This window comes from Brassica napus, chromosome C2 (genome assembly GCF_020379485.1).
Source record: "Brassica napus cultivar Da-Ae chromosome C2, Da-Ae, whole genome shotgun sequence".
In the NCBI taxonomy this organism is placed as follows: domain Eukaryota; kingdom Viridiplantae; phylum Streptophyta; class Magnoliopsida; order Brassicales; family Brassicaceae; genus Brassica; species Brassica napus.
The window spans coordinates 3,762,218-3,822,750 of NC_063445.1; the positions used below are offsets into that span (position 1 = coordinate 3,762,218).

Consider the following 60,533-nt stretch of genomic DNA (forward strand, 5'->3'; position numbering starts at 1 on the left):
ACTTACGATTGCGGGTCTTCAAAATCTCGCAGGTTAACCTGTAGCTCATCCCGCTTTCGATCCGTCCCGTTTTGAACCCGTCCCGCGAAGTCCGCAATTTTGCGGGCTTACCAAATGGAAGCCCAATCCCGCCCCACAGCAAGCTTTTACGGGCCATGTCCGCGATCCAGCTCCTTGTTCCTTGATTGCCATCCCTCCTTACCAATTAATAGGCCGTAAAATGAGCCCAGAAAATTAAAGTAATAGACCCAAACGGAGGTCGACGAAACTGACAAGCTAGTACAAAGCATTAGACATTTGAGATTTTGGTCTTTTTTGGATTTGATGAGTTTTTTTTTAAGAAACCCAACTAATTTTTTTTTTTTTTTTTGGATTTTCATTGGTGAGTTCTCCAAATAAATAGATTTCCTAATTTTTAGAAGAAGAAAATCTTGAATTAGTTAAAATGTTTTTTTTTTTTCAAAAACAAAAAATACATAGAATCTACAATCTTTGAAGACCTAAATCTATAAGTAGTAAATGAGAAATTTGATCCATTTAATTAGGAGATATAGCATTAGCTTTTTTTTTAAATCTAAATTTATAATTATAATACATTGGCGATTTAGGATAAATAGATGGAAAAGTTATCAACAACTATTATAAGCTTGGAGTGAGGAGAAGAAGATCACAGATGAGCACCACCATGAAAATCATGTCTTTTGCTATGCTACTTATTGTCACGTTTTCTATTTGTTAGTCTCTCTCTCGGCCATGAAACTTTCTAGCAAATTTAATGTTGTTTGATTTCTACGTGCATGTGGTTCTTATAGGTGAACGTCCGTGTTTTGTGTGCATGTTATAATAGATGTTGAAGGATCCGACAATTCGTTGTGCTGCAACACACATGCGAACTTTGGAGCGTGCAAAACACAGCAAGAAAGAAAGAGATGCAACACTTGGTGTCTTAAAGGATGTAAGAACAAGAAAGGCGGTTTTTGTAAACGTCTTCCTCGTGGAGGAGCACGATGTCATTGTTACTGCTAAAAACATATGATTATGCTTTTGCGTTTGCATAGATTGCGATACATATTAATTAGTTTTAAATCTTAAATTGGATATAAATATGATCTATGTACATTTTTCTTTTGCTAAATTGTAAATATCATATTGATGAACCGTAGATTTTACAAAATGCATAATCTAAGGCTTACACCACCTTGGCAGAAAAACAGAGAAAAAACAAGTTGATGTAAAGACAGTGAACACACTAAAATAGGCTAATGCAACCAAATAGACATTAGAGGTTTGAAGAGCTTTTTGTGTCTTCTTGCCGTGATGGCATTAAGTTTTACTATTCTAACGTTAGCCCATGCATGTATATAGATATATCATAATAATTGGAACTGATATAATATGATTACAAAACGTAAGCTATTAATATGTAGCTTTTAAATTGATGTGTTATAAGTCTATAAACGAATGTTTCTTTTAACATAACCGAGGGATTGATAGAGACTGAGAATTCTGTGAAAGTTTTGGTGAGTTTCAATGTCAGGTACGAGAGATTTACTCTTGTTCATCCGGGTAGTTTATGAAATTTTGGAGGCTTTAAACAATTTAGTAAAAAACTTTAGCAAAAATATATATTTTAAAATAATTTAAGAATCTATGTGTATATATATATTAACTCTCAAAGTTTAATATTCCACTTACCTATGCAAGGACTTGTTCATGCTGTGGGAAGAAGTGAGCCTTAGAGACTAAGACTTTATGGATTCCACGACGTGATCAAATATAATTTTCAAAAATACATGAAGAATATACTTTTATGCTTTGTCAACTCTTGTTCATCTAAATACCACCGATCAACTTCTCTTTCTCTCCCTCTCGGTTTCACGTTAGCAAAAGATGGCAGAGAAACAGTTTGCCGAAGAAGCAGATGTCAAGATCAGAGCTGCTGCTGCGGCTTCAGATCTTGAACATATGGCTGCTGAGTCATCCGTGGTTCCAGACTTCGAGAGAGGGAGGTTCTACGACGTGTATTCGGCTAGGAGGAACGAGCGGTTGAAAAGGAAGAAAGGAGGAGAAGAAGAAGATGCTGTAGTCAAAGGAACTCTGTACAATCTCGGAGTGGATCCCATGCCGACCAAGAGAAGAGGAACCTTTAAGAAGAAGAAGGCGATGGTTGAGACAACAACAACGCCGAGGTATTCTCTGAGGAGCACAGTTACCAAAGATAACAAGAAGCCTCTGAGTGTCGCTGTAAGTACTATGAAAGCTGTCAGCAGCACCAGGAGGGTTATGAGTATCTGATCCAACTGCTTCTACTCTTTGATTTTGCTTTGCTTTGCTTTTGTGATTCTGTTAGGAAATCGAAGTTTGGGGTTTTGATTTCCTTCTATCTAATATTTGCAGTATTGTTCTGCTGTCGGGATGTCGACATAAATAAACCCATGAAACTTTGTTTGTTTTGTTTATTATCTATTACCCATACATTCTGATACGCTTTATCTATCAAATGCGTATCTTTTTGCTTCAGTAAAAATAATACTGTTGTTGTGTGTTTCAAGATCATATAGGCTTTAACATAGACACTGCCTCTTTTGATTATCATCTTGAAGAAGTGACACAAACATGTTATTGTTTTGTTTTCTCAGTTACTAATACATTCTTATCTATTAAATGCCTATCTTATTGCTTCATTGACACAAACATGTTTTGCTTTGTTATTCTTATTCAACAAAGAATTTGAGTAACATGTTTTTAGAAAATGGGTATCTATGAGCAAGTAATGAGACATGATGTTTAGAAACCCAATCATTGTTAGATGATTATGTGTTTGCAACAGAATCCTAGAGACTTACTGAAACCGAGTAGTGAATTATTTATGTTACTGTCGACAACTTGACCAGACTGAGTTTGTGTAGTGAGTCTCTGATAGCGAACTGAATCCAGTAACAATCAGTTTTGTTTCATTTTCTCAATTTTGTAAATTGACAAGATCCAAAAACCAATAGCCGCATGACTCTTATCATCGTTTCCGTTCAAAAAAATATTGGTAAGTGTCAATATTTTTGTTTGTTTTTTGTAAGAACAGCTAAGTAATCCTGGTACAACAAAACAAACAAAACACTGAAAAGAACAAACATCACAAAGACTTAATCATCCTCTTTCACTTCAAGGTTCTTCAACTTTGATTCCAACTCATCATCCTCTTCATCTTCTTCATCAGGATCATTCTCATCCAAATCTCCAAGTAACTCCGGCTTTTTCTTAAATATCTCTCTAACTTCTTCAACACCTTCCTCTGATATGATATTCCCATCTATGTTCAATAGCATGAAACCTTCTTTCTTCATAACAACATCAGCCAATGCCACTGCTCCATCTCTTCTTATGTAATTATTGCTCAGATCAATATACTGCTATTTCGAATGATCCTCTTCCAAACTCTTTGCTATCTTAACACACCCCTCATCTTTCAGCTCATTCTCAGACAAATTCAACTTGTTCAAATCTCGTTTCGCTGCTACACACGCTGCAATAGCTGAATCTGCTTCAACTGTTATATCATTCCCCGCCATCTCAAGAACTTCAACGGGCGAAGCAGACTCCTTGAGAGCGTCTGCTACGGCTATAGTTATGAAAATGAAGGACCTTCAGCTTCTCCGTTGAAGGAATCAGCTCTGAAACCGCTTGTGCAGCTTCTTTAGAGATACCATCGTTCATCAGATAAAGCTCTTCCAAAGAGCTCAGAGATTTCAGGAGCGCCTACCAAACGCTCTAACACCCTTCTCTCCCAACGCTTTGTCTGATAAGTTGAGAGACGAGAGGTTACTACCTTGCAGAGCGTTCGAGAATAGATCCATGACATCAAGAGCTTCAACCTCAGGTCTCCCAGCTACAAAATCCGACAAGTCAACAACCTTGAGCGACACGAGCCGCTTTGCTATATCATATCTTAGTGTAACCATTAGCAGGTTCTTTCAACGGTTTAAGAAGCTCCTCAGCTTCTTCAGCCTCAATAAAAGCCTTTTGTCCTTTAGAGATATCGAAAGACTCTTCTTGAGAAAGAGTCTATCTTTTAGCAGCAACATGGCCTTTGTTGAGAACCAACCCCTCAGATTCTTCCGCCTCCCTTTGTCCTTTACAGATATCGAAAGACTCTTCTTCAAAAAGAGTTTCTCTTGTAGCAGCGACATGGCCTTTCTTGAGAAGCTCCAAGATGAGTTTACTGCATTGTTTGGCGTAAAGCTGAACAGCGGAAGCACCGTCTTCGATCCTCTTAGCATTCTCCACGGCCTGGTCCGTGGTTAAAGTGCCGTACTTGTCGGTGAAAACGGACTTGGAAGAGAGGTCGTTGGTGATCCGCTCGATGAGAACTTGCCTTGTAGGTAAACTCGGCGGCCAGAGCTTAGTCTAGAAAGTGTGAGGTCGGGAATCAGACATAATCACAATTGCTTACTATCACTGCAAAAAACATACAAAAGCTGTCACTGGAGACTGAATGTAATAAATAATAAATCACAAGTAACAAGTTCCAAATGAGACAAAGGTCAGAGATAGCATCTAATCGTGGATTCCAACATCGGATCCGACAAAGTCAGTCTCTGTATATAAGTTGAGCATAAACCAAAAGAAAAAAGCGTACCTAGCGGATGAGTAATGGCTGAATCTCGAAAGTTCTGAGACTCCCTCGGCTGCAGAATGATTTCACCGGAGCTCCTTAGATTAAACCACCCTCTCGAAGTTGAATCTGAGAGTCTGTGGAACTAGGCCTGGGAACATGAGTTTTTACCAGCAGGCCCCGCCCGTTTGATCCGCTGCGGGTCGAACAATTTGGAAAATTCGATTTGCGGATGCGGGTTAATAGATTTTGAGACGCGGATACTCGCCAATCCGCAACTTTTTTTTTAAGATATTTTTTTGTAAAAATATATATATTTTTTAAAGAAAATACGGAACTTTTTTAAAAAAATAATCAAAATATTATAAAATATTTAAAATTTTAATTATAAATATATTGTTTATAGGGATAATTTGCTCAAAAACAAAGGAAAATATTGAAACTAATTAAGTGCCAAAAACAGTGAAAGTAGCAGATAGCTTAGTGACATGGTGCGATGAAATTGCCGAGAGTACCCCTTTAGTATAGCAATGTTTCTGTTCCAGAGAGTGTAGGACAAGTACAATTATTATTTTCAGATATCTTGCCAAGTACAATAAGATTTAGATAAGATTTGGATTAGATTTCGAAATTTTCCTCGTTCAAAGAGAATGGACTGTACTCTACTGCAGTGAAACGTTCTCCACTCACTATCTGACGCATTCCGCGCTCCAGCAAAAAGGAATCCAACTAAAAAATTGCATTGGTAACATACGAAGCTTGTGTAATGAAAAACTTATATTGTTAAACTTCATCTTCTTCCTCTGTTTTTTTCTTACATTTTCCTAATGAATTGAACAAAATCAAAGAAGATCACGAATTCTGAACAATTCATGAGTTCATAACTTCCTCTAATTTCTTCTTCAAGAGTTCCCAAGTTGCAAACAACCGAAGAAGATCATGAGTTTCTCTGCTTCTTTTTCCATTTTCTTCCTCTACATAATCACTTGAGCGCATCCAATCATTCATCATCACAGTCCTGAACAAGATTATGAGTTCTCTCTACCGGAGTTTATCATCTATCGTTCAAAGATTCCTCGGGTCACTTTTCCAACGGTACAGTCTCAGAATTAGCTGGCTGTCTGGTCGTGTATATAGTTTTTATTTGTTTAGCCAGCTAATCAAAATATGGACGTGGTCTACTTCACCAGCCTCCACGACATTCGTTTCAACGTTCGAAGACCGTTGAGATTTCACAACAAGTTAAATACTTCTAATACGATAAAAGAAAGAGCTATGCTATGATAGTATGATACTTAGACGGCTACAATATATCATGGATGTACATATTAAATATTAGCTTGTACATAAAAGAGTTTAGTCGGTTATAAATGATTCAAATATATTATTCTTGAAAATGATGGTTATTTACATTTTAGCGTAGCCATACACATTTAAAAGTCCAAAATGGACAAATATTGATTTGCTTGTCAGCGATGTGAACTAACACAAAGATCATAATCATAGTTACTTGTCTTATATTTTTTTAGTGACACGGAGTGAATTAATCTTGTAAAATAGGTTTAGAAATGAGCTTGAGAAGTTCCAACTGATTTGTATTGATGATAGTAACAATAAGTTAAAACCTTCTAATACGATATATCAAAGAAATGCTATGATAATATGATAATTAGACGGCTACAATATAGCATGGATGTATATATTAAATCTTAGCTTGTTTATAGAAGAGTTTAGCCGGTTGTATATGATTCAAATATATTATTTTGGAAAATGATGGTTATTTGCATTTGGGCTTAGTCATACATATTTAATGGAACAAAAGGTTACAGCCTATCATTTTTATTAGTTGAAGTTGTAGACAGCTACAATATATGAAGGACATATATATTAAATCTTAGACTGTGTAAAACATATTTAGCCGGTTACAAAGGATTCAAATATATCATTCCTAGAAATGATGGCAATTTGAATTATAACTTAGCCGTACATATAAAATGATGGACAGTATTTTATTTGCCAACACGGATAACAACTTGAGAATAAAAACTCAAGGATATTTGACAGTCTACATATGAACAACTTACATCACAAGAGTCTAATAGTAAAATAGACATGGTAACTGACACATGGGATTACTATTAAGAGTAAAAAGTTATGTTTAGTAGTAGCAGTTTACATTAAAACTTGGACAGATAAGTTTAACTATATCCACAATAGTAGCAGTTTAGTATTGTCGGATTGCATAGGGTATCACTACGCCATTACCCTCAAACGTCATTCCATGTAAAACAAGCAAACAAAATTGAAGCACTAAATGTCAAGAAACTCTTAATATGTCGATTTAAATGCCAGTTTATATATATCTTAAACATATCAAAAGGGTAAATCTACAATGAATTTTCAACAGAAAATGAACGAAGACTAAAACGGTGAAGATTGATGGTATCTACTTCTTTAGTATCGAGTGCGTTTAGAATTTGTCTAATCGCAGAGGGTTTGTGATATGGCGTTACCCTAACTCCAACTGATTCTTCACCGAAGACGAAAAATCGCTCCGGAATAAGAAGTGGTGGCGTTGGGTGTTCATCGTCTTCCAATTGGTGACTGAAAATGAAAAATCTAGGGTTTGTCACACGATTGATATGTTACTGAGATGGAGAGATGGGATCACGAGAGGGATAGAAGAGTTGGGACGTTGAAATATCTTCTGGATTGGTAAGGATATTATTGGAGAAAGATAAAGATTTAGCATATCTAAGGGAATGTGAATTTAGTACTGACAAAATCTAGTGATAAATCATGTCGTATCTTTTTGCAAGATTTTGTGATCCCACGCCGTATACGATTGTATAGGGGTATCAGTGTCTACTAAAATTAATAACAGTGACAGAAACGAGTCATTTTGGTAGTGTGTTAAATAGCCGATAAATCCTTGGTAGACGTCCTAATTTCCCTTCATTATTGATATGTATATTAATCATCTGGTTTCATTTTAATTGTTGTTTTAAATTTGGACATTCAAATTAATAAAACATTTAATTCTGTATATTTATTAAATAAAAATATCATTACCATACACCAATGAATCACATTTCAACCAATAAAAAATAGAATAAAATATAAAACTAATAAATTTTGAATTAAAACTATAAAAAAATATTTTTTTTAAATCGAAAATTTTACTATACAAAAATAACTAAACTGAAACGGAGAGAATGTTTCTTAAATAATCTATATATGCACGATTTTGCTTTCATACTATCGTTTACCATACGGTTTGTATAGATACTTTATTATAAAGAACAATTTTTACTTTTCTATTATATTTATGTATCCTATATATTATAAAAAAAATTATCTTATTTACGTACAATATTTTTCTTGCAATCTATTATAATGGAATAGTTTTTAATATATTGATCATATGAACATTGTAATATATTTAAAATTAATTTAAATGAGTCTAGATTATAACATCGTAATATATTTATTTATTTATTTTATAGATATGTTTGGATATTCATTCGATTTTTGGTATGGATCGGTTCCAATCGAGTTTGGACCCTAATTTTGGATTAGTTATGGATCAATTTTTCGGTTATGTATATTATTATTTGTTTTCCTACACCATGTGTAGTAAAGAATTTTTTTAATCTAACATATTTTCAAAACAAATTTTATTAAATATTATAGATTTTATTATTTCTTAGTAATATTTAATATATATTTGATATATATTAAATAAATTTATATAAAACTAATAAAATGATATAAAATTGTATAATTATCAAAAATTTAGCCTAAACAATATTTATAAAATTTATAGGTATATAAAAAACTAATGATCTTACTATTAGATATTTAATTTTTAAAAAAAATTATAGAAAGTTTTGAAAGCTTAAATAATACAAATTGTATAATTATACAAAAATAATAATATTTCAAAATTTGAAATGTTATATATGAATATATTTATTTTATAGATGATGTATGAACTGTTACCATATTTAAAAAAAAGTTTACCAAAAACAAATATCAATATTAAATGTAATATATGATTGATTACCATATTCTAATAAGTTTGGCAAAAATATAAATCAACAATAAATGAAATTATCCATGTCATCTTTTTCCGGAAGTCATATTATCAATTTCAGTAGACATGTAATATTTGTTTTGTGAAACTGATTGTATAGAGGACACGTGGCAAAATCACTTCGCAAATATAATCCAGGGGATTCTCAAACCTTATATTTGACTATCAAAAACTAAAACACATAATCTTATAAATAACAATTATTATTTTAAATGGAATTAGAAATAAATAAATCTGGTGTCACCACATATCAAAATCCAATCTATATTCATAAGACAAAAAAAATTATAAAATTTTGCTTTTGATTTATTTTGATAATTACAAACAATGCCTCTCTTATATTAATGACTAACCAATTCAAAGATAACTGAAATGCTCCTATATCGGCTATTTATCTTAAAAGAGATCTTTCGTTACTATACAATTATTACCATTGAACTTTAACTGTATACCATTGCTAGCAAATGATTGAGTTTTACTGTATCCCATATATATTAATTGAGAAACATTTGAAAAGATGTAACCTCGATTATAATAATTAAAAAAAAAATTATAGTTATGTGTCAATCATTTAGTTAGTTAATTAGTCATACGTATCAGTCTTATATTGAAATTAAAAAACATGTTGTTCCAATTCATTTTTTATATCTCATTAGAAACATTAAATACCAACAATAAAATATCATATCATATTAACTAAAAAAAGGTGGATATTTATTATATATTATTTTCTTAAATAAAACCTACGGAATTACCTAAATTGATTATAATATATATAGTAATTAATGATTTTAAATAATGAAGATTTGCTAATAATCTGTATACTTTCTATCATTTTTGTTTAATTTTTTACTATTAAAATAAATTACACAATTACATTAATCATATATTAAAAATTTAGATTTTTTGTATATGTTGTATTTTGAATTTTTCAAAACGAGTATAAATTACTAAAACTGTTAAAAGTCTCACATAAACTTTTGTGATCAATGTTTAGTTTTTTCTATAATAAGATACAATGATGATAAAATCATATAAATAAATAATTTTATTTTAATAGGTGTTTATGTTAATATATATACTTCATATCGTTTAAATTTAATTATATATCATATACGATATATAAGATTGTTTGTTTTGATTTATGTATTCTAAAATGATTGCGAATAAACAAGAGGAGTCATTTGATTTATATGTGCAAACCAATTTATTACATAATAGTAACTGATTTCTTAGTTATTTAATATATAATTATTATTTTATTATTTCATAATATGCAGAAAAATATAAAATAAGTATTTATTCTGCACAATGCGCATATCTTAACCTAAGTATGTATCTCTTTAATAATTTTGAATCTTAAAATTTTTCTAAATCTCTTGCCAAAATAAAAGAAAGAAATGAGAATAAACTCAAAAATCAATATTTATATCGAGCAATAACCAAAATGACACAAAAAGGAGAAAAATATCAAAGATAGATAGGATTGGCACGTGAACGTAAACTTTTTATCACCATAATTAACTTTTAAATTGCTAAATCATGATGTAAAACCGAGCTAGTTTCATTGTAATCAAATAGTAGGCATGAGATCTTTCAGTCTAAACGATAGGTTCTTATGCGATAAATAGTTTTTTGACCTAAAATATTTTTAAAAATTGAATAAGTTCATTAGTAAACAAATTATGTAATTAACAAAAAAAAAATTAAAAAAATTGTTTAAGAGCCAAATATATTAATTCGATCAATAATATAATTTTTTTCATACGATATTTCTTAAGTAATTTTCATATAAATTTATCATGTGTAAGGCACATGTCTTATCCTAGTAACTATGTTAAGATCCGCACATTGGACGGAGTGAAACTTCTGTATTATTATAAATATATAATTTAGTTTGATATACCAGTGGCGGAGGCACCTTTTGTTGAGGGTGGTCAAATGACCCACATAATTTTTGTAAGAAAAAAATTGTACTTGTATAATAAGCAAAAATACTGAGAAAATACTATGGGTTTAACTTAATGACTCATGTAATAATGTTTATAACGAAATTGACCCTAGTGAAAGTTTTAGCTGGCTCCACTATTGGATATCCCTTTATCATTAAAAGCGAATCAATTTGAAAGAATAACCTTTGTTTTGAAATATATTCACACCATTGCCATTATACTGACATGTCATTACATGTCATTATGAGAGACTTCCTTAGACTCTTTTTAAATTTACCCTCTCACAACTAGAATAATTACAAGGAGATGTCACACGGGTATAACTCATTCGAGTAATAATGTGATTACATTTATATTTCATAAGCGTATGGTCAATTGATATTTCTCATGGTCTCTTCCACACATAGTCCTAATATTTTACGAAGTATGACCCATGTTTTTTTTTGTTGATGAAAATCATATTTAAGCATATTTCATGTCACTGAAGAATCAGTATTAAAAATTTGTCAATCTGGATGTATAACATGCTAATCTATAATACATTCGTTGTAGGTTAATCTCATATAAATCCATGGCTGTATTTTAACAACTACTACATATTCCAACATCATAAGCAAACAAAACACATAACAAATAAGACCTGAATTTTATGTCTTCTTTAAATTAATGGAGATCTCTAGATGAAGATATCGAAGACATGCTAACCTTTACTACATTCGTTGTGCCATAGTCTCATATAAATCCATGGCTGTATTAAGCAAGAAAGATCACATGTCCAGATTCCAACATCATAAACAAACAGATGCCATAACAAATAAATATAAAATTATTAGGCACCGTAACAATAAAACAATTTTCTGTCTTCTTTAGCTAATGGGGGGATCTTTAGATGTTCATGTACGCTTACAAATTTAAATTTCATACTGTAGTTTAGAAATATATTTGTGTATAGTTTTAGGCTATACTTGAAAGTATAATGTACAAGTATATAACTATTATAAGGTCTGTATTCATCGTGTATAAACATTTCTTTATCCCGCACAATGCCTATATGTATAAACATTGTTATATAAAATCCCATTTCTATATATCCTTATTTAACATATTAAACAAATAATGAAATTATTGGCTGATAATTCATGTTCACCAAGTGGAAAACATGATTTTGCAATTTTTGCGGGGAAAGCATGATTTTCGGTTTTGGCGGAAAACACGATTTTAAGGTTTTTGTAGTAAAACAAGATTTGTGGCTTTGGCGGAAAAACAAGATTTTCGGTTTCAACAGAAAATGAGATTTAGCCGTGAAAATTTTGATTTTGTGGTTTTGGCTATGATTAATTTTGGCTTATTAAAAACCAACATATAATATTTATACATATATAAGAGGAGTTGGGTGTTAACAAAAATATATGTATGAGAATTTTAGTTAGATTTAGTTTATTAAAATTTAGTTATATATATGAGAAAATAAATAAAATTTTGTGTAGTAAAACTGTTTTAGAAATTTGATTTGGTTGTTTTTGTTTTTATATTTGATTTGAGTTAATGCATATGTTAATTTTTTATTGGTTTGGCTATGAATAACTCATTTTTCACTACAATCCAAACCATTTTAATTCAATCCACTAAGTCCATTAGCACATTTTATCCATTTATCCATTTGTATCCATTTTTTTATCCTTGGTTTAGATCCCACGGGGTTAACACGTCCTTGTTTGGGTTGTTAAATGTTCCACGGGAACCTAGCATTGCGATTTGCTGTAATAGGTTGATTGTTTTTTTTATATATTATCCATTTGGATTGAACCATTATTTTTTATCCATTTTGACATTCCTACGCAGAATACTATAAGAAATTATACTTTAATAGTATAGACTAGATTTGATATCCACATCTGTGCGGGTGTTCTCTTACTTTTATAAGTAAATTTTTGTTTTTATGATTAATGTTATATATTTTATCATTTATAATATAAAATAATTTTATATGATTATATTTCTAAAAATAAGTATATTGTGCGAATGTGATAATTTAATTTATCGCATTTTCTTGTAATATATTGATTTTATTAGTTTTGAAATAGAGTTCCAGATTATATAATAAATTGTAAAATAGCATTTTCGAATATTATTTTGTATCAATAATTTATATTAATAAATTTGGTACTTACATGTATATTTAAAATTATTGGCAATACATAATTAATTATGTAAGAAATATTTTTGTTTATTTCCTATTATATTTGAAATAATATGTTTTATCATTAATTAGTTAGACACGGTTAATGTATGCTGCATGCTTGTTTTAAATAATGGAAAAATAATTAATGATAAGATCTAGGAATAATTAATATCTTAGTGGCATTAATCAGTAATTTTTAACTTAGTAGATGGGTTATTTTCAAAGGTACTTTAGTTTTAATAATATAAACTAGAGTTTGATCCGAGCATCTGCTCGGGTACAATTTTCAATTTTATATGATCTAAATTTTATTGATATGAAAAATAAATATATATTGTACAAATAAATTTTTCAATTTATGGGTCAAAATTAATTTATATGACAAATTAAAATATATTGTTTAAAAACTCAAATTTATGATTTTAGTGAGAAAACTTAGTTTTATAGTTTTAACAGAAAAACACAATGCGATTTTGGCAAGAAAACATGATTTTGTGATTTTGCTCGGACTTGATTTTATAGTTTTGATTTATATGAAAAATTATACGTTTTTCTTTTAATATAGTGATTCAAAAATTCTATGCTGTCTATGGAGCATGTTGCTTGAAATTGTGTATGAGGCTTACACACAAAACGAAGAGGGAATGATATTTGTCTGATCTGATTTGCTAAGATCGAACGATTTAGGGGTTTAAGTTACATTATTGTCTTAAACTGATTTTAGCTAATATTTATGTGATCTGTAACATTAAAACGCAAAAAGTTTTGTATTTGATAGGAGAAATACCAATCTGCAATGCGTTTGAGTCATCAAACATTATAATAAATCCTCCAAGAAGCTGACGTGTACAGAGAATTGCAAGATACTGTTCTATTTTAAAAGATTGTAAATTTGATATTCCTTTTATTTGTCATTTGCAATTGTGTATGCTTAAATACAATGTGAAGGTTCAATGAAGAGGAGAAACCTTTTACCATTTGCGAATCAAGAGAAGAAAAACTTGAACGGAAAACTATTAATGGATTGCAAGATAAGCGGGACAAATGCCGTCTAGCGACACAAAGAAGCATCAATGAATTATCAGATGTCTTAAGGTAATTGACTTTGTTGATTGTCTTTTTTGTTAAAGATTTTTTCCTTTTACATGTTCCTGCGGATATAGATTATAAATTTCCTCACGGCTGCCTTTATATGTAGTCTGAAAAATGATGTCTACGCCATTGATTCAGGCAGGTGATGGTATTACTTTGGTTAATTTTTATTTTTAAGTGAAAACTAATGTGAAGATTCTTAATGAACAAGAGATTACTTCACATATTTGGTGGTGTAAAGTATGCAAGGAAAATGTTATTTCTGTGTCACCAAAGTAGACTATAATGCTTTGTCAGTTATACAACTTACAGGTTTTTGCTTTTTAGAAATATGCTTTAAAATTACTAATGGTTTCGTTTTTAGGTTTAAACTTCATTTGATGGTGAATGATGATACAAGAGAATCAAAAATTCATGCTTCTTGACTTGGTGGCTAAGGGTTTTATTACTGAAACTGCTACAAAACTTTTGAATGGATCGTTTGATGAGATATATTTGATAACCTACCTTTTATTATTGGTAGTATAATTGGTTCATAAATTTGGTTTGGTTATTTTTTTGTTTATATATTTAATTTGAGTTTATGCTTGTCAAAAGTTTTATTGGTTTGGTTATGGTAACTCATTATCTATTACAGTCCAAACCATTTTAATCCAACCGACTAAGTTTATTAATTCATTTTATCTATTAATTTATTTGTACCCAATTTTTCTACTACTAAGATTCATGGTTTGAATTTATCCATTATTTTATTATCCATTTTAACTTCCCTAAGTGAGCACCTTCCTGTTTCAAGTAACAAGAAAGCAGCTCATATGTTTCATCTTTTTAACATATTTTGTTTTCTTTAAAGATCCAATTTTGGTGAAAAATACGATTTTATGGTTTTGGCTTTACAATTTTGGCGATAAACATGATTTTACAGTTTTGTAATATATTGTAAAGAACTAAAGCCCTTTTTTGTCAGCAAAGTGAAATCATTTAATAAAGTTCATAAATCAAGTATTTTGGGATATTTTAATATCTACATTTTATAATTTCTAAGAGATGATCCAGTTGAAAAATCACATATGAAATAGGTTTGTGATTTGTTTTAATAAGATAGATTTAGAGATTTTTCTAATTTTTAACTTCCCTACTGAAATACCCATTAAGTATCTAAATAATTAACTTTTTGTAATTTATTTTTAGTGTTATCAATTAAAAGAGTCTGAAATTTTTATCTTTTACGGGAGGATACCTTAATAAGTTATAATAAACTAGGTGATGTTCTGCACCTTGTGCAGACTAATATATATGTATATATACACCTAGCAATTCATAATTTTAATGTTTATTTTTATTAAAATTATTAAACTAGATACAATTTTAAATTAATTATTATAAATAGAAAACTTCAATATTCATATTGGTAATCAGTGTGTTAAATTATGTTCTTTGTTTCACAGTTTTATGTATGGACTGTGAATTTTGGATCAAAAAAATTTTCTATAGTAATAATCAAATTAGGAAAATTAGATTTGAAATTAAACTTGTATTTGAATTGAAAAGAAATCAAGTTTCCTTGAAAGGATTATAAACAATTATAACTCGTAAAATGTCAACAAAATAACAATAGCCTAGGAATGTTCAATCCGGTAAACCGAACCATTTAAAATTGATCCGAACCAAAATTTAGATTTGGTAGTATTGAAGAAACTGAATATATGTTATTTTAAGAAACATCAATATATAGATTTGGTTCAGTATATTAATTGATCCAACCAAATAAACTGATTAATTAATATATACTAATATACTTATATATATATATTATAATTTGTATTTGGATCAATATCTTCAATATGAATCAGAGAAACTGGCTATAAGCCATTAAAATTATAAATAAATATAAGATACACGTAATTATGATATAATCAGTAGATATTGTTAATTTAATTATTAATATCTACTTATTAATTAAATATTCTAAATATCATGATAAATATATATATTAAAATATATATTTATAAAATAATAGTATATATAAATAGATTAATGTTTATTAATTATCTTATATATCATGATTAATATATATATTAACATAGAAATTTAAATAAAATTATAAATAAATATAAGATAAATGTAAGTATGATATTATCGGTAGATATTGTTATTATTAATTATTAATATCTACTTATTAATTAAATATTATAAATATCATGATAAATATATATTAAAATATATATTAGAAAATAATAGTATATATAAATAGATTAATGTTTATTAATCGTCTTATATATCATGATTAATAAATATATTAACATAGAAATTTAAATAAAATTATAATTAAATATAAGATAAATGTAAGTATGATATTATCGGTAGATATTGTTAATATTAATTATTAATATCTACTTATTAATTAAATATTCTAAATATCATGATAAATATATATTAAAATATATATATTTAGAAAATAATAGTATATATAAATAGATTAATCACTACAAGAAAACATATTTTTTATGAGGGCAGTATTCGTTGTAAATTCGTCGTAATAGGAGCTTTACGACGAATTAACATCGATACGCGTTTCGTTGTTAAACGCTCGTCGTAACGGAGGTTTCGTCGTAAAGTCCTAGTTACGTTTACGAGGAAGTCAATTCCTCGTAAAGCGGAAGGAAACTATTCGTCGTAATGCCCTCGTAAATGGCGATGTAAATACCTTGTAATAGTTCGTTGTAAAAGCCACGTAAGGCTTCCACGTAAAGTCGATGTAAACTTTACGAGGACTTTACAACGACTCCATGTAAATTCCTCGTAAATGTTACGAGGACTTAACGTGGAATTTTACAACGAATTTAAATCTCCATATTTAAAATATTAATTAATTATAATAATTATATAAATTTTATAAAACAATAATTTTAAAATTTAAAATATTTGAAATAAAATTAAATATGAAACCAAATAATTTTTTTTAAAAAAACTATAAATTCATTAATTAAATAGAATTTATATTTTTTATACAAAACAAAAGAAATTAAAAAAGGAAACTAAAGGCCAACATCATCGTCATCGAAGTAGTTGGCTGAGGGGTTCGGGTCTGTAGACGTTCCTGCTTCGGGATCCGGCTGGCTCATCCCGAGAGCTGCTCGTCTCTCCGCCAAAGCTCTCTGCAAAGTTGGATTTCCCACCGCCATCACATCCAGCAAACCCTCGAGAGAGTCCAAACGCTGCTGCTGGGTATCCATGCGAGCCTGCATCCGGTCGTTGTCCTGGTCCCGTCTCGAATAGTATGACGAAGTCGACCTTGCAACTTCGTTAACGGAACCTATTCCGACCGTCCTTCCCTTCTTTCTAGGAGCCACCTATATGTATATATATAAAAACGTATTTAGAGTTAATAATAAAATAAAAAAAAATTAAAATTATTAAATTTTACCTCCTCGAAGATCCGGTCGACCTCTTCGGTTGACAACTTGACGGGTAATCCATCTGCAGACTGTTGGGTAAGTTGCGTCTCTTGCTCTTCAACCCGAGACGCCACAGCGTTGAAGTGTTTCTCGGATGCAGGATCCACAAAAACCCCATCTGGTGAGGCGTGAGTCATCTTGAATAAGTCCGAGAAAGATGGCAAAACTCCCGTCTTCTCCAACTAATAAACAACAATAATAAATAAATTAAATATAATTAATAAATACAAGTTTAAAATAATGAAAATTATAAATTTAAATAAAACTTACAGCTTCGAGACGAATTCCGGCATGGGGTTTTTGGCCGGTTCTATGAACCATGGGCAAATGGCCATCTTTATCCCTCGTTCTTCGGGAAGCGGAGCAGGAGTTGGCTTTGCGGATGGAGCTGGGTTCGTTCCAATAGGTGATGAGGCCATCCCATGCTTCCTTTGTGACCCCGCTCGGCTTCCACTCATAGCCGTAAATCTCCCACTTGTCCTTCCAATCGGAGACGGTATTGCAAAGACGAGTTTTCGCCTTTGCAATAAATTCGCTCTTCACCCTCTCGGTGATTCCTACGGACCAGTTCCACCTTTGCTGAAAAAAAAAACATTTTAAAAGATTAGAAAAAAAAAATTATTTAATTAACAATATAAATATTAATAATATGTAAATATAATTACCGCAAAACATTTAAACCACGTCGTCTTGACGTGATCGGGAGTCATGGTCCAGTTGGGATAAGGGCCGTCATAATATCCCTTCATCGTCTCTGAAATGCTCCGGCTAACACGGTTGTTAGCCCCAAACCTGCAAATATAACAAATTTGTTAAAAAAATTGATCAAAGATTTTAAATTTTAAATTAATAATTTTATGTACTTACCAATAAGTACCCGGGGGTCTATCGGGGTCCAGAACGTGTAAACCCTCTCGTCCGGGCTGGGCAAGCAAATCCTCGACGGTGTATCTTGCGAATGGTGCATGAGCTGGCACCCGCAAATCGGGATGAACTGAAGCCGGTGGGGCAGGCTGATCCGGGGCGACAGGTGGAGCTGGTGGGGGAGGCATCTGAGATGGAAGAGGAGGAGGGGTCGAAGAAACTCTCCGAGATGTGTGAGAGTCCGGAACTGTCCCGGAAGAAGACGATGGACCGCTAGAGGAAGATCCATCGCCAAACAAATCCGCATACGTAGGTGCAGGAGCTGCTAGTCTCGGTCTAGGAGCCATCTAGAAAATTTAAAAAAATTAAATTAATATATATCCTAAACGAATTGTTTAAAATAATTTTCTAAACTAATCATCTAAACTAATTCCGTTAACTAATCACCTAAACTAATTCCCTAAACTAATCACCTAAACTAACCACCTAAACTATAAAAAAAAAAAAAAAGATAGAGAGAGAAAGTTACCTTAGAGGGGGAGAGGAGTTAGGGAGGAAGATACGAGCAGTGCTCGTATGAAAGACTTCTCCCATATATATAAAAACGGTTTCCTCGTAACTTCGTCGTAATGTTACGAGGAAGTTACCAGACCCGTGTTTTCGTTTACGACGAAGTTACCAGGCCCGTCACTACAAGAAAACACGGACAATACTGACGGAAAAACCGACCGAAAAAAATCTGTCAGGATTTTCCAACGGAATTCCGACGAAAACTTGTCGGAAATATATTTCGGTAAATTCGTCGGAACTGCGTCGGAAAATCCTGACAGAATACATTCGTCGGTATTTCGTCATACGATCCCGACAGAAAACCGACAAAAAACTGACAAATATATGACCGTTGCAAAAAATTGACACATACCGACGAAATACCGACGGCATACCGACCATGAAAGAATTCGGTCATAATTCCGTCGGTTTTTCCGACGGAATACCGACGGATTGAACAGCCGTTATACTTCCCGACTGAAAACCGACGAATTTGCAACCGTTGCACTTCCCGACGAAATACCGACGGATTATGTAGCCGTTAGTATCCGTTTAAATTACCGACGGAACGCCGACGGGTTTAGGACGTTAATTTAGCCGTTATGATTCCCGACGGAATACCGACGAATATTTTCCGTCGGAAAGATTTCCAATTCATTATAAATACGACCTCTCCTTCATTCATTGAAATCACAACAAAACAATATAAATTATGGGTACTCCTTATAATTTCCGTTCTTGGTTAGATCAACCTCATATGGATCCAAATACAAATTTACTTACGGAGGAATACGCACGTGGTATTCAAGAATTCATGGGGGTGGTTCAAAGTCAACCGGAAGCAAGAACAAGTAAGTATTTATTATGTCCATGTTCTACTTGTAAGAATAATATCCGTGTCAAAAAAATGGAAGTATGGAGTCATTTATATTTGAAAGGATTTACACGTGGTTATAAGATTTGGTATCTTCATGGAGAAAGATTTGAGTATGGTAGTAGTAGCGAACCTCAAACTGCCGATAGGTTAGATGAACCTACCACGGATGTAGATTTTGGGATAGGGACTGTTCAGATGGTATATGATGCATATGGAGAAAATTTACCGTCGGGTGAAGAGGAAGGAGATAGACAAGAACAACCCAATGTAGAAAATTTCCCATGTGAAGAGGAAGGCGAACGAGAACAACCCAATCTAGAAGCCAGAAGATTTTTTGAAATGTTAGATGCAGCTAAGCAGCCATTGTATCAAGGATGTAAAGATGGGCATTCACCTTTATCATCCGCAAGTCGATTGATGGCGCTAAAGACTGACTATAATTTGGCTGAAGAATGTGTGGATGCGATTGCAGATTTTGTTAAAGATGTTCTTCCTGAAGATAATCTTGCACCTGGCTCATATTATGAGGTACAAAAATTGGTCGCTGGTCTTGGCTTACCATATCAGGTGATAGATGTATGCATCGATAACTGCATGATTTACTGGAGAGCAGATGAGAACAGGGAGAGATGTAAATTCTGTCGGAAACCTCGTTATCAAGATACGACTGGAAGAGTTTCGGTGCCATACAAACGAATGTGGTATTTGCCGTTGACTGAAAGATTAAAGAGGTTATATCAGTCTGAACGAACAGCAGAACCAATGAGATGGCATGCTGAGCACTTAACAAATGGTGAGATAACACATCCTTCCGATGCAGAGGCGTGGAAGCATTTTCAATCAACATATCCAGAATTTGCATCTGAGGTAAGAAATGTGTATCTTGCATTATGCACAGATGGTTTCAGTCCATTTGGAAAGCATGGAAGACAATATTCATTGTGGCCGGTAATCTTGACACCTTACAACTTACCACCACATTTGTGTATGCGACGGGAGTTTTTGTTCCTCTCAATTCTCGTTCCCGGGCCAGATCATCCTAAGAGATCACTGGATGTGTTTCTTCAGCCATTGATATATGAGCTGCAATTATTATGGGAGCACGGTGTTCATACATACGATGTTTCGCGGAAAGAGAATTTTCAGATGCGAGCAGTACTTATGTGGACAATAAGTGATTTTCCAGCATATGGTATGTTATCTGGATGGACCACGCATGGGAGGCTATCATGTCCTTATTGCCAAGACAACACAGATGCTTTCCAACTAAAAAATGGTCGGAAATCGTGTTGGTTTGACTGTCACAGGAGATTTCTACCACACGATCATCCATATCGTAAGAGTAAGACATTGTTTACAAAGAACAAGAGGGTGTTTGACAGTCCACCTGAAGAAGTAAGTGGCAAAAAGTTGAAGGAACAATTAAGAGATTTTGGTGCAGATAGAACGGCAGACGTGGGTGGAAACGGACATGAACCGATTTATGGTGTAGGGGAAAATCATAATTGGCATAAGAAGAGTATCTTCTGGGATTTGCCCTATTGGGAGACTCATTTGTTGCGGCACTGTTTAGATGTCATGCATATTGAGAAGAACTTTTTCGACAATTTGATGAACACCATCCTTGATGTCCAAGGCAAGACGAAGGATAACTTGAAGTCAAGACTGGATTTGGTTGATATTTGTGCTCGTCCCGAACTTCATGTTGATGAGCACGGTAAAGGTCCTATTCCCATATATCGACTGGATGCAACTGCAAAAGAAGAGTTTTTTGATTGGATAACACACAGTGTTAAATTTCCAGACGGTTATGCATCAAGTTTGCGTAATTGTGTTGACAAAAGTGAAGGGAAGTTTACTGGCTTGAAGAGCCATGATTGTCATGTAATGATGCAGCGCCTCCTTCCTTTTGCGTTTTCCGCACTATTGCCACGAAATGTCCACGAAGCAATCGCAGGTACTTTAAAATTTAACATAGTTAAATTAATTGTCATATTATTTTTTAATGCTTATATATATATATGCTTATGGAATTTGTTTTCTTCGTGTATGTAGGGATAAGTGCTTTCTTCCGTGATTTATGCTCGAGATCACTCACATCAGATGGTATCCGCAATTTGGAAGTTAAAATACCGGTGATCCTATGCAACCTCGAGAAGATATTTCCTCCATCATTTTTTGATGTTATGGAGCATCTTGCTATTCATCTTGCGAGAGAAGCGGCACTCGGTGGTCCCGTGCAGTACAGGTGGATGTATTTGTACGAACGGTTTATGTTTCATCTGAAGAAGAAGGTCAAGAATTTAAGCAAGGTGGAGGGATCAATAGTGGCTCAGTGCATCAATGAGGAAACCTCAAACTTTGCTGAATACTACTTTCCATCAGAAGTTCGAACAAAAAGTCGAAGACCTGCACGGCATGATGATAGAGGTGAAAGGGCAACTTATTATGTTTATGTGCCAAACATGTTTACACAAATTGGACGACATAGTGGAAAGTCAACGGACCGGATACTTACCGTAGCTGAGCATGCTCATTTGCACACATATTTGCTTACAAACTGCGAAGACATTCTTGAATATGAGAGGTACATAGATTTAAAAATATGAATTATTTGCAATATTTTTGAAACATATCTAACATTTTTGTGTTTTTTACAGTATTTACTTGGCAGAGATGCGCTTAAAGTACCCGGATGCGACAGAAGAACAACTCGAACAACTCAAGCAAAACAACTTTGCAACATGGCTTTCTGATTATGTAAGTGTCTAATCAGTAATTAGTGGTAACTAACCGTTTTACTTATTATCTTTTAATGAACGAAAACATTTTTTTTTGTTTTTATAGGTAAGCCATTGTTTAGCTATTGGGCACCCACCTAAAGATTGGTTACGTGAGATAGTTTGTGGTCCAAAGTTTGTTGCAAAGTCATATCCGAGATATTGCACACGAGGATATGCATTCAGAGTTCTTAAGGAAAATACTGTAAGGAGAACAATTGATTGTGGGGTTTCTTCGTCATCCGGAGACGATGTCTACTACGGTAACGTACGCGAGATTTTGGAAATTCAGTACCCGGGAATGATTGGCATGAGATGTATTGTCTTCAACTGTGAGTGGTACGACAACGTTGTTGGTCGCGGAGTAAGCACTGACGCATTCGGTGTTACATCTGTACATTCGCGACGACGACTGGATTTTTACGATCCATTCATTCTTGCTTCACAAGCTGACCAGGTATGTATGTTGAAATATATTTTCCATCGGAAGTAATCATATATAATTACTTCGACTTATATAATTTATAATTTTTCAGGTTTGCTATATTCGTTATCCGCGGATTAGGCAAAGGAACGATCCTTGGATCGTTGTCATGTCAATAAATCCCAGAAGCCGAGTACAAGGAGTATTTGATCCACTACAACAACAATTAACCGAAGAGGACGGCGAGATTGGAGAGTTTGACGAAGACAATTCAGATTCATCATGTTCATCATCAGATAATTCCTCAGATGGAGAGTAGATACTCTTTTATGAATGTATATGCAAATTACTTTTAAACATTGTAGATTTCTTCTAAAAACAAATTATGGGTTTGAAACGTTGTATACTTTTAAATTACAAAAAATAAATTAGATTTGTTGATTCTAAAATCGAACGGTTTTGATTGATTGATTATATACGGTTTTGATTGAATGGTTATATATATGTCATGTTCAAAGTTAAAAAAAAATCAAACTGAAACTCTAAATTGATAATGTCCGTCGGTTTTCCGTCGGAATTTACCGACGCATTTCCGACGAAACCCTAGAATTTGAGGGTTTCGTCGGAAATGCATCGGTAAATACCGACGGAATACCGATGAACCCCTCAAATTCTAGGGGTTCGTCGGTATTCCGTCGGTATTTACCGACGCATTTCCGACGAACCCCTCAAATCCTAGGGGTTCGTCGGAAATGCGTCGGTATATACCGACAGAATACCGACGGACATTATCAACTTAGAGAGTTTCGGTTTTTTACAAATATGATTTTTTTTGCACTTGTATTAAATATCATATATAACATCAGACAACAAATCTACCCATTGTATTCTCACAGTTTTAAAACTTTGAACATGACATATATATATAATCATTCAATCAAAACCATATATAATAAATGAATCAAAACCGTTCGAACAACATCATACACTTTTAAGTTGGCTTGTGCCAGTTCTCAGAAGTTGTAGCACTCAAACAAATCTAGAACATTTTTTTAGAATGTTTTATGATTATATAACATAATATATTGGTTTTAGAAAGTTTTATAACAAATATAAATAATTTCGACACCCTGTGTAAACTCTAAAACTTAATCCGTCGGTATCTCGTCGGAATATTCCGACAAATTACCGACGGAATTAACTATACCGACGAAGAACAGACGGATAAGGTCGTCGATATTTAAAAAATTACACGGGTCAAGCTGTACCGCGCAAAATTTTGGTAAACCGCCAATATTAAAAAACCGACGGATTTCCGACGGGTAGATAAAATACCGACGGAAAAAACCCGTCGGTTATCCGTCGGTTCATTAAATGAATACATAAGAGAAAATCTCTTCTTTTTCCTCATTTCTTCCCCGTTTTCTCTCTCTCTCCGCCCAGCCCCTCCTCCTCCCTCGCGATTTCCGGCGATTCCCTCCTCCTCCCTCGCGATTTCCGACGTAATCCCCCAAATTCGACCTCCTCTTTCACCCAGTCATGTAAGATTTTCAATTCTTTTATCTTTCTCATGGGATTTCAATGGTTACAATGTTAGTTTTAGGGTTTATGTGATTTTGAGATTGATTAGGGATTTGGAAGTTAGTTTAGGGCCGGGATTGAAGTTTTTATTTACGATTTGTGTGATTGGAGTTATAGATTTTGGATTTCTTTAATTTGAATAAAGTTTTTAAAATTTTTTTTTTCATTATAAAATTTCGTTAAATTAATTTAAAAACACTTTTTAATTATTATAAAAAAAATTTAATTATAAAAAGTTTCTTTTTTTTTGAAACACAATTATAATACGTTTCTAAATAATAAAAAAAGCTTACTAATGTTTTTAAATAATAAAAAAGCTTACTACGTTTATAATAAAACGTTTTTTTTTTTTGAAACACAATTATAATACGTTTCTAAATAATAAAAAAGCTTACTAATGTTTTTTTTTCGTAGGGATGAACCACCTCCTCTTATAGTTAGACGTCGTTTTCGCCGGGGTACTTCTTCAGTCACTCAGAGTACGTCACCCGCTAGTAGCCCAGTTGCAGCTACCACTCCTCCAGCAGCCCCCACCCCTCCAGCAGCCCGCACCCCCCCCCCCTTCTGTAGCTTCCGGCCCTTCTCAAAGTTCAAGAGGAGGAGGATTGCCTACTACGATGACTGTTGCGGAGTTAGTTAGGCAACCTGGCCGAGAATCGCTTCAGCGCCTTGATCCAAATTATCTTATTGTCCCAAACACCACTTGGTAAGTATTTGTTTTAAAAGGTTCTTTCATTTTATATTCATCTTTTACATTTAATTGTGTTTGGTTTTATTTCGTAGGTTTGATTTGTCTGGCAATGGTATCACCAACAGCCTTCTTAGGATGGAGTACACGATGCTAAAGCGTGGTTATCCAACTTTCTATGACATGCCTGCAGAAGATCAAGAACTTTGGTTTCGGCAATTTGCGGTATATGTTCTCAATTTTTAATATTATAAATTTTTTTCCACCAATTGTAACTTTCTAAAAAAAAATTTATATTTATTTTGCAGCAAGAGTTCACTTGGGAATCAGGGATTACCGAACAAGTGAAAATTGTTTTCCGCCGCAAAGCAGCTTCGCACTACACCAAGCGGATCAATGAGTGGAAGCAAAAATTCGATGTTGGTGAGGTCCCGAAGCACATCAACCCAGACGTTTGGCGGGATTTGTGTGGTCATTGGACGAAAGATGAGACAAAGTCTTTGTCGACAATCAACTCGCAAAATCGGTGTAGCAGCCGTGGCGGGAAAGGGATGTTTGTCCACAACTTAGGGGCAACAAGTTTACAGACCCGAGCACTTCAGCTAGTAAGTTTCTAATCTGATTTTCTTATTCATTTTTAAATATGTGATACTAAATATATTGTTTTTAGATGAAGGAAAACGGTGGAGTTCCCGTAGATGATTTTACCCTGATGAAGAATGCCTATACCAACAAGAAGACTGGCGTGATTCAGGATGGACTTATTCAGGACGTAATCCAGGTCGTGGAAAATCGAAAAGAGGATCTCCTCGCGACTCAAGCTTCTATGTGTGAAGAAGGCGATTCTGCATCTTCCAACTCCTTAACCGTAGAGCAACTCAACAACCTTGTTCTCGAGGTACATTCTAATTTCTTTTTGCTATGTATGTGTGATATGTGTGTGTGCGTGAGTATGTGTGTGATATGTATTTGTTATTTCTCATTCAGGCTGTTCCAAGGAAAAAGGGCCGTTATGTTGGATTGGCTCGTTCGACCGGAGGGGCTTCTTCTTCTTCTTCAGCTCACTATCCACTGGTTCATGAGCTTATGGAGCAGATTAAGACCAAAGATACGGAGATTGAGTTCCTCAAGAATGACAATGCTGAAATCCGGGTTGAGCTGCAGCAAAACCGAACGACTATGGAGCAAAACAATGTTCTCACCCAGACCTTGTTGCAGAAGTTTAGGAGCCGATTCGGTGAAGACTTTTAGTTGTTTTTTTAATTTTCAAAAACTTTTTATTACTTTTCATAACTTTAATGTATAATAATGTTGAATTTATATATCTATAATGTTTTTAAATTCTAAATTATCAATTTTTTCCTGAAATTAAATAAAGAATTATAAAAATTGTTTTTTTTTAATTAAAAAAGGAAAACCGACGGATGAAGTTTTCCGTCGGAATTTCTACATATTTCCGACGAATATGTTCCGTCGGTTTTTTTCTAAAAATTCCGACGACACATATCCGTCGGTTTTTTCAGAAAATTCCGACGAATTCTCTTCGTCGGTATTCTCTATAAATACCGACGAACATATTCCGTCGGAAATTTTAGAAAATTTCCGACGAAACATATCCGTCGGTTTTTTCAGAAAATTCCGACGAATTATCTTCGTCGGTATTCTCTATAAATACCGACGGATGTGTTTCGTCGGAAATTTTAGAAAAAAACCGACGGAATATGTTCGTCGGTATTTACCGACGATATGTGTTCGTCGGTATTTTGCCGACGAATTGCCGACGAATATCAGTATACCGACGAGATGATACCGACGGACATATTTCGTCGGTATTCCATCGGTATGCTACTTTCCCGACGAGATTATGACGGATTTGTCCATCGGTATCAAGCAGTTTTCTTGTAGTGCGTGTTTTGGTTTTTCGACGAAGTTGCCAGGCCCGTGTTTTTTCATTTACGACAAAGTTACCAGACCCGTGTTTTTTCATTTACGACGAAGTTACTAGGAAATAGTATTTTATGTTACGACGAATTTACATGGAAATAATATTTTATGTTACGACGAAGTTACCAGGCCCGTGTTTTTATTTACAATGAATTTACGAGGAAAGTATGAAACCCCGAAAATCAAATCCCTAAACCCCAAAGTTATCATCTTTACCATTATCACTCATTAATACTTTCATCCTCTTTATCCAACTAAAACCCTTAACTTCAACAAAATAAAATTTTTTACCTTAAGAAATAGATATTATACAAGACAACTTATAGTACACATACATTAAGTATCTCACTTAAGCAATAAAAAACAACATTGGGTACAATATTTTGTAAAGATAAAAACAACATTTGTTACATATATTACATCATTCTGAATCGTTTGAGTTCTCATCAACATCTGAACAGTCATCGTCGTCACTATAATCGAACTCGTCTTCACGTGCTTCATCTGTCGCATCTTCGGGAAGATCTTCATATTGATGGTTATTTGGGTCGATCAGAAGATTTTCATCAAGTTGTTGATCAGGAACCTCAACTTCATTAATAGCATCTTCTTCTTGCAATGGTGGTTCTTCTCCAGCAACAATTCGTCCACGAGGTGTAATTTTGATAGTAGCCAACCAATTAATCCCAGAACTTCGAAGGCGAGGGTATGGAAGAAAGCTAACTTGTTCAGCCTGGGAAGCTATGATGAAAGGCTCGAATTTGTTGTATCTTCTCCCAGAGTTGACATCCACAACACCAATTGGTGTTGAGATATGGAGGAGGACTATCTCTGACAACTGTTGTCCGGTTTCCTCCACGCGGCACCGTTTCCAGAGCTCCATAATAATCAATTTCTGCTAGGATCTGTTGTCCGGTGAGATATGGAGGAGGACTATCTCTGACAACTTTTTTGTATCTAAACAATGTCTTATTTCTTCGGTACAGATGGGAGATGGGAAGAAATCGACGATGACAATCAAACCAACAACTCTTTCTACCATTCTTCAGTTGAAAAGCATCTGTCGATCCACGACAAATTGGACAAGATAATCTTCCATGAGTTGTCCACCCAGACAATATCCCATAAGCAGGAAAGTCACTAATCGTCCAACTCCGTATCTCGTAGATATTGCATCCATCAGCCATTTTTTTTAGTTGTGTTTTTCAGTTTGGTAGGTAAAGGTTTAACAAGTATTTTACAACGCAATGTATTACTACGGATTTACAACTATTTTACAAGGATTTTACATCCACTTTACAAGGAATTTAGTTAGGTATAAAGCACACTTAATACACGTTTCGACCAAGTATAACGGTAACCCGATTCGTTGTAAAATACTTGTTAAATTACAACGCCATTACGAGGAAATATAAGGAAATAGGATTCCTCGTAAAGTCCTTGTAACATTACAACGTCTTTACGAGGAAAGATAAGGAAACAGGATTCATCGTAAAGTCCTTGTTACATTACAAAGCGTTTACGTGGAATTTAATTTTTCACGTAAAAGAGTTGTAACTTTACAACGACTTTACGACGAAACAGTTTCGTTGTAATATTACATCCGCTTTACGACGAAACTGCTTTTCGTCGTAACGTCGACGTAATCTACTTGTAAATTTACGAGGAATTATGTTCGTTGTAAAACTTCGTTGTAAAGCCAGTGTTTTCTTGTAGTGAATGTTTATTAATTATCTTATATATCATGATTAATAAATATATTAACATTGAAAATTAAATAAAATTATAATTAAATATAAGATAAATGTAAGTATGATATTATCGGTAGATATTGTTAATATTAATTATTAATATCTACTTATTAATTAAATATTCTAAATACATGATAAATATATATTAAAATATATTTTTAGAAAATAATAGTATATATAAATAGAGTAATGTTTATTAATTATATTATATATCATGATTAATAAATATATTAAGATAGAAATTTAAATAATAATATAATTTAATATAAGATAAATGTAAGTATGATATTATCGGTAGATATTGTTAAAATTAATTATTAATATCTACTTATTTATTAAATACTCTAAATATCATGATAAATATATATTAAAATATATATTTAGAAAATAATAGTATATATAAATAGATTAATGTTTATTAGTTAAAAAAAATTAATAATTTCTCTAAAAAAGAAAAAAAAAAAAAAAAGAAGAGGAAGCAAGCCCTAATTTCTTTCAGAAAATTCCAAATTCGTTCCAGTATTTGAAGCTAAGGTAACAATAATTCAATTAGGTTCGAATTGCAAGGGTAGTGATTATGAATTGCTAGCATTGTAACAGTAGTTCGGTGTTGATAGATTGTTCAGTTCAAGCTTATGTGTTTTAACTGTGGTTCATTCATTTCCAGGGATGGCAGGTAGGATACGTAGCGACTATCGAGACCAGCGCGAGCCGGAATGCATGGGTACCTTTTGATCTCATTTCATACTGAAGATTTGTCGATCTTTTTGACACTTTGATTAACGTATGGGTTGTAAATAATAATTGACTTTTGTAGAGGGACCAGCCGTTATTCTGAAGATTGTCGATCTTCCAAAGGACTTGGATAAAGATACAATCCACAGCTATGGGCCAGATTCTTTTAAACTGCACAGGTTTGGTGGTTTGTTAGTTAGTTAGTTTGTTCTATCATTCACTAATATTATTTATCTAAATTGGGTCTGATGAACGTGTAGATTTCCACTTCCCGTTCCTGGAAAGGTCCTAGGATTAGTTGGACCTCACAGTGTCGGGAAGACCACTGCTCTCAAAGTCTTGGCTAGGGAACTCAAACCCAATTTTGGCCGCTTTGACGTAAACTTTCTCTCTCTCTCTCTCTCGCTTGTTACCGGATGTGTGATTATTCTGCTTCCTTCCTCTTGGCCAGGATTCTCCGGATTGGCCAGAAATTTGGACTCACTTCCATCGTTTTGAGCTTCAACGCTACTTCCAGATTCTAAACATGAACCTGAAGGTTATTTGATATTGGTGTACTTTTTCTCCCTCAAGGATTAGTTTTTAACCAAGAACGACTGACTTGTCTGATAGGTCGTTTTTAAGCCACAACAAGTCCCAGACTTTCTAATAGGCCAAAGGTGCAGTGTCGAGAAGCTGCTTCATGATTTCGACCAGAGAGATATGTTCGAGGAGATATGTGATCGGCTCTAGAGTTGAACAAGTTCCTGCGCCTCGGGCTCAGTCGAGTGCCTGCTGAAGTGCTTGAGAGGGTTACTCTCGCTATCGCTCTCTTACAGAAAGCCAATGTGTACATATTTGACGAAATATCAAATTCCTTGGATGTGCATCATAGATTCAAGGTTGCACAACTCATACGCTCGCTGATACGCCCTGACAGGTCTCTCATATCTTCTGAACTTCGAATCTCTTTCCTGTGTCGAGTGTATTAAGATAACTCTTTGTTCTTGTAGCTACGTGATTGTTGTGGACAACGACCTTAGTGTCGTCGACTATGTGTCGGATTACATGTATTGTCTGTATGGAGAACCAGGAGAATATGGCGTCTTTGCTAAAAAGGGCTGGCATGTCAAAGCAGGAATCGAACATTACTTGCGTGGGTTTGACCCCGTAGAAAAAAACCTCATCAGGGGTGAACCGCTCATCTTCGAGGTGAAAGCTTGATTTTATTCCTGGTCCTGGTCTGGCTCTCGTCTTTGATAGTTTTGTCTTTTCCTTTTTAAGGCTGCTAGGACTGCTGACGACGACAATCACGACAATTACCCTATCATCTTTAGTAGATATATACTCTTATCCTAGCATGATTGTAACTCATACGCCTTTCAAGCTGGAAGTGAAAGGAGGGGAATTTGATGACGGCCAGATTCTTCTAGTGCTGGGAGATAACGGTACAGGGAAGAGCACTTTCATCCGAATGCTGGTAGAGTACTATATTCAAATGCCTTTTTTTCATCGTCTGTTTCTTTAACAAAGTTTTCTCTCTACAACTGTAGGCCGATTTGCTGCCACCTGACCAGGTAGTAGCTGTACAACCGTGGCGCCCAAACTTTTTGCCGTCATACAAACCGCAAAAAAATGAGTTGGGGAGTGAGTGTACAGTCAGACTATTGCTAGAAAGGAAACGTCCTATTGCAAAAATGCATAGTCGGTTTGTATCAGATGTGATGAAGCCGCTTCAGATTTACCCGTTGCTGGATCGGAAAGTGGCCACACTCTCGCCTGGAGAAACGCAGAGGGTTGCCATAACTCTTTGTCTCGCAACTGTGAGTATTGGCTTTTTACAGTTTTAACATTAATTATAAATAGTAGCTCACGGCGCTTAGAGAAAACGATTTTTTTTTTTTACAGAACGCGAATGTCTATCTGATCGATGAGCCAAGTGCGTATTTGGACTCAGATATGCGAATCAAAGCTGCAATGGCCATAAGGCGGCACGTTTTACGCGCTGGGGAGAGCCGCTGTTATTGTGGAGCATGACTTTTTGATGGCTGCCTATTTAGCTGACAAAGTGATTTTGGCTGAAAGAACACCATCAGCCAAGTTTGCTACTTCGTCTCCATACCCACGTGTCACAGGGTTGGACCTTTTCTTGAAGGTAAGTCACTTAATTATACTTTAAGGAATCCTCAAGGAGGGAGACAAATAAACATGTACGGTACTGGCTGCTCTTGCAGAAAATGAATATGACGTTCCGACGGGATACGGACACCTTCAGATTCACACCAAGGGTCAACATATTAGGGTCGGCCGAGGACAAGGACCAAAAGGCCGCAGGCGTCTACTACGGCCTGGCTTGATTGATTGGTAAAAGAGGTCTTTAGTAGCTTCTCTAAGCATAAATAAGATTATAGCTTCTCTCCAGTGTTGTGATTAGGTCTGCCTAATCCAACCAGGTGTGTACTGTTGCCTTATTTCAAATATTGCGATTCTCCAGTTACTGATATACTGTTTTTATCATCATATTCAAGCTGTAGTTTTTATTTAATTTCTCATATTTTCATATTGAATGCACCTTATTTATATATAACTAGGGGTTTGCTCAGTTTACAATAAAATAATTTAAATATTTAAGTTTATTTATAAAAAAATACTTTAACTTGAACATAATGAATATAATTTGTTTTTTTTTAGATCATACAGTAATTTTTTTTTTCCGTTTGCGTTGAAAGAACCACCAACGTTCTTTAAAAAACAATTCATTACATAAATTTTTTAAAAAAATATATAATGGTTTATATTTATTTATTTATCCTTGTAATTTTTATTTCTAGTTGAAAAAATCTAAAGTAATAATAACTAATACATTCTATTCTAAGAGTTTCAAGTTTCTTTTTTTTTCCAAAATTAAATTCATTCATAAGATAGTTTAGTACATAAGCTGGCGAAAGAGACAAGAGCCTAAAGAACAGACAGCTAAAACCCACTCTGGAGCAACTTACAAGTTAAATCGAACACACGGATAGATACTATAGTCTGCAATTAAAACAGGAACAAAAGACATATCCATCTACTCAAAGACTATGACAACTCCAAGCATTTAACCAAACCTATAGCAGCAAGCAATGATTCAGATTAATAGATGTTGTCCTCGGCAAGCCCAACGATTCCATCCACTTCTAGTAATCCAGACTCCAAGTTTTCTTAACCCGGATCTAACGCTGTTGCATATGGCCTGCCAAACGATAACATCCCCATTAGTAACCAAGAACCAAGACTTCATAACCCGACAAGAAGAACCGCTTCACGATCCACCACATCTTTCAGATACGGTTACGACGCACTCCATAACGTCTTATTTTTTAACCTACATAGAAGCCATCATAAAACTCCACAAGAAACTAAGCCTCGTCGATCGAAACCACCATCAATACAGTCAAGAACAGATCAAATCGACAAGAAATCATTGCATCCACCACAATAGGAGATAAATTCTGCAGGAGAATCTGTCAAACACTAATCATAAAGAACTCTTAAACCTGACTACAAGGGAAAAGATAAAACCCGACAAAAACCACTCGTTGAGAAGAGGAGCGATCAAAGCCCCAAAACAGGACATACAAGGACCAATGAAATCAGGCTATGAACAGCCAAACAGTGCAAATCAACAGATCTGGCGAAACCAATAAAGACCCTCACCAATCGAAGCATATCTGCCCTTTAAGACTTCAAACTCAACAAATCAAACGAGGACCAGCGGGAATCTCAGATCTACACCAATAAAAACAGCAAAGCCTAAAAACCAACACTACACACAACAAGAAACCGACGCCAGCACTATCTAAGCCGCCGTACGCCGGTCCCCACAAGAGAGCTCGAAACGGAAGGGATGCAGTCTACGCATCGGGAGAGAAAGTTGGGGTTCTTTTTAACAAACCTAATAAAAATGAGTTTTAAGTTTCTTATATTTTGTATTCTTGTCTTCGTAATTTTCTAAAAGAAGACGTTGTTTGATTTATTTACGAGAAAAGACAAAAATAGCACTAAATCAAATTTTTGTTCTCAAACTAGCACTTAAGGTCAAAAGTCACAAAAATAGCACTTAATGTTTTATCAAAAGAAAAAAATAAATATTTATACCACTATAGTAAATTAGTGTAGACATTAGGGTTTAGAGTTAAGGGGTGGGGTTTGAGATTTAGGGTTTAGGGTTTAGAGTTTAGGGTTTAGGGTTTAGAGTTGAGAATTGAGATTTTGGGGATAAGATTTCAAATTTTGAAAAATAAAAAAAATTTAAATTTTTCAAAAAATAAAATGCTATTTTGGTCATTTTAGTTTTTGAGTGTTATTTTTGTGATATAAACTTAGAAATGTGCTATTTTGGAGATTTGCCCTTTATTTATTATGAAAGGAAAAATAAAAAAATCAAGCCATGAAAATACACAGTGTGCTCAAATTAGTATAAAAAGCAAATTTGGTCATTTGCTTGTAATAAAAGCATTTTTCATACCGATTGTTAGGCCATGGACAGATTTGAATATTCGGAAAATTTAAGGTATCCGGATCCGGATCTATCGGGATTCGTAGATTTAATATTCGGATCCGGATTTGTGGCTTATGGATATCCAAATTTTAGATATCCGTCTAGATATTATATTATCCATGGATATTCGGATCCGTAAAAACAAATTTTAAAATATTAATATTCTAAAAATAATACATAAATTAAAAATTATACAAAATTTATAAATATACATATAAAAATACTAATATTCTAGAAATAATACATAGATCTGTTGCACAAAGAGCAGCATTTGGCTCTTGGTCGCTGTGATGTGAATGGAAAGAAAAATAACGGTGGATCTAAAGAGAACCAAAGAAAGCAGTATCCCGAGAGTTGTGTCTTGACGTGACGTGTGAAGACTTGGTTAGGTAGAAAACGCTCTATGTTATCAAGGAGACTGAGACTGTTGAATCTGATCAAGGTGTGACGTGGATTCTCCTAGTGATGATCATCCAGAGACGAAGCTGAGTGTCTACTGAAGCTTATTATTATGTAAGCATATGTATATGCAGGGCCGTGCCTGATACTAAGTAGATCAAGCATTGGCTTTGGGGCCAACAAAAAAATATTTATTTTAGGGGCTAAGAATAAGTGAAGTTTCTCTTTAGGCCAACATTATCGGTTAGTCCCTTAAGGGTTCCTAAGGAGGGGGAGGGGCCACAAAACATCAGGACCGAGGAAAAAAGAAGAGAAAAAGTCCCTAAATAAGGGACAAATGAGGTGAGTCCCTGTGAGTCCTTGTACTATTCATTTGGAGACTTTCATTTGGGGACCTATTGATAATGTTGCCCTTAGTTCTGGTGGCAAAAGTTAGATATGTAACAGCGGGAGGTTATAGGTTCGAATAACATGGGAACCACCTTTTAATATTTTCATGTTTTATTTAGATAATGGGCCAAAATATTTTTTTTTGCTTCTGGATCCGAAATTTTTAGGCCCGGCCCTGTATATGTATATGTATAATAAGAGTATATTGACACACTGACACATAATATTCTATCATTTTGTAACGTCTAACTGGTTATTTCTCTTATTACCCCATATTCAAATCAGAGTAAGAAAGGTGTGCTGAAAAGAGGACATACCCACATCGGAAGTATGTGAATAAAAGTATCTCAAAGGTAAATCATGAAAAGTAAATTTGAAGCAATGGTAAAGTGACACGCGGTGTGAGCGTATTTCAACGAGTTTAAAAAGGTGAGACATCTGCTTGAAAGTAAATCCCAATCGATGAACCGATCACTCTCTTCCTTTCCTTGATTTTTTTTACTTTTCCTGATATTATCTTACCATGAAATTAGTAACACTGTAGCGACATTAAATATTCGGTTATAAGTCAACGGAATATTAGTTCAGCCGTCACAAAGTAATGAAGACGAACTCTGAGTGTGGGAAACAGCAGATTCAATGTTTCTCATTGCGAAATACTTTTTCATTAGTGGTGGAATACTTTACTCAAACGTGAACACCCAGCATTACATTTTAGAAGCGAAGGTTGTTAGTATGGTGGAATACTTTTTTATTAGTGGAATACTTTAACGTACGCGAATGTGAACACTTAGCATTACATTTTAGAACCAAGGCAAGTTTTGTTTTGTTTATTGTTCCCTAATTGTTCTTCAAACTTTGATTATAGTTGGGTGAACCCCAACAATTAATCTCAACTATCTGATCATTTACGCAGACCGTTTAAAATCAAACGTACTATAAATTTAAGATCAATATTGTCTCAATAAGTATAATTAATCATAGCTATCTTGATATTTAATATTATGTATATATATATATATATATTACTATATTAGCTATCATAATATTACTGAACCTAATATTCTGATATAATATTAAGAAAATCATTAAACAATCGTAAGTACCGTATATTGATCCAAATAGTATAATGTGAAGAATGTAAATTTTGTAAACAAAAAAAAAAGAACACTAAAAGAACAAAACAAAGGAAATATGAATTGTACCCGTTGTATTACCCCATAAATGTGAAAGTGTTTCTTATAGCTAATAACTATATATGACTGATACTACTAATTAATTTACAGTAATTAAGACTATTCTATAATGTTCTGAGTGACGTTATTATTGTAAATCAAAGGAAAAATCTCAAAAAGAAATGTTTCAGCCGAAATCACATACAAGTAAATATTTGTTCGTTTAGAATATTGGAAGATTACATGACAATAGATGCACTAATTATCACTAGTGATGATACTTGTGCCGACACCACGTGCGATCCCCACTTGCGCATGACAGCAGCAAGCATTGATTCGTTAACTTTTGTTTTTTTGTTGTCTTTTCTTTTCCGTATAATTACCAACTTCCAAACAGAATTACAGCACAAATTCTCAACCATGAGGGATCTGCATACAAAAAAAATAGATACTATTACTCAGTGGGGGAGTCAGAAATTTTTTGTACCAGAATCGAAAAAAAAATCAAAAACATAATTTATCAACCACAAAAACTACAAATGTACTCTAATCACACTTTTTTTTCTGTTGAATGTAAGAATTTATTCAAACAAAAAACATTTGTACAATGACTGATTCTTTGTTTAGAGTGTTCTGTGTTTTTAGATTTTTTTTTTAAAAAACATAGGAACAATGAATAAAATCAAAGCTCAATTTCTATCTTTAAAATCTTCTCAAACTCAACCACAAGACTATAGCATTTCCATTCTACGCACACTCATAGCTCAATTTTTTTTTAAAAGTAGTGGGGTCAGCTGACCCCCTCCTCTTATGCTGCCTCTGCCCCTGCTACTACTACTAAAAACTAGAAGTGAGTAAACTAAGTAAAAAGCAATAAGACTACAGGAGGCCGACCAGCTGACCGGCGAGTGAGAATATCAAGCTTGGCTCTAATCTAGATAGAGATGCCAGCAACCCGAGCAGAGGCCGGACGAGTCAATCTGAGTGAAGCCTTGCATTTCGTTCTTTCCATATGAAGTACATGGAAGCTTAGAACGCAAGCTTGATGATTAACGAAACATTAGCATTTCCCGGCGTCTTTTTAACCCATCTGAGACCTGCCTCAAATGATGAAAGAGGAGAAAGATCACAGCATGAATAGAAAAAAAGACCAGGCCTGAGTACTGAAATTGTAGTCGAAGAAGAGATGTTGGGGCGACTCCGGTGCTTGACCGCACAACACACACAAGTTCGGAACTGATAAACCTCACAATATCATCTATCTTTCGAAGGTAATCTGTCACGAGCAGAGACCCATGTGAGAAAAGCATGCTTAAGAATAATCCCCTTGAACCAAACCGCCTCATGCCACCCCACCACTGAACCTTGATTATAGAGATGATCCCACATCTTGGAAGTGGAGAAGGTGACTTTCGGCGCCTCATTGCCTATCTTCCAAAGAAACATATCTTTTTGTTCTGAGCTTTAAATGCCTTCCGGAGAGGGAAGACATTGTCTGAGCATTAACATAGGGTTCCTGCTTCTAGAACTCGTTAACCACCAGCCCCCTTGAGTAATATAATCCCTCACAACAGATTCTCTACTGAGGCCTGCGATTCTTGGCCCCGTTTCTCCAACAATCTCAATTAAAGGACCCATCATAGTCCAATTATCCTTCCAGAAATTAGCTGTAATTCCAGATTCCACTTCACATACCACAAATAGTCTAGCATCCTCCCTGATTTTGCACAACGATTTCCAAACCCAACTTCCATACTGAGAAAAGTCGAGATTCCAAAAATTTTGAGTACCGATAAGGTTCACTCTCACCCACGAGACCCACAGAGAACCCGCAGACGTAAACAAGAGCCATATCAGTTTGAGTCCAAGGATCCTATTCCAATCCTCAAACCTCTTGAGGCCCAGTCCTCCACATCTCTTGGAGGAACACACTGGCTCTCAAGCTACTCTTGCTCTTCTTGCTCCGCTAGGTGCTCCCTTCCATAGGAATCCATTATAGAGTTGTTCTAGCCTCCTTAAATACCCCTTTGGTAATAACAACATTGAGGCTCAAAAGGTAATGGTAGCGTAGATAACAGACTTTAACAGCTCAAGCCGCCCTGCAAAGGATATATGCTTAACTGTCCATGAGGAAAGTCGAGAATAAATTTTGTAAACGAGCGGCTGATAATCTATTTTCCTCAGTATTTTTTGTAAGGGAACCCCTAAGTATCTGACCGGGAAGGAATCATGTTTGAGGCCATAAGCATCAGCAATATCTTTGTTTCTCTGAAAATCACCACCATCAAAGAAAACTGCTATCTTCCATGATTGATGCCTAGACTTGAGACTTCGTAGAACTCATCGAGAAGGTGGAGTAGGCTCTGGAGGGATCTCTATATTCCATCAAAGAACAAGAGAATATCATCAGCGAAACTTAAATGGGTAATGAGTGGAGCCCCACACTTAGGTTGGACACCGAATGGCCATTCATTGATGCTATATCTAATGCCTTAGACAAAATGTCCATCGCCACCACAAACAATAGATAGGAAATCAGATCCCCCTGCCTCTGCCCCTTCTTCTCTGGAAAGCAATCCAACAACTCTCCATTTAATGCAATAATGAAGGTTGGAGTAGTTATACACTCTCTGATCCAAGCTATAAACACCTCTGGGACTTTCATTAACGCAAGAACATTGAGTAAGAAATTCCAGTTAACATTATCATATGCTTTCATCAAGTCGATTTGCAAGCACCCACGGGTAATGGGACCCTACTTAGGGAACCCCGAGATAAGCTTCGAAGATAGTAAGACGTTTTCGCACAGATACCTGCCCTTAACAAAGCCAACTTGATTGTTCAACACGACTTCGGGGACAAACATCTTTAACCGCTTCTTGAGAATTCTAGCCATCACTTTATAGACCGTTGACCAGTAAGAAACCAATTTGAATTTAGACAATCATCAGCGCCAATGACTTTGGGGTTAAGGGCAATCATGTTGAACTTTCTAAATAGTCTTCCTGAAATAAAGAATTCCTTAGCCGCAGCTAGAGAATCCTCCCCGACAACATCCCAAGCATCAATAAAGAACTCCACTAGGAAACCGTCCGAACATGGCGCCTTACATTTAGGCATAGAGAAGAACATATTTTTTTATCTCCACATTGGAGGGAATGCTAACCAAAGCCTCGGAAAGAGTAGCGGAACACCAGAAAAGCTGTAATTGACGAATGCCTTCAACTAAAAAAAGGAGAGACATCTCCATTAGCTGAGCCCAGTAGATTCTTAAAGAAATGCACTATCATTTCTTTGATATGTTCTATGTTGTGAATCCTGATACCGCTCGCATTGCGTAAGAATCTGATAGCATTTCAAGACCGGTTGGCTATGACAACTTTATGGAAAACCAAGTATTAGCATCACCTTCACTTAACCATCTGATTCGAGACTTGAGTTTGAAGAAATTTTCTTGAGCTGAAGCAAAGAATGACCACGATTCCCTAGCCTCATGTTCTGCTCTGATCAAACTCTCATCCGGCTGCGTGAGCATGGATCTCTGAATATTTTCTAACTCTGTAAGCGCATCCTTGGTTCTTTGTTGAATATTGCTAAAACCTTCTCTGTTAACCCGCCTGCAACATTCTTTTGGCCTTCCCATATTTTGTCCAAACATAAACATCTGAGAACCCACCATATTCTGATTGCTCCAAGTCTCTCTTAGGAATGGAAAGAAGTACACATGAGTAGACACAAAGGATAAATATTTAAAGCCTTTTCTGCCTGAGGTAGCCTCTGGGGACAATGAGATCAAGGCCGAAGAGTGGTTAGAGTCACCTAGAGGATCAAATATTGCAACTGATTCTGGAGACTTGCTCAGCCAAGATTGATTCACCAGCACCCTATCCAACTTCCGTAAAATGGGATGCTCTAGTCTCTCGTTCGACCAAGTATAAAAGGTACCTTTACTGCTGACATCCGAGAGGTTATTAAACTCGAGAAAAGACCTCAGCTCTTCCATACCCTTCAGAGGAAGATCGTATGGCACAATCGAGTAATGCTCATCAGCTGACAGAATCTGGTTGAGATCATCTGTAAGCACCCAGAGGATACGAGCTAACATAGGAGGAGGAACACACTTCTGAAAGGTCGCTCCATAACTGTCTCCATTGAACTTCACAATTAGAGGCATAGATGAATGCCACTGTGATACTCTCGGAAGTATCGAGATTGAAGACTCCGCATAACACAAACTGAGTTGAGTTCTTATATACAACCACTGAAATGGAGGGATCCCATACCACCCAAATCCTCCCTAACTTCGACAAAGAATAATTACACTCCGATCTCCAGCCTGGAAAGGCTGACTGCAAATACTATATGTGTCCTCGTCTCCAAAATACCTTCGATAAGGGGTCTATGACTAGTAACTCAATCCTTTATAACCCTCTGCCGAGAAAGACTATTAAACCCTCTGACATTCCATGAAAAATCTTCATTGTTTACAAACTCCAGAAAATGAGATTTGAACTGATGATTTCTACCACCCGAAGATAATCCATGGATGGAAGAAAACAACTGAGAAGTCACTACAGTAGGAGATGCACATGATAGAAGATCTTGCCGCCTCAGATTTTTCCTGGCATGCCTAACAGCTGCTAGCGAAGGCAACAACGATGCCTCATTATCCTCAACAGGAGGAACAACTCTCAACTGAAACCCTGAACCGATACTCTCCTCTGGAGAAAGCTTGGAGCCCTCAACAAGATCCTCCTCACTCAACTGAATAATAGACTTCTGAGGAAGAACAAAACTCTTTGAAAGCATCATAACGGTGGCTAAAAACTTTTCACTATGCTTCGAGCTAGTACCCCTTAAAACTTTCACACTATGCTTCTTTCTGCTGAGTAATATAAACAATTTCAACCTTCTCCCGTACCACCTCTTCGGACCCTTTTAACATCACTTCGGGATCCTTTATTGCTACCTGAGAGACATTGGGCTTCCCATTTTCTCCATGGAGGTTGGAGAGTCTTGGGAAAATTCTTGAAACCTTTTTTTAAGTAGTGGTTCAGGACAGTAGTTAAGCAAGTGTCCAAATTTCTCACAATTACAACACTGAGGAGGAAATCTAGGATAGACGACATCTACCTTTACTGAGTATCCGAGAGAGTCACGAACTATCACTGTTGACGACGGCTGCACGTCAAGAGTTATCTCCACTTTTACCTTCGTATCACCAAAGTGAAATGGATCCAACATGGACTTCTCCATATGAATTGGTTGACTAATTCTATAGGCGATAATGCTTATACCATCTAACGATTTTAACTGGGGAGGAATGCCTTTCAATACCGCCTAAGTTGGAGCAGTCTCCAAATCTTCTGATTCCAGAGACACATCAAGAGTCCATGGGTATAATGATAAAGGAAAATTGGATATCTATGAATAGCCAACCTCAAGAACCCACTCCCGTAGCTGAACGGATGGAACGAAAATGAGACACGCCATATTCGAGACTGTACGAATGATGATATCTCCTTTCTTCCGCCAAATAGGGAGTTTCAGATCCGAGAAGATCTTGTCTGAGAAGGGCATGTGACCATGAAATTTGCAGAAAATGTGGTACTTCCATGTTTCTGAGGCTTGGAGGATCACTGAGGGTGGGGCTTGGACTACTAGAGTACCGTCCACTTCAAATGTCAGAGACGGAACTTTCCGGAGGTTTCTGAGAGAGAATTTGAAACGCTGAGCATATGACAGAATCCCGCTGTAGAAATTGTCGGTGGAATTGAATTGAGAACCAAACCATGAGATGAGTTCGAAGGGAGGACAAAAAGGGCCAAATTTCGCTCATTTGGTTGATCTGAAGTGAGATACAGAACTTGCAAACTCGAAGATATTAGAAGCGACGGAAATAAATAAATTTCGACAAACAGCATGAGAGCATCCCCATTAGGGGTTCACTCCCCAATCTCTCGCATTTTCCAAAAAATAAAAATATATTATAATATTTATGGACCCTGAATCTGTCTTGCAGAAGTCTTTCATTGCAAACCCGTTTCACACTGTTTCGCGGGCTCCACACCACGTGGTGGCCCACGATTGATTCGATTATTTTTATGTTTATTTTAAAAAAAAAATCAAAAAAAAAATAATAATCAATTTTCTCGAGCCCCCTCCCTCTCCCCCAAATTTCACTAATGGAGATACTCTGAGGCCGCTATTGTTAAAGCGAAACCTTAAAAGGAAATCGGAAATGGTCACTAAAAGCTCCTCCTAGATGAGAGAAGAAAAAACTTTTTTCGTTAACTTTTATACTTATAAAAAGAAAGAAGAGGGTACTTAGCTTTTTCATTTTTTTTGTTGTATAAAAAAAAGATGCGATAATACGGGCTTTTGAATCAGACTATATAAAATACTGGTGATTAAGAATTAATTTTTTTTTTTTTTAAGATGTAAATTTCACGAGCTTTATACGTGAAACGAGGAATTTACACTAGACAATTTTCTGATCTTTAACGGGGAATACATACATTAGTTAAGCTAGTTCTGGCAAGACCGTAAAAATCTTGGCGAATTTTTTTTTTTTTTTGGTGTAAATATCTTGGTGAATTTACCATTTATCTCTTCCTTAGGAAAGTTGCTGTTGACCTAATCTTTCAACGTAAATAGTAGTATAAATTTACTACGAACATTTGTGACCGTTTCATGCAGATTGACACGTGCGTGAAACCCGGGAAATGAATATTGCACCTCGTAATTAGGGAATTTGCATGCTGGCCCATCTCAAGTCCCACAACTTCTATGTCTATTCTTTGTCAAGAAAAAAATATAACGATTCTGCTATTCTCAGTTTTGTTTTGCTTTCATCTGTTAGCAATATTACATTCAGTTCCAGTCTCCCATGAATTGCCGTGGGCGCTCTCCGATGAACTATGATGGCCAATATACACCGGTGGTGACCAACATGGACAAACCACGGACTCTCCCTCCGTTCCTCAAGAATTCTCGTAAGTAAACCGTAAACTATTAAAGTTGGTTCTTCATTTTAACCATTTTCCAAATTGGGAAGTTCTTGGAGATTGGTTGTGTAACAACATTTCAACCCTCAAGTTTGAATACTGATATGCATTAATTCTCTACTTGTGCTTTTATCCTTTTTCAGTATTCACCATTTTCCAGCTAGCTCCTCCTGCACTGCAAATACTAATTTCCACTTCTGCTTTTATTTATCTTCACCATATTCATATGTTTTTAGTTTTCCTGGAAAATCTCAGTTTCAACCGGAATATCTCAAAATCGCCGCGGTTCCTTGCTAGAATTTCAGCAATCGCTAAATCTGCATCACAGGTTTTGCCACACCCCTCATGGTATGTTTTTTTTTTTTTCTTCCCGGATTTATTTTTGTAATCGCTTCATGTTATGGTCGGCTTGAATGTCTAGGTTAAAGTTTTGAGTGTTTAAGTCTAGTCGTTTCGAATCAGTTTAGTTCTAACTCTTTTATGACATATACCCCGTTCTTGGTTTTCTTTAGTACATTCATTCAGTCCTCTGTTCCCGGATTTATTTTTTAACAGTTATTCATGTACAGTCCGCTTGAATGTCGAGGTTACAGTTTTGAGTGTTTATGTTTAGTTGTTTTGAATCATTTTAGCTCTAACTCTATTATGACATTTACCCCATTCCTGCTTTTCTTTAGCACATTCATTTATTTTTGTAATTTATATATAGTCCGCTTGAATGTCTAAGTTTTAAGTGTTTATGTTTGGATGTTCTGTACCAGTTTCTTTACCTTCTAATTCAATTTGACATTTACGCCATTTAGCGCACTCATTTGGTATTTTTTGTTTCACAGCAGACGATGCATTCCTTACAAGCTTCCTTAGTAGAAGTCGAGAATATCTTGTCTGCACCAAATAGTGTTGGCAGCAGTACTCTACAACTAGATACTAACCAGGAAACTGAGCTTCAGGGAGCTCTTACCTCTCTATTTACAGAATTGTGGAGAGATACATGGGCAAAAGAAGTCTCGATTGAACGTCAGTCTAAAGAAGGAAACCCCAGAGGGTATAAGGAAGCTTGCATTACAGATGTGTGCATGCTTAACAAAAAGACGGGATCTAGCTGCTCAGTTTATTCGCGATGGATGAGTTTTATATCGATCTGTCAAAGAACAAAATGAACAACCAAATCCGAGTTTATTCTGGAGAATGTTCAGAAAGACATGAAACAATCTCTTCCAACTTCACCACAGTGCTCCAGACGTACTCTTGTCCTTAATTATTTGCGGAGCAGAAGTTCGAGGGAGCAACAGTCATTCTCAACTTGTTGGGAGGTCTTTGTTTCATTTATGTCCATTCAGTGGGCGTTATTGTCCATCGAGACACCGAGATATCAACTTCAACTCTCTCCAAAGGAATCTTGTACAATATCATTCGTAGTGCCTTGCTTCTTACATCTCCTACCATAGGCTGTAAACATGAATTGTTTGAAAAAGGTTCATCGTTTCTGCTCGCTGTGTGCAGACGCTCCATGGAAGCTCTTTCAAATGTTTTATCTGACTTTTTGGAATCATCATTGTTTCCTGACAGAAAGTTTGCTCATATTGCTATATGTTTTTGGAGAAAATCTTGCTGGTCCGTAAGGAAGTGGATGGTGATAACAAAACACTACTTTCTAAGATAGGTCGGCCTCTAGTGAAGTCTCTCATTGAAATGGTTAAACTAGTTGACCCCAAGGACAGTGAGGCTTTCCTGTTTTCTGAACATGTCTTACGATCTCTTAACTTGATATCCAAGGTTTGCCGTGAAAGTGGTGATCATACAGTCAGTCCATCTCAACTCATACTCTGTGATGTTGATTCCATAAAATTCGAAGATGGGAACCGAGAAAACCTCTTCACTTTTCGTCAAACAGGGCCTTCGAAGTGGAAACCCACTATAGATAGAGTTCATCTGAACACACATTCTAAGTTGCTGGAAACAAGACTGGCGAACGCAAAGGAACAAGTAATCATCTCTCATCCATCACAAAGACATGAAGATGACCTCTCTTTTCTTAATTTTGCTTCTAGTATTTCAGATCTTAAACTAGCCGTTAACTTTCGGAAAATTTCTCTGTTTGTGAAGGAACATCAACCTCTTCTCTCCTCTGATGATTTGATCATACTTATGAGATTTTTTCTACGAGCTCCGGTCAATGAACAGCAACTGGTCAAAACACAGATCCTTCTCTCTGATCTCATGGAGCAGAATGACGAACATTTCGCTAGGATTCTGCTAGATGTGCTTCATGCAGAGACCAAAACCTCAACAAGTGAGTCTTGTCAATGTATCAAATGTTTTAGTATTCTGACTTCTATTGCTTCTTATCACAGGTGATCAAATGGTGATCTCCTGGGTGCTTATTCTGTTGAGGCGTTTGATTATAAGTAGTAACCCTATTTTGGAAGTTTTTTTAGTACGAGATTTGGCCCTTCTCCTGGAACTGCTCAATCTGCCATCCAAAGAGCTAATGATGCTGGTATGTTTTGAATGAGTTTAAATCCATTTCTCCTGGAACTACAGCCTCTAACTCATTCGTCCACATCTTAAATTTCTGTTTTATGTTTGCTATTTTAGGTCATGCATTTGCTAGGATCAGTGCTCAGTCATGCAAAGGTGGAAGATGAAAGCAGTAAATATTCTCTGGATGAGTTGAAACCTTCTGATCTTCAAAATCTTTGCATTTTTTTTCCGCAAGGACAGGTAAATGTTTGCCTGATCTATTTAAGTCTTTTTTTTTTTAATAAGTTCTTTATAACACCATCCTCCTCCTCATTTGACAGGCTACCAAGACATCTTTTCAACTTAGCTCGACAGGTCATGCAAGTTTTGAGCAGGTCACATGAGACTCATCGGGATTTTTTCATTCAAAAACTCTCAGAAATGGCAAGAACCTTGATCAATGATGTTTCAGTGACCTATTGGAAAATACTTGATCTTCTAGACTTGCTGATTAAAAAAAGAAGACCTTGTGAGGCTGAACCTGGATCTACAACCTGTCTGGAAGTTAGTGTGTGAGGCAATTGATGAACTGAGTGGTCAAGCAACTTCTTCGCCTCTTTCTGTTTTCAAAAGTTTCTTTAGATTTTGTGAGATTACGAAGGAAGATCATCTCAAGTTTGCAGAGCCTCATATGATTATGTTGAATCAACTCATCAGAGACGATATTTATCTGCTGGACAACTCGTTTTCTTTGTTGTGGAAGACGCCAGAAGTGATTGATTTCGCCAACAAAAGGAAATATTTCAAGGCAAAGGTTTTTGAAGATGGGCCAAGCTATTTCGAACCAACACTGGAGATCACGTGTTTAGGCAGTCCTACCATCTGTTTGAAAACTGCAACACGTTAGATTTAAGAAGCAGTATACGTGTGAGCTTTCACGGTGAGGAAGGCATTGATTTAAATGGTCTGACTAGAGAGTGGTTTCAACTGCTGTCAAAGGCTTTAATTGTTCAAAGGAATAAGGCAGATGCGTTGGAACCTGAGAATCTAATTTCTAAAGATGCAAAAGAACCCGAGCTTTTCAGTGCTGCTGAATGCTCACTGACCTATCAGCCAAACCTTCAATCTCGTGTCCACCCTTCGTACTACACATTCATCGGCCTGTGTGGTAATTAATATATATATATATACATTGACCTTTCTAACTGTTTGATTTTATTTAGGTAATATATGATGGCCTTTTCATTGCTTTATCTTCTCTACTTTGGGAAATGTTCTTTGTAGGTGGCGTTTGCATTGTCATCCAATAACATCATGGATGTTACGTACATTCACTCCTTCGTTTTATAAACACATGATTGGAGATGACATCACATATCATGACATGAAGACTATGGATCATGAACTGTTCAACGAGTGGGAAAAACTGTTGCAGGTTTGAGTTGAAGTATATGTTTTAACATTCAATTTGATTACTCGTGAAACTGATGTTTGTATTGTTTTTGTTTTCTTTTTGTGAGAAGAACCCACAAGTGATAGAGTCATTCGGCTTGTGGTTTCGTGACAATGATGTATGATACATTTCTATTTTTTTTTTAGTTCTCTTTAATTTCAAAATGTTGCTGATTATTTTTCTTTTCATTTTGACAGACCATGGTGACCAAAGAAAGTGTTCAAAAGTACATTGAAGAGGAGGCATAGTACTTTATGACAGGAGCTATAGACGACAAACTCCTGGCCTTCCTCAAAGGTTTCCATGAACTTATCCCACAGAAGAATGCCGCAATCTTCAACGCCGAAGAGCTTAGGGATGCTATGAGTGGCATGCCTACTATTCACGGTAAGTTTGAACTCTTATATTTAATTCTTATGTGTTCAATTGACTCATATTTTTAATTGATTGACTTTTCTTTTTCTTTTTTTCTTTCTTTTATAGTTGAGGCTTTGAAACAAACAGCAATCTATGTGAACTACGTAGGAGATGATGTTGTAATTCAATGGTTCTGGGAGGTGTTAGAGTCTTTCGAGCACAGTGACAAGGCTAAATTTCTTGGCTTCGTCACTGGAACACAACGGGTACGGTGAAATGATCAATTTCAGGATAAACATTGGATGTCTTTAGTTGGAATTTGTTGTTGTTTAATTGATTTTGTTTTCAGGTCCCGTCAGACGGCTTGGAACTGACTATCGTGAGAAGTGGGGCTACTAACCGTCTACCTGCTGGACATACATGGTTTAAAAGAAATATATCTTATACATCTAATTTTTTTTTTACACCTTGTCTATCAACTAATTCATTTCTTTTCTATTGCAGTGCTAAACAACTAGACCTTCCAAGATACTCTACAAAGGAGCAACTTAGGGATAAGTTACTAAAAGCCATTCAAGGGTGTGATCGTTTTTGTTTTGGGTAGTGGGGTCTTTCTTTTAGATAGACAATCATACTGATTTGCTTGCTTTTTCATTTTATTATAAATTGTAGCCATTGATCGTTGCTATAGAGGTGCATGTGTGTGCCAATGGATTTGAACTTATTTATAGTCGTGTGTTATTGATCAGATGTTCCCTGTGTCTTCCATGAAAGCTACAAAATATCACAAAGTTTAACTAACACCAAGTTGAATGGTTATCATCAGGATGTCAAGTAAACATGTTTTGACTGCTCTTGCAGAAACTGAATATCACATTCAGACGGGATCTAGACAGCCTCAGATTCACACCAAGGGTCAACAAAATAGGGTCCATCGAGGAGAAGAACCAAAAGACCCAAGGCAACAACTACGAATTAAACGCTCAGGTACTCCTGCCCGAAAAAAGAGAGCCGAGATATTCCTGCCCGAAACTGACCGGATTTTGAATTAAATATATCTTTATTTTAATTCGAAAATTTAGTAAAAGATGAAGAAAGCAAGAGAAACTTAGATAATTACAACTCTACCAAGGACTATCCGAACCCGGACCCATTACCGACCCAAAAAAATCGGATACCCAGTTCCCGAAAATTTTAATTTCTTTTAATTCCCGAATACATTTCCCCTCTCTGTCCTTATTGGTTGAAAAGACGGTGAAAAGTAAGAATATTACTTAAATGAACTAGTAAAAATTAATAAAGTTCACCGTCGAATCTGTCTCTCAGAACTCAATTTTGAATTCTGAAAACCCTACTCACTCAATTGCGAATGAATATTGTGAATCTCAATCGAGAATGAAAACCCAAATCATGTTGAATCGACATGATCCGAAGGCAAAAGAAGACGGCTCGATTAGTGTAGGAGGAGAGGACATGTCTATGGCTATGGTTACATTATCCGGAGAAGCCATCGACAAATCTGTCGCCCCGGGAACCGACCAAAGTCCCCGAGATGAGGAATCAAGAGAAGTAGACGGAAGAGAAAAAGAGAAGGAAGCCGGAGACGAAGGAGAGAATAAGGCCAAAGAAGGGGATGAGGAAATGGAGCCCCGAAAAAACGACGAAGAAGCTGATGAAAGGGCGATCCAATTGGTACGACATACTAAGTCGCATGCAGAGTCGGTAAGTATTCAAATTGAAAACACTCCCTCTAGAAAGATGATTAGTGAAAGATTAGTAAGTGTGGAAAACTAAGTGGAATTTAGAGTTAGTGAAACCAAGAAAAACTTCAAGTGAGTGCTGGCTGAACTAAGTCCAACTTTGTGAAACTATATGTTGATGGTTGTAAGATGTAGTACGTGATCCGGTTTTCACTTGAGTGCAGTTTGTTGATGACGAAGAAGAAGGAATGCGACCGCTGAAGTTGCACTTTCCTTCAAGCCAGTATCAAAAGTCTATAAAGCTTTCAGGAAAATGTTACATTGACAATGCGATAAGAAATATACAAACGATCCTGAAAGAGAAGGAGGTGAAATGGTTCATAGAGCACCCACAATTCCAACATTTCTTCCATATTAAAAACCGAAAGCAGAAGTGGATGGGAATGTGGGTTCTCGTTTTGCGATCAGCTTGTGTTGCGAAGAAGCATGAGTTATGGTTTGCTGTTAATGGCGTCCCAATCCGATACTCTCTCAGAGAATTAGAACTCATTTCTGAACTATACTGCCATGAGTATCCCCCCAACCATGAGAGGTTGGGTGGTACAACATTCATGAACAAGTATTTTGAAGGGAAAAGGGTAACATACGCTGACCTGGAGATGCAGATGTTGGCAATGAAATCAAAGCCATCTGAGGATCGTAAGAAGATGGCTGCTATGTACTTCTTAGCCAGCATCCTCGTCGGAGGCCGAAAGAGTGGTGAGGGAGCATCACCTGTGGACAGTTTCTTCATGACTGTTGTTGATGACCTAGATGCGTGTGAAACGTTCCCTTGGGGACGGTATGCATTCGAACATAACTTGAAAGATGTCTCTACCTTCTTGGAGAAATGTGATGGGGTTGCACCGACGATTTGGGTTTTTACAAGCTTTCCTATCCTTTTGGAGGTATTCTTAAGCTCTCTTCTAATTAGTTGTGTTATTGTTTAATTGATGTTAATGTCCTTTTGTTGTGTGTCCGTAGTTGTTGGCCTTTGAGGCAATTCCAAGCTTGAGGAACCATTTCCGAGAAAATGTGAGTGGTGCACGCAGTGGTTGCCCGCGGATGTGCAAGATGCAGTACAAACGCAAAAGTGGAACCAGGGAATTCAGTCTGAATGCTGTGAATGATAAAATTGGTAATAGTACAAAGGTAATTGATGTTTTATGTGTAGTCGAATTAAGGAGAAGGGATTTATGAGACTTATGAAAACTTGGTGAAACTAAGATAATTAATGTTTTTTTGTGTTTTTGCCACAGGATATTGAGAGTATCTTGGTAGCAACAGCAGCTGAGAAGAAACTTCTGGAAACCATATGGATGGACAAGGAAAGTTGTTGGGCCGATGACGACGATGATGCAGCAGTTGATCGTTGGACGAAGATAAAACGGAAAGGGAAGAAACAAGTTTTCTTTGAAGAACAGTTCGGCATTGATTTTGAGGCTCGTACATCTCGTAATGAAGGTCAGGCTCATGCAGAATCTGGTCAGGCTCATGCAGATTCGGTAGAGGCTACTGGAGCTACTCCTGAATCTGCTTTTCAAGCGATGGAAGGTCGGCTTATGAATGCAGTCCGAGAGGCTATGAAGGAAATGAACGAAAAAGTCACTTCATTGTCGCATAAGCTAGCTCTTTTAGAAGAGGAGGTGAAAAGTCTTAGGTTGAGTGACAAGCCGGCAGACCAAGATGCCCCTCAGAAGCAGGCGGACCAAGATGCCCCTCAAAAGCAGACTGACCAAGATGATAGTAGTGAGGATGATGAGTCGGGGGAAGACGATGGTAGTGACAATAAAGAGTCGGAAGAAGAGGATGGTAGTGACAGTAAAGATGGTGGTTTCATCGAGGATGTTACAAATGAAAATCAGGGGGGCGATGGTGACATGGATGACACTGATGCAGAGATGTATGCACATGCAGCGGAGTTCGAGAGAAGTTTAGAGATGAAAAAGAAGAGGCCAAGAGAGGATGATGGAAATGAAGCAGTTCGTGCGAAAAGTAGGTTTAGTCCCGTTGGTACAAGAAGTAAGAAGGCAGCTGAGAAGACAGCAGCTGAGAAGGCACCAGGTAAGAAGGCACCAGGTAAGAAGACACCAGATAAAAAGGCAGCAGGTAAGAAGGCAGCTGAGGAGGACGCAGCCCAGAAGAAGCAGAAGACGGAGTGAATTTCGTATGTTGTTGTTTTAATGTGCTTGAAGACGGAGTGAATTCTGTCTAACTTCATAACTTAAGACTTATGTTATCTATAACTTATGGTATTTAAGACTTATGTTATCTATAACTTAGTCTAACTTCGTGAAGCAAACGTAATTAGTAGATCGTGAATGAGAGAGAGTAGGGGAAACTTTAGTAAGTTTCACGCTCAACTTAGTTTTCACCCTCAACTTAGTCTAACTTCGTGAATATAACGTAATTAGTAGATCGTGAATGAGAGAGTAGGGGAAACTTTAGTAAGTTTCACGTTCAACTTAGTCTAACTTCGTGAATATAACGTAATTAGTAGATCGTGAATGAGAGAGTAGGGGAAACTTTAGTAAGTTTCACGTTCAACTTAGTCTAACTTCGTGAATATAACGTAATTAGTAGATCGTGAATGAGAGAGTAGGGGAAACTTTAGTAAGTTTCACGTTCAACTTAGTCTAACTTCGTGAATATAACATAATTAGTAGATCGTGAATGAGAGAGTAGGGGAAACTTTAGTAAGATTCACGTTCAACTTAGTCTAACTTCGTGAATATAACGTATCGGGAATGAGAGAGAGTAGGGAAAACTTTAATAAGTTTCACTTTCAACTTAGCAAACATAATCTCAAGCAAACATAATTGAATCTCAAACATAATCTCAAGCAAACAACAACAACAGATAGTAGACAAATGTCATGGACCGGACACATCTCATGGAGTGGTAGGATTCGGACGAGTAAGATTGTACTTCAATTCAGCTATCTCTGCAGCCATCGCATCCACACGCTTTCTTAACATTTCAACCTCTTCCTAGACTCCGAAGACCCATGGTTGACGGAAATGGAAGCCATCATTCTACACGTAAAACGGGGAAGTATCAAAATCTGCACATAAAACCCGAAAGTATCCATAAATTACCTCAAAATTTATGCAAGTGAAGTATTTTCTCCCCGGTAGAGCATCAAAATCAGTTGGATACTTCGGGTCCGGAGACACCTCGTTGATTATTGTTCCCCCACAAGGGCATCTGGTAGGAATCCCACACTGGGCATCCTCCACGAAGCCAAGCATGTCGATGTCTCTCTTCGAAGATTTACTAACTGGGAATTTATTTGGGTCCCGAGACACCTCGATAGCGCCTATTGCATGTCTACATGGGAATTTATCTATATCAAACTTCTTGCAACTGCAAGTATGCTTCTGCAAATCCACTATATAAGTCTTCCCGTCTTCTCCAATAACACTGTATTCAAGCTCAAAACTGTTCAGCAAAGTCACTGTAAGTTTTGAACCTTTCGGTACTCTGTCATGCATTTTGTTCTCCACATAAGGAACCAATTTCGAGACGACGGTCCTTCTGCTGCATCCTTCCTATGTCTGTTGAACCACTCAGCCATTTTGTCAATAACTGTATCAAGCATAGGCAATAAAGCCATCCTTCGCGCCTTTTCAAACAGCGCATTCAAAGACTCCACACAATTAGAGGTGTCTATGTTGTACCTTGCACCGGGGAAATGACACTTCGCCCACTTTTTTACATCGACACTTTTATCAAGATACACAGTACACGATGGATACCTCTCCCTAAATTCTTTATACTGCTTATCAAACTCAGTCTCTGAATAAAGCGTCGCAACTTTTCTGAATTGTAGTGCAACCTCGTCCCTGGACTGGGCGACACTACCTTTCACATTGTGCGATAGATGCCAGATACAATACCCATGTTTAGACATCTGATACACTACAGCAACAGCTTTTATCAGACTTGCATTTCTGTCTGAAACAAACACCAATTCCGTCGAATCCGGTATAACAGTTTTCAACATCATGAAAAACCACTTCCAGCTTTCGTTTTTCTCCCCCATCAACGACATCAAAGGCTATTGGATAATGGTGAAGGTTTGGATCCTTAGCCGTGGCAATAACTAAACAACCACCTTCAACAGTCTTCAGGAAAGTTGCATCCACAGTGATGACTTTCCTCATGTATTCAAAACCTTCAATGGAGGCTCCCAACGCAACAAATAGGTATTTGAACCGGTTGTGTTTATCCAGTACCAAACTTGTTCTTGTATCCGGGTTCACCTTCTCTAACATATACAAATAAGAAGGCAATATTTTGTATCCTGTCTCGGGATCACCACGCATATCCGCAATAGCTTGCTTTTTTCCTCTCAAACATGTCGTATACGACACTTCCACACCCAATTTCCTTTGCACCATACCGAGCAGGACTTTCGCAGTTGGTGTCTCATATAGTCCTGGATAATCCTTCTGCACAATAGTTGCAACACATCTTGGTGTAACTTTCCTTTTCACTCCAGTACTTGAAGTTGCGCGAGAGCATGAATGCATCTTCATGTATGTTCTAATCGAGAATGCTTCAGAATTAGCTATCTTTGTAGCTCTCACACCCCATTTACAACCTTCAGCTGCTCCCCGACATTTCACCACATATCGACTCCTGTCCGAGTTGGAGATACTGATTCCGAAACAGTTCTTCTGTGATGCTCTATCAATAATATCTTTCACAGCTTCTTTACTCGGAAATTCTTGAAACAACTGAAGACCCAAACCATCTTCCCACTCTTTAACCACTGCAATTATTTTTTCAACACGTGGGAGCTCAACATATTCCCAACTAGGACGAACACCCATAGAGTTATCCACGTCACCCTCATTGTCCACTCTGTTGTCCAAACCAACGCCCCCTTCGCCGTCTTCTCCATTATCAACATTAATGCCCCCTTCGCCGTCTTCTCCATTAACAACATTAATGCCGCTTTCGTTGGCTTCTCCATTAATAACGTTAATGCCCCCTTCCACGGTTTTTCCATTAACAACATTCTCCACCCGTTCAGACCCCGGTAGATATATTTCTGCTTCTTCAATGCCAGTTACTAGAGTGAGTTCACCCGGATTACCTTCAACCGAATTACCTTCAACCGGATTACCTTCAACTTCGGGTAATCCACTTGCAAGCTCACTATAGTTCCCACCATATGAGCTTTCTTTCTCAACTACTGATTGTTGCTCCATTACTGGAACTATTTCCATTTCTTCGATGACCTCTACATGCAAAATACTTCTTCTTCCGTCTTTATCCACTGATGTCAGATACACATACACATCTTCATCATCCAAAATATATGATTGCCTCTTAGGTTCTACTACCAGTGGAATGTAACTCATATTCAGCCTCTTTAAACACGGATCTATGCTCTTCTTCTTGCATATCCTCTCTTTCAAAAACGAATAAGTGATCTCATCCAATGTCTTAAAGGATATACCATACAAACGACTATCGCTTGGAATCCATTCATAATCATCTCCAGATTTCGCATAATGTCCATCATAGTCGAAGTGTATGTTTGTAGAAGAATAACCCATTATTTGTTGTACCAAATAAAAATTATACAATTAAAGTAATCCTAGTTATACAGTTTTGCTATTAAAGTAATACTAAGTTATACTTTTTTACACATTTTTGTCAATAGTTAAGTTTCACCTAATTACACTTTTATCGTTCACCCTATTCATTCCGGATTTCAGCTTTGATAATCCAATTCCATAACAAACACACCATACAAATCCCAAACATTCCCGTTATCCCCTAATTGACACCCAAATATTCGAAATCTACTGCTAACAATCCCAACCAAAAGAAAAACATTTCTTCCTTCATTCGAGTCCACTATGATGGGGTTATAAGATACAGACCAAGATAATGCTTTACCTGAAGTATATTTGACCTGGGTTGGGGATCAATTTCTCATCCACGCGAGCCGCAATCTCCTTTACATTCGAAGGATTGCTCGTACAAGAGTTCCAGGTTTCTTCGCCTACCCGCCAAATTCGAGAAGAGAGAGAGAATTAGGGAGGAGAGAGAACAATTAAAACTAAAAAACAAAATGAACAAAATCCACCTGGACAAGAGAGAGATAAATCACGTTTTTTTCTGATTGGTCAAGTAGAGGAGCGTTTTGATTGGCCAAGTAGAGAGAATTTTGATTGGTCAAGTAGAGAGGGGCACTTTCGACTTTAACCATCGAGGTGAAGAGTATCTTAATGGATAAGAGTATGACAGATCACGTGAGAGTACGCCGAATCACTTTTTGCCTCATTAAGAGTATCTGAGCACTTTACTCAACAACTACTACGACCTGGCTTGATTTATAAACATCACTAATGCAAATTTGAATTGATAGAAGGATTTTGATACAATGAGAAACCTCTGAAACTTAAAATCAGTATTAGACAAGCATTAAAATCTTACAAAACATGAAACACCTTTTTTCTCTTTGTCTTGGTGTGTCTTCTCTTCTCCACAGTTTGAATCATGAGCAACCCAAGCCTATACTTTAGAATTAACTTTTTTCTTCTTCTTGACTTTCTTATGTGCTTCTGACATGTCTCTTCCATCATTTAAAAGACATTTCACGCCTCTTCTTAGGGTTGGGATCTGGGTTTCCTTTTCTCATCATTGCCACAAACTCCTCATAGTTTATCCTCCCATCCTACACAAATGAAATGTTTCTTTTATAAATATTTATTGTTGAATGTTCATCAAAGTTATCAAAGTTAGTGAAAAGGGTCTTTCTTACATTGTCTCCATCAACCTCAGAGATGATTTCTTTAATGTCCCTGCCATCATTCATGCCGAACTCCCTCAGGGCTTGCTCCAGCTCTTCCATTGTAATATATCTAGAAACCAACACCATCATTTTGTTTAGTTGGTTTCAACTAAACTATATCAGAAACTGTTTATATACAATGTTCTGGTTGCTTACCCACTGTTGTCTTTGTCAAAGTGTTGGAATGCTGAGTAGAGATGCTCTTCTCTGTCAAGTCTATTGATGTGCATTGTTGCTGCTATAAATTCTCCATAGTCTATTGTTCCATTTCCGTCCGCATCAGCCTATAGGAAACATAAACAAAAATCAGTTATTTATGCATCTTAGTAGATAGAAAGATAGCACACAAGAACAAAAGAAAAAGTCTTACTGCTTCCATTAGTTGCTGGACTTCATATTCAGACAACCTTGTACCTTGCTTGGCAAGTCCCTGTCTTAGTTCCTCAAGAGTTATTGTTCCGCTGTCATCAGTGTCCATGCCTTTAAACATCTCCTTCAGCCCCATGATTTCTTCCTCTGATAAGCACCCGGCTATAACCTGTTTATGAGGCCAGTGAGACCAATAGAGTCATCATCATATATTATGTATATGCTTTTGAGAAGACAGAATAAACTTACCCTTAAAGCAACTTTCTTGAAATTGTTCATCGCTTTGAATTGCTTGAGCCTTGACATAACAGCATTGTCAAGAGGAACATCTGGTGCTTCTCCATCCTCCTTGATCCATGGATGGTCTTTAAGGAAAACAAAAAAAATGTTATTATAGGAGCTGCATTCTTGTTCTTGAAATAGGAAGGTGCTTACTGAGAACTTGAGCAGCGGTTAATCTCTGTTTTGGATCAGAGTTTAGCATCTTCCTAACAAGATCCTTTGCCTGATGTGAGATGGCTGGCCATGGATCGGTCGAAAAATCAATCTGTCCGCTTAGAATGGCGTTGAAAATCCCATTCTCCGACTCTGTACAAATATGAATGATAGATCAAATTTTTATGTTTTTGTTTTGAGATAGATAGATAGATAGATAAAGAGCGAGTCAACGATCTTATAATTACCAGCCCAGAAAGGTGGAACACCGGACAAGAGGATATACAACATGACACCAATGCTCCAAATATCAGCCTCTGGTCCATACTTCCTCTTCAAAACCTCAGGTGCAATGTAATAAGCACTTCCCACAATATCTTTAAACTCCTCTCCTGGCTTGTAAAAAACAGACAGACCAAAGTCTGTTGCCTTGAGAGGAGAGTTCTCATCTTTGTTAAGAAGCAAAAAGTTCTCAGGCTTCAAGTCCCTATGAATAACCCCCATGGAATGACAAGTATGGATAATCTGAACAATGGTCCTTAGCAAGGAAGCAGCGGCTCTCTCAGAGTAATGTCCTTTAGCAATGATCCTATCGAACAACTCTCCTCCTGCGCAAAGCTCCATGACCAAATGCACTGAATGTTTATCCTCATAGGCTCCTTTAAGCTCCACGATGTTCGGTTGACCCGTCAAGTGGTGCATTATCTGCACCTCTCTTCTCACATCTTCGATGTCCTCTTTGTTCACCAGCTTTCTCTTGGCGATGGTTTTGCACGCGAACTGCAGACCCGTGGCCTTTTGTGTGCAGAGATGTGTCACGCCAAACTGTCCTCGACCGAGCTCTTTCCCTAAGGTGTATGAGCTTTTTATATCTTCCATTGGTCGGCCTAAGACGGGACCTATGGGGCCTTGTTTGGTTGCAGGAGGGGGAGATGCTGGTGGGTGTCTAGAAGCTTTCACAGAGGCTTCAGCACTGACTCCATTTTCATAAGTGGGTTCGCCATTGTTGTTCCCTGTGTCTCGTCCGCAACAATTTCCCATTGTTGCTTAAAGGGCAAGGGGAGAGGAAGAAAGCTCTCAACCAAGAAGAGAAAAAAAAAATACGATTTTTGAAAGATTTTTTTTTTTCTCTTCTTACTTCCTCTGTCTGTTTGTTTAGGGTTTGGTTTCTTCTTTAGCAAGAAATGTTTAGGAGGTTTTGCTTATGAAATGGCTATGAATAGCATTTTTCTGTTTTTGCAAGTAGTTTTCTTTTTGCTGGCCTTCAGTTTTTCAAAACGTCTCCTAGGAACCACACGCCTCTCTGTGCTTTGTTAATTTAAGCTATATTAGATTTGTTTATTTTAGGAATTTTTACAAAAGGTTGAGAGCATTTCATGGAGAATTTGGAAGGTTGCTTGTATATTATAATGTCTAATTTGAACATTATATTATATAATATTTGAAATTATTTGGAATAAGAATACAAGAAATAGAGAGAAAATTATAGGATGAGGCTCTAGTTTCAGTAAGTAGGGATTGATGGGTCGACCTTGAGAGAATAAGCTTGTATTCCACCAGCCACAGTGTGTACACTCTTGAAGCCCTGTGGAACAAGACGAGACAAGACAACACATCAAGATGTTAACAAACTAATATGATAAGGAGCTGGAACAGCGTTTTACCTGAGACTGCAGCCAGTTTGCGACTTTCAACGACCTGCCACCAGCCTTACACTTGCATATATAGGAAACAAAGGCCACGACTCAGAACTTAAGAATCATTTTAACATCTGAGGTTTCTTTAGTCATATCATCATCTTAAAATCATTAGAGACCATAGTAAGAGTTGAGCAACTAAACTTTTTTTCAAGCTTATAGCATATGTATTGGCGGATGAGACTTAACAACATACCATGACGAATGTATCCTTGTCAGGGTTCAGCTTTGAAGTGATTTCTGGCGCCCAGGTTTCAAATTGGCGGAGAGGGAACACTTGAAATCCAGGCAAGGATGCTTTGGCTCTGGTACAAGTAGTAACAAAAACAATGTAAACTACTATGGATACTTTGTCATTCTTCTAAGATCAATTGTATCTAAGAAAATCAAACTCTGCAAAATACACACACATCATAAGTTTGTCATATATTTAGAGAGTAGGAAGCTTAATCCATTGGCCTCCAGTGAAGAAGGAAAAGTATTATGTCTAAGATGAGAAATAGAAAGGAAATTACATCTCGTCAGGTTCTCTGACGTCAACTAACTGAGCCTCTTCCATGAAAAGTGGATCTTGCATTTTGGAATGCAGCTCCTCCACCTGGATATCTTTCACAGGTTCCCTGTCAATATAATTCTTTTCCCGTTACAACAGTCGGTAGAAAACGTCAGAGGATGGTTTACAGAAGAGTTATACCTCTCAGATAGAACTTGCAATAAGTGCCAGCCAAATTGGGTTTTACACGTCACCACATGATTAAGCTCTGCTTTAAACGCAGCTTCCTCAAACTCTGGTACCTGAAAACAATTTGAAGTGGTCTAGTCTATCATTCTCTTATTGTTGCAGGAACTTGCCAAAGTTCTTCCAAGCATTGCGGAACTACTTCTATCATTGGTTACAATCTACTAGTTCCAGTTGCAATTGCACATGAATGTGAATACTAACAGTTAATGAAGCAAGGATAATTATTACAACACACAATTGCCTGTGACAATATAATATCAATACCAATCTCATAACAATTTTGAAGAGAGGCATTACCATTTGACCTAGTTTGACCCATCCAAGTAAGCCACCCTCCTTTTTGGAAGGACAAATAGAGTACTCAGCTGCAAGATCACTCATATCCTCTCCTTCACAACGAAAAAAAATACTTGAATCTCAGTACTCTAGAAACAACGGAAGGTTATCTAACTGTCTAAGTTTTACAGGCCTATATAGGAATCGAACGGATGAAAAGAGAATAAAGGAATCAGACCATCCAAGATTCTCTTCTGGAGCTCAGCAAAGAGCGCAGAATCACCCTCCTGCCCAAGCACATGCTGCACCAGAATCTCTCTAGTTGGACTACTCCCACTGCTAAACGAAGCTGAAGCTGGAAGAAGAAAAAGATACATACATAATCACAAGCTCGCAATCAAGTCTTTGAGGTACAGCGCGTAAGGGGAGAAACAGTTAGGTACCTCTCGCTTTGAGAGCCGAGAAGCCAGAGAGCCTAATCTGGTACGGGGAAAGAACGCGCGACCGGAGCGTAGAGAACCGTCCGCCGAGAAATGAACGGGAGAAGGTCGAGAACCAGCGGGGATGTGGAGGAGATGCGAAAGCGAGTGTGGGAACAGCGGAGAGTCTCAGAGCGGCGGAGACACATGCTGCCGCCGGAGATGGCGCCGGTGAAAGAATCCCGGTCACTCTAAACATATTGAGGGGGATCAAGTGGACTTCGAATGTGGAAGAGAGAGAGAGTCTACCACTTAAGTTAAGGATAAGTGTGGGTCCCACATAAAATTGCTTTTATTATGGTCACAACTTTCGAGTAATTCTCGGAATGTTTAGAACTTGTATTGAACTTGGAAAGATACATTAGAGGAATACATTTTTGAGATACTAAGCTGACGAGTAAACAAGTACTCTCAGCCTCTCAGGGCCTAAAGCTAGCAAGAGCAAACAGAATCTTCTAGAAACATAAGTCAGCAGAATCAACCGATCCTAGCCCAAAAAACATAAGAGCATCAGCACTGGTTGACCCCCCAACTGGAGTTCACCCAAATTTTTTAATATTTTTTGGTGAGGCCATAAATAGTTATGAACCTGTATTTGTTGTTTTCTGCATTAGTGAACCCGAAGAAGGAGTTCATA

At 36.3% G+C, this 60,533-nt stretch overlaps 9 protein-coding genes and 1 long non-coding RNA gene across 11 annotated transcripts; 6 read left to right on the forward strand and 4 right to left on the reverse strand.

Moving 5' to 3' along the window:
* Positions 1-12: 12 nt before the first annotated feature.
* Positions 13-1,109, forward strand: LOC125581303 (putative defensin-like protein 23). Its single transcript, XM_048746465.1, has 2 exons — positions 13-734; positions 848-1,109. Exons 1-2 carry the CDS (start codon positions 674-676, stop codon positions 1,024-1,026), a joined length of 240 nt encoding a protein of 79 aa, XP_048602422.1. The 5' UTR covers positions 13-673; the 3' UTR covers positions 1,027-1,109.
* Positions 1,110-1,711: 602 nt separating this feature from the next.
* On the forward strand, positions 1,712-2,660 carry LOC111213188. Its single transcript, XM_022714871.2, has one exon. The coding sequence runs from the start codon at positions 1,891-1,893 to the stop codon at positions 2,293-2,295; it is 405 nt and encodes a 134-aa protein (XP_022570592.1). The 5' UTR covers positions 1,712-1,890; the 3' UTR covers positions 2,296-2,660.
* Positions 2,661-17,959: 15,299 nt separating this feature from the next.
* On the forward strand, positions 17,960-26,418 carry LOC125581304. The gene is made up of 6 exons (XM_048746466.1): positions 17,960-21,636; positions 21,735-22,266; positions 22,340-22,439; positions 22,527-22,916; positions 22,996-24,424; positions 24,879-26,418. Exons 1-5 carry the CDS (start codon positions 19,515-19,517, stop codon positions 23,200-23,202), a joined length of 3,351 nt encoding a protein of 1,116 aa, XP_048602423.1. The 5' UTR covers positions 17,960-19,514; the 3' UTR covers positions 23,203-24,424; positions 24,879-26,418.
* A 3,098-nt stretch (positions 26,419-29,516) lies between these two features.
* Positions 29,517-31,598, forward strand: LOC111202994 (ABC transporter E family member 1-like). Its single transcript, XM_048747753.1, has 8 exons — positions 29,517-29,523; positions 29,665-29,761; positions 29,843-29,960; positions 30,401-30,501; positions 30,575-30,773; positions 30,949-31,041; positions 31,115-31,384; positions 31,470-31,598. The coding sequence occupies exons 1-8, from the start codon at positions 29,517-29,519 to the stop codon at positions 31,596-31,598; spliced, it is 1,014 nt and encodes a 337-aa protein (XP_048603710.1).
* Positions 31,599-32,516: 918 nt separating this feature from the next.
* LOC125581305 lies at positions 32,517-33,691 on the reverse strand. Its single transcript, XR_007318970.1, has 2 exons — positions 33,258-33,691; positions 32,517-32,793 (listed from the first exon to the last, which is right to left on the reverse strand). It is a non-coding gene; the product is annotated as an uncharacterized LOC125581305 (long non-coding RNA).
* A 5,744-nt stretch (positions 33,692-39,435) lies between these two features.
* On the reverse strand, positions 39,436-40,239 carry LOC111202995. The gene has a single exon (XM_022696359.1). The coding sequence runs from the start codon at positions 40,237-40,239 to the stop codon at positions 39,436-39,438; it is 804 nt and encodes a 267-aa protein (XP_022552080.1).
* A 6,794-nt stretch (positions 40,240-47,033) lies between these two features.
* LOC111202530 (tol-Pal system protein TolA-like) lies at positions 47,034-52,950 on the forward strand. Its single transcript, XM_022695361.2, has 5 exons — positions 47,034-47,106; positions 47,186-47,375; positions 47,472-47,611; positions 47,695-47,768; positions 47,850-52,950. The coding sequence occupies exon 5, from the start codon at positions 50,404-50,406 to the stop codon at positions 51,244-51,246; it is 843 nt and encodes a 280-aa protein (XP_022551082.2). The 5' UTR covers positions 47,034-47,106; positions 47,186-47,375; positions 47,472-47,611; positions 47,695-47,768; positions 47,850-50,403; the 3' UTR covers positions 51,247-52,950.
* Positions 47,243-47,949, forward strand: LOC125575017 (E3 ubiquitin-protein ligase HUWE1-like). Its single transcript, XM_048747754.1, has 4 exons — positions 47,243-47,375; positions 47,472-47,611; positions 47,695-47,768; positions 47,850-47,949. Exons 1-4 carry the CDS (start codon positions 47,243-47,245, stop codon positions 47,947-47,949), a joined length of 447 nt encoding a protein of 148 aa, XP_048603711.1.
* A 2,490-nt stretch (positions 52,951-55,440) lies between the features above and the next one.
* LOC106425808 (calcium-dependent protein kinase 34-like) lies at positions 55,441-57,965 on the reverse strand. 2 transcript variants are annotated; one of them, XM_013866525.3, is made up of 7 exons: positions 56,951-57,965; positions 56,703-56,855; positions 56,517-56,632; positions 56,269-56,436; positions 56,055-56,182; positions 55,869-55,968; positions 55,441-55,781 (listed from the first exon to the last, which is right to left on the reverse strand). In XM_013866525.3, the coding sequence occupies exons 1-7, from the start codon at positions 57,741-57,743 to the stop codon at positions 55,686-55,688; spliced, it is 1,554 nt and encodes a 517-aa protein (XP_013721979.3). In that variant the 5' UTR covers positions 57,744-57,965; the 3' UTR covers positions 55,441-55,685.
* A 116-nt stretch (positions 57,966-58,081) lies between these two features.
* Positions 58,082-60,203, reverse strand: LOC111202832 (rhodanese-like/PpiC domain-containing protein 12, chloroplastic). The gene is made up of 8 exons (XM_022695833.2): positions 59,861-60,203; positions 59,656-59,772; positions 59,439-59,530; positions 59,094-59,194; positions 58,915-59,019; positions 58,596-58,704; positions 58,367-58,417; positions 58,082-58,287 (listed from the first exon to the last, which is right to left on the reverse strand). Exons 1-8 carry the CDS (start codon positions 60,093-60,095, stop codon positions 58,207-58,209), a joined length of 891 nt encoding a protein of 296 aa, XP_022551554.1. The 5' UTR covers positions 60,096-60,203; the 3' UTR covers positions 58,082-58,206.
* Between the last annotated feature and the right edge of the window lie 330 nt (positions 60,204-60,533).

Coding starts and splice junctions, on each gene's coding strand:
- LOC125581303 (XM_048746465.1), top strand. CDS start 674: ATGAGCACCACCATGAAAATCATGTCTTTTGCTATGCTACTTATTGTC. Junction 735..847: donor TATTGTCACGTTTTCTATTT/GTTAGTCTCTCT, acceptor ATGTTATAATAG/ATGTTGAAGGATCCGACAAT.
- LOC111213188 (XM_022714871.2), top strand. CDS start 1,891: ATGGCAGAGAAACAGTTTGCCGAAGAAGCAGATGTCAAGATCAGAGCT.
- LOC125581304 (XM_048746466.1), top strand. CDS start 19,515: ATGGGTACTCCTTATAATTTCCGTTCTTGGTTAGATCAACCTCATATG. Junction 22,440..22,526: donor CAACATGGCTTTCTGATTAT/GTAAGTGTCTAA, acceptor TTGTTTTTATAG/GTAAGCCATTGTTTAGCTAT. Junction 22,917..22,995: donor TTGCTTCACAAGCTGACCAG/GTATGTATGTTG, acceptor ATAATTTTTCAG/GTTTGCTATATTCGTTATCC.
- LOC111202994 (XM_048747753.1), top strand. Junction 30,502..30,574: donor TCGCTGATACGCCCTGACAG/GTCTCTCATATC, acceptor TTGTTCTTGTAG/CTACGTGATTGTTGTGGACA. Junction 31,042..31,114: donor GCACTTTCATCCGAATGCTG/GTAGAGTACTAT, acceptor CTACAACTGTAG/GCCGATTTGCTGCCACCTGA.
- LOC111202995 (XM_022696359.1), bottom strand. CDS start 40,239: ATGCCTCTAATTGTGAAGTTCAATGGAGACAGTTATGGAGCGACCTTT.
- LOC125575017 (XM_048747754.1), top strand. CDS start 47,243: ATGACAGGAGCTATAGACGACAAACTCCTGGCCTTCCTCAAAGGTTTC. Junction 47,612..47,694: donor TCGTCACTGGAACACAACGG/GTACGGTGAAAT, acceptor TTTTGTTTTCAG/GTCCCGTCAGACGGCTTGGA. Junction 47,769..47,849: donor CTACCTGCTGGACATACATG/GTTTAAAAGAAA, acceptor TTTCTATTGCAG/TGCTAAACAACTAGACCTTC.
- LOC111202530 (XM_022695361.2), top strand. CDS start 50,404: ATGGACAAGGAAAGTTGTTGGGCCGATGACGACGATGATGCAGCAGTT.
- LOC106425808 (XM_013866525.3), bottom strand. CDS start 57,743: ATGGGAAATTGTTGCGGACGAGACACAGGGAACAACAATGGCGAACCC. Junction 56,856..56,950: donor TGTTCCACCTTTCTGGGCTG/GTAATTATAAGA, acceptor ATATTTGTACAG/AGTCGGAGAATGGGATTTTC. Junction 56,437..56,516: donor TCAAGAAAGTTGCTTTAAGG/GTAAGTTTATTC, acceptor CCTCATAAACAG/GTTATAGCCGGGTGCTTATC.
- LOC111202832 (XM_022695833.2), bottom strand. CDS start 60,095: ATGTTTAGAGTGACCGGGATTCTTTCACCGGCGCCATCTCCGGCGGCA. Junction 58,418..58,595: donor ACAAGGATACATTCGTCATG/GTATGTTGTTAA, acceptor TATATATGCAAG/TGTAAGGCTGGTGGCAGGTC. Junction 58,288..58,366: donor CAAACTGGCTGCAGTCTCAG/GTAAAACGCTGT, acceptor CTTGTTCCACAG/GGCTTCAAGAGTGTACACAC.